Below are 55,798 nucleotides of genomic sequence, written 5' to 3' on the forward strand. Positions count from 1 at the left end.
CCTGCGGCCCATTGTCGTGCCATTCATCCACCTGCCATCACCTCATGTTTCAGCATGATAATGCACAGCCCCATGTCGCAAGGATCTCTACACAATTCCTGGAAGCTGAAAATGTCCCAGTTCTTCCATGGTCTGCATACTCACCAGACATGTCACCCGTTGAGCATGTTTGGGATGCTCTGAATTGACCTGTACGACAGCGTGTTCCAGTTCCCGCCAATATCCAGCAACATCGCACAGCCATTGAAGAGGAGTGGGACAACATTCCACAGGCCACAATCAACAGCCTGATCAACTCTATGCGAAGGAGATGTGTCACGCTGCATGAGACAAATGGTGGTCACACCAGATACTGACTGGTTTTCTGATCCACGCCCCTGCCTTTTTATTAAGGTATCTGTGACTAACAGATGCATATCTGTATTCCCAGTCATGTGAGATCCATAGATTAGGGCCTAATGAATTTATTTCAGTTGACTGATTTCCTTATATGAACTGTAACTCAGTAAAATCTTAGAAATTGTTTCAGTGTATTTTCCTAAATATTCATAGAGCCTTAGCATAGAATGTTTTGCCATAAGAGAGAAGACATTTTACATTTGACAACATGACATAAACACTTTATTATTTCTTACAAATTCATGTTTTACATTTTTCTTCTTCCCAAATCAGAAAGCGTCAGCCTTCATTAGACCGTGAGTATTTTCAATTGACAAACTACAATGATCACAAGCAAAGTTTATCATGCTTTCATACATAAAAATACAGACAATATAAAACATACTGCATATACTCTAATACGTAGATGTAACTGTTTAAATCATTATATTAAATGAAAGTGGTAATCTATAGAAACCTGAGAAGAAATGTCAGTCTAGAGGGCTTCAAAGGGTGAGTAGCATATTCAACATGACACATTGAACATGACACATTGAACATGAAACTCAGTCATCAATAAAAGGCACATCAGTTCATTTTTGTACGGAGTTGCTATTATTCCTTAGCATGGAGAGTGGTGGTGTCCCACAGCCCTATACTATATTTAGGCCCACCTGACCTGACCAGGAACCACTCAGGGCCCTAGCTATAGGCTAAACCACAGGGAGGTGTGTCTCTCAGTCTCTGTATCCCTGAGTGGAGTGCAGACTGCAGTCATGCTGTGGGGTGGTAGTGGTGGTGATGGTGGTGGTGATGGTGCTCGTGGTGGTGGTGGTGCTCATGCCTCTGAACCAGGGGGATCAAGCCCCCAGAGGAGGCAGGCAGGCTGGGCAGTGTCACCCTCTCTCCCCCTGGCTGAGCTTGAGAACCAGACTGCTGTAGGTGGTGGAGGGTTCTTGAGGGGGACCCAGCCTCTTTGGCCCTGGAGCGAAGCCTCTTGCTCTGGCTGTGCTGTAAGGGATGTTGGGGCTGGGAGTGTGGCTGGGAGGGGTGGCACCACATGGAGGAGTGGTGGCAATGGAGCTTGCTTGATTTATCCCCACCTCCTCCTCCCCCTCCTCTGTCTCCCCCCACTGCTTTGGCTTGGCCCCTGAGAGACCGGAGGAAGGAAAGGCCCCTGCCTTTGGACTCTGTAGGGCCGCAGTTCTCCCCCACCACCACTGAGCGGCGCTGCTGATCTGAGCGGGTGTCCGGTCTGGGCACCTGAGAGGGGACGTCTGCAGAGGATGGAAAACATCATGGAATGCTGTAATTTCTCTTTGATGAATGTCATTCATCTTTGGTGTATTTTCAGTAAAAACATGTTGACTTTAATGATCTGTGCCTCAAAAGTGCTGAAAATAAATGGTCATTGTGTACCTACCTGCATCGTCAAACTTGGAGGAATAGTTCTCTATCCCAGCTAGTTCTACGTAGTGGTTCCTGCGTTCTGTGTTTTCATCCACACAGTGAAAAGTCCTCTCTGGGCTCCCTGCCTCCTCCTGCTGGACTTCCTCCATTCTGTCCCCTGTTCTGGAGCCCCGGCCGGAGCTGCTGGAGGGGGCCACCACCAGTTTGACCTTCAGAGCTGTGCTGTTACAGGACGGCTGCTTGGCCGACGCTTCAACCACCTCATAGATGGACTGCATGAGACTGGACATATCCTGTAACACACAGACACACACACTCAAACACACCATTAGCAAGGCTGCAGGGTTGACTTCATCTTAAGAGAAAACTCATAATGTGCAAAAGTTGCAGGTGTGTGAAGCTACCGTACCTCCTTGGTGACTTTACCACTGTTGTCAAAGTGATATAGTGTGAAGACCCACTCCTGTCGAGTGTCATCTTCCAACACCACGTTACACTCTGTGTCCTGTAACCATGAATAATTGTCACCATTACGCAGACACTTTTATGCATTCTTACATTTTACGTACAAGTGGTCCCAGGAATTGAACCCACTAGCCTGGCATTGCCACTCCATGCTCTACCAACTGAGCTACAGAGGACCAAACACAACAGGTGAACCAACACAACAGGGACCATATTATGGTCATCAAACAAACCCCTGCTATACTCTATATAGAGATTCTATAGATCAACTCCTTTTGTAGTTGTAGTGTACAGGACAGTAAAAGGCCAAAAGCCACTCACATCAACATGGCTGTTCCTCTTCCTGGGCTGTCTGAATGGAACGTGGATGTAGCTCTCTCTCTCCTTCTCCCCTCCCTTCTCTGGTGGCAGTACTACTGTAAAACAAACAAAGTATACTCTCATTAGCCTTTGTGTTTGCTGTTTACAGACGATAACACACACAGTATCCCAGGTTTCACCGACAAGCAAGGGGAATTGTTAGTTAAGATATTAACCATACCGAATCAAACAGGTCAATCATTGAGTAAGTCTATGATGTTAAGTTAATGATGCATGCTAGATTTGGAATGCTAGATTTGGATCAGTGCAACAGTAATGTGATCAGCCTGATCCACTGAGCCGTCTTTCTCTACTCACCCTGTAGGGGGCACTTATGGTTCAGGGACTGCTCATCCTTCACTTCCCTTCTGCACAACTCCTGGAAAAAGAAGGAGAGGAGGGATGGACCAAGTGAGAATTAGGAGAGAAGAAGTCACAGATGGGGGGGATATACAGAGGGAGAAGGAGAAAGACAAGGAAGCAATAAATTATGTGAGAGCAGGAAATCTATGATAGTCTGGGGGCCTATTGTTTGTCATCATCTGGGTAAATAATACTGTGAGAACCAGCTCCCAGCTGATGTTTTCAAGTTCACCTCAACTTCCGATAAATTCATTAAAGCCTTATGTGTTCTATAACTAATCAGATGTAATGCAGACACAGCTCTAAATACTAAATACACACATGCACGCACACACACACACCATAGAAGAACGCTAATTTGATATACAAGTAGCTAGCACAGGACCAGTAGTAATTCATTTCCCCTTTGGGATGAAAGCTGAGCCTCTAATCTGACCCCTGATCTCCTCCGCTCACTGGGACAGAGTGTGTTCTACAGTTGATGTACAGAGGGTCAGCGGAGAACCCCGGAACCTTGTCACATGGGACCGAGTGGGGAACAGAAGGTCAAGACGCTTCCAGCAGCATACCATCCTGCATCACACTGCCACTGAAGCTAAGAAGGGTCAGTCCCTGGATGGGAGACAAGATGCTGCTGGAAGTGGTATTGGAAGGCCAGTAAGTAGGAGGCACTCTTTCCTCTGGTCTAAAAAAAGATCCCAATAGAGTACCCCAGTATGAGTCATAAAACCTAGTGGTGAAACAAGGAAATGGTCCCAATCATTTTTCCACCATTCATTTTCCTCATAGGGGATTTTAGAAACACTTCAAATAAGGGCTGTGTTTTGTGTAGGCTTACCCTGGTGTGACATTTTGATAACCGTGTAAATCTCTCTAGGACAAGGTGACTTTTATCAATATTTTCACCTGTATTTACCCCCTAAAAATGAAATGCTAATTAGCTGCTAATGTGGCTATGATAAAGAACTACAAATGCCATGATGATCTGGACGAGACTGACTAATCGAGGCAAAGGTAAGAATCTCTGGATTAACCATCTAATGTTAGCTAAATTTTGTCATTCATAAATGTGCACAATTTCTTTAAAATAGCCAATTCTGTGAACTGTCTTGTGCAGGTTTTAAATTGACACAATACCTGTTAGCAAAGGTGTCAGCTAGAGATGACGTGCAGTAACTTGCAGGGATTTGTAGTTTTGCATGATGTCTACTTTGAGGCTAATTAGCATTTTTGAATCTGAGCGTAAATAGAGCCGAATATATTTATAAAAGTCACCTTGTCCGAGAGAGATTTACATGGTTATCAAAATGTCACACCAGTAAGCCTACACGAAACACAGCTCTTATTTGAAGTGTTTCTAAAATCCCTTAAGAGGAAACTGAAAACGAATGGGACCATTTCCTTGTTTCACCACTAGGTTTTATGGGTATTAATACACCTCCACTGTGGGCAGTGATAGGGGACATTGCATTGTGTAGTGTGCTGTCTTTGGGACGGAACGTTAAACAGGTGTCCTGAATCTCTGTGGTCACTAAAAGATCCCATGGCACTTATCGTAAGAGTAGGGGTGTGAACCCTGGTGTCCTGGCTAAATTCCCAATCTGGCCCTCATACCATCATGGCCACCTAATCATCCCCAGCTTCCAATTGGCTCATTCCTCTCCCCTGTAACTATTCCCCAGGTCATTGCTGTAAATGAGAATGTGTTCTCAGTCAACCTACCTGGTAAAAATTCTGTTCTATTTTATTCTGTTCTCAGAGAGGGAATAAAGCATTGGAGAAAAATAGAACCTATAAGGGTGAATTTACTGTAAGAGCAGGCAGGCAGGCAGTCATGCTCATGCCCTGACCATGCCAGCTTTGACATCACTATATCCAGTAAAAGTAAATCCATTAAGTCACTCTTGGTATTAAAGTATTATCACCTACAGAGTTCCCATATATGAGTGGAACTGAGCGTCACATATGGAAACAATAACACATCGTAAATGTACAGACTATGTTCATGAACCTGCTGAGACTACAACCTATTCATAATGCCAATGGGCTCAAAAGGGCTCAAGGGGGATATTAACTTCAACTAAATTTTACATTTACATCATTTAGCAGACGCTCTTATCCAGAGCGACTTACAGTTAGTGAATACATGTTTTTTTATTTTTCATACTGGCCCCCCATGGGAATCGAACCCACAACCCTGGCGTTGCAAACGCCATGCTCTATCAACTGAGCTACATCCCTGCCGGCCATTCCCTCCCCTAGGCCAATTGTGCGCCGCCCATGAGTCTCCCGGTCACGGCCGGCTGCGACAGAGCCTGGATTCAAACCAGGATCTCTAGTGGCACAGCTAGCACTGCGATGCAGTGCCTTAGACCACTGTGCCACTCAGGAGACTAAATCCACTGGGTAGTTGTTGCTTGGTGAGTACCCACACTTTGAAACTAGGTGTTCCCTTGAATGGTGTTGAGCATATTGCATGTGCTATCAAGACCTATCAAGATCTGAGCATATGATATCCAGCCCTCTGTTGCAACAAGTCAGAAACCATACCTTCAAAAAAGGACAGTGAAAGCACCAAAACATTGGATCTGTGCGTCTGACTGTCTCCACCACAGACATTCCCAGCAGCCAGCCGCCCACAGCTCTGACAGATGCAGATGAGTAACAAAGAGCCTGTGGAGTCTGAGAGGACCATGCTGACAGATAACCCTGACTGCTGATGGCTTCAACCAGCATACCAGCCAAACCCCTGCCATCGACCGCCACGCTCTGCCTGCTACGGGCCCTTTCATCTGGGGTAGGGTTACCGACCGAGAGGGGAGGGGAGCGGGGGCCTTTCCTGCACTCAACTGGGTGTCACCAAGCTTTGCATCCTGTCCTGTAGGCCCCCTCTCTCCCACCTGCCTTTAGTTAGAGTCAAACGCAGAGCCCTGGGAAGAGAACAGTACAGGGCTTTGTTTTAACAATCTCTCTTCCTGTCAATCAATACCTGGAAAGGTGGTTGATCATCTCTGTTCCTGTCAACCAATACCTGGATAGGTGGTTGATCGTATGGGGGTGGGGCTGTATGGGGAAGGATGGTTGCTTCATCGCAGGAGTTTATGTGAATCGGCTTCTGTTATATACATAATAGGAAGATAAGTCTCTGGAAGTTGGTATACAAGTTCATATTCAAATAATGTAAAGGGGGTTGGGGTTGTTTTCAGGCTCAGGCAATAGTTAACGTTAAGTCAGAGAATAACCATTAAGAAGTTCTCATTTTTAGAGGTCTGACCTTGCTCACAGAAACCAGATGTGAGTGATTTCTGGAGGAGGGGAACTGAGGGAGGGATTTGGATGTTGAGCTGTGGTTGGGTGAGGAAACGCTGGAGCCAGAGTCTGTACGAGTATCTAGCTATAGAACTGGGCCTCTCTCCAACTGGCAAATCAGATATGCTGGCCTTGAGGGCAGAAAGCAGTGGGAAAATGTCAGATCATTGTGGGTAGAGATGTCCAAGGGTTCTCACCACCTACTGACATGACCATGTTTTCTTTCTCAGCCTCTGTCTCTATCTGTCTCTCTGTCTCTGTATGTCTGTCTGTCTCTCTCTCTTTCTCGCTCATCCTCTGTCTGAGCTAACAGCCCAACAAACAAGGTGGGTAACCAAACATGAAAGGGAGACCCAGCCACCTGAACAATCCAATCTGTGTTTGGGAAAACCGGCTTCCCTGGCATAGAGCTGGAATGTTCTGGGAGGCGATTTCAGGCCAAATATGATCACAGACCAGAGTCTGAACAGTAGAATAACAAACAGAAACCTCTGGGTCAACAAACAGGACAGAAACACCTTGGTGGAAACATAAGAAGAGAATTAGAAGGAAGATTCCTTCTCCAAACACAACAGAATGACTGGCCCAGTTTAACCAACACTGCAGTTCCAAATAGAAATCCATACAGAGACATTGATGCAAACTGCAATCCGATTCTGATATGGTAGGTTGCATTTTATCAGACAACTTTTTTTCTACTTTGTGTTTGTACATTATACAGACTCTCTGGCTCACTTGACTGAGCTGTACATGATCCAGACCTGCCTTGGACAAACAGGTTTAATAATGAAAAGTGCCTTTGTTATTGCATCAGGTGATATTGTCAACACTCCACCCTGAGTCCTTGTAATTAAACAGAAACAGTATGTCAATATTGAGGTTAATTGTTCTGCAAGTCTGAAATTGTTTAACATCCTGTTGGAAATAAGGTTGTAGCTCAGCTGGTAGAGCACGGCGCTTGTAACGCCAAGGTAGTGGGTTCGATCCCCGGGACCACCCATACACAAAAAAAAATGTATGCACGCATGACTGTAAGTCGCTTTGGATAAAAGCGTCTGCTAAATGGCATATTATTACAGATATCGAAACAGGATTTTTTTAAACACGCACACATAGAACTGAGTAGAATCCCCACAGAATGATCTTTACAGAAATGAAAGCACACATTAATTCAGGATTTTGCTCCACTTTTTGAAGTTGAGCAGCCAGAAGAGGAGAAGGAGATGGAAGAAAATAGGAATTCTTCCATGACTAACAGTGGGCTCTTTGAACAGGGTGCGTGACGGAGAGCTTTGGCGTCTCACTGGGTCTATGACCTGAGGCTGTAGGATGTTGACACAAGTGATACAGTACGTGTGACTGCTAGACCCTGGACACCACGATGGAGGCATCACAGTTGACACTATAATCAAGCTTCCTTACTGAAAAGAGGACAAACATTTAACATAATCTTAAGACAGCCAGACACACGCATGAAGTGCCCAGGCAAAGAACATTCAGTATACCAGTACACTACAAACTGTAGCTAGCTAGACCCCCTGCTGGCAGTTACATAAGCAGTGGTGCCATGGAGCAGCTAATGGAGGAGCTGGAATACAGAATCACAGGAACAACTGAACTGTCATTAAAAAAACGTGGAAGACCTTGGTCTCATTACAGAAACCTGGCAGGCTCAGCCTCTCTTTCCTAATTACAGGCTCCAGAGAGACAGCAACATAGACCAACACTTCATTAACACCTCCTCACCGCCACAATGAGTACAAAATGGCACTACAGCAGGCATTCAAAATGGCTCCAATGGGTCTTTCCAAGTGTTGAAAGATGATTGCGAGAGAGAAAAGAAGACATTTAAAATATGTGAGTGAGGCAGTGAGTGGTCGCACAGTTAAGAGTCAAAGAAGAGTTATGAGCATCAAGATGTTGTACTCTCACTATGCTACAGCTTCCCAAATGTGACCGTCTCATTAACACTACTAAGCCTACATGTGAAGGGGTTCCACCCACCGCCAGACACTCCGCCTACCATACCTTGTCCCCCCGCCGCCAGCACCAGATGTGGGGTTTCAGTGTGGCGGCAATGAAAGACCCTGCTGTTCTGGACAGCGGCCATATGCATTTCACACAGACATGACAGCCTCCTCTCACAGAGAGCAAACGAAGGAGCAGGGGGAAAAAAGCCGCTCTCCAAACACCTTTCATGTCCCTGGCTTGGCTGTGTGCTTATACTGTTCTATCATCCTTGTGGTTGCTTTGCCTTGGCTGGGACTGGAAGGGAGGGAGGGAGGGAGGGGCAGACCTGGCTGAGACATCATGCACATGTGATTCCGAGTCAGTGAACCCTAGTGCGAAGTGGTGACTGACAGTGTCAATCCTCTATGGATGGATGAATCAGGATGTCAACAAGACTGAGAAGGCAGCAATTCAAAATGTTATTTGTTGTTTACCCAGATGGTACATACTTTGGCTGTGATTTATGTATAAAGATTGATGAATACAACGTAATGTATTCAATATTGAGAATTGTCAATTTGCCTCCCTTTGTCTTAGATAAGAACCAATGTATCATACACTGCCTTCATCTTTTCATTAGGGTTCTAAGCTCTTCCACTCTGGGAGGCTGTGTTCCATTCAGCTCACCCGTCACAGGACTCCACCATTCTGGTTCTTGTTAGCGTCATTATCCAAGTTCAATCCTCTCAACTCTAATGACACACATGTGTCTGTGTTGCTTTCCATTTACAGGCCTTTCTGGGCCAGAAAGAGCCAGAAGCAGATGCATCATGAACATGGTCCAGAGAAGGATGCTAACCCCCCAGGATGCAAAATACAAACTAGTGTTTGGTAAACAACTAACTGTTAGCATTGACAAACCAAAGAACCATCCTAGGGAAGAAGGCCTATGGGGATTTAGGTGTGAGAAGGATTTGGCAGTAGGGTATATGGCTACTGACTTTCTGATGACTTTTTCCCTCTTTCTCACTGAAAATCTGCCAACAAAAGAAATGTTAATCATATCTCAATATCTCTGGAAAATGCATTGTACAGTACCTGCTTGAATCTGATTTTGTGGGTGTAGAGACCCGTATGTTCCAGCTCTCTATGACAGGTGAGCACATTGGCAGCAAAACTACCACCTGGAAGAAACAAACAAACAAAAAAGAAATGGTCTATATCCTGCATAACACTATGTTTGAGAGACATACATTTGAGACTTTCCTAAATGTGATTCTTTACCTTCAGGATTTTCTCTGCGTTTACAGGCTATCCAAATTATGCATGGAATGGAAACATAAAGAGAGAAAGAAAAGATTGTTACATTTAGGTTATTAAGAGATATACAGTAGCTTCTGAAACGAAACTAAATACCAAGTATTACCATGTTTTGATTGGAGTTTGCCCATATTTTGTGATATTTCCTCTCGTGCCTAGAACCTTCATCTATTTGCGCATTGATCAAGACGTCTTCATCATCTCCCATTGATAACAACAAAGACAGTTGTATCCTGTATGCACTGATATGTCGATTTTTCCATCAAGTTATTAGAGGGTTGAGATAGCCTACAGTTTGTTGAGGTAGACAAGAGGACCGAAGCTTCGTGAAAGTGCGCACAAGTATGTTGGACAGAGAGAACTTGCAGTGTTTAGTATGGAAAATAAAAGAATAATCAATCTACAGAGGGTACAGCACATCCTGCTGGCCATTAGGGGAAAGTATTTTTTCCAAACCAACTGTGGATTTTTATTTACAAATTAGCCTACAGAGCCATAATTTAACGCATGCATGATGTGTCTTTCATGTAAACATAAAATAAGAGCCCTCATTATACAAACGTTTTATTTGTTTGTATCTAGATCGCTGTTTCCCTAAATAGGCTACTGTAAATTCCCTGAGATAAATATTGCCACCAAGTGGTGGTTACACATGGTGACACGTATCTGCGTAATTTGCGTATAGAACGGACCAGGGACTGAATGACTTTAGAACGCCACTTCAGTTCCGATCACCTTATGATGACTATCTTCTGGACCGAGCCCTTTCTGGTCAAAGATTCCTCAAAATTCTTCATAATATTTCTAACAAGGTTGGTGAGACAAATGCGGAAAATGCGTATAGCCTTTATTGAATTTACCTGGAAATTAGTTAAAGAAGGGAGAAGGCGCAAAAAAATGGATTAAAGCAAACGCTTGACAATCATCCAGGTAGGCCTATTCCAAACTCCAACCGCTACGATGGGCCTACTGGCTTTTCACCCTCCTCTACCATCATGTCCTCCTTGTGCTCTCTTTGTCGCTTATTCAAGTGTATTAACTGCTGTTAAAAACATTTCCATATAGTTTAACAACTTTTACAAAATACTAACATGTTTTTGGGGCATCCAATGAACACTTTTCTGGAGAGCGCAGGGAGGAGGTGGTCAGTGCTGGAGTGAGATGAGGAGCCTGAGATTATCAACATCAGAGACATCACCCAGCAAAATATATAGGTTTACTGTAGGGCTTTTCACTGGAATGATTTATTCTAGAGCTAGGATTTACCCCTCCCACTTCCCAACTCTTCACTCCCCAACCCCCCCACTCCCCAACCTTTCACTCCCCAACTCTTCACTCCCCAACCCCTCCCACTCCTCAATCTTTCAAACCTCAACCCTTCACTCCTCAACCCTTCACTCTGCAACCCCTCCCACTCCCCAACCCTTCACTCCCCAACTCTTCACTCCTCAACCCTTCAATCCTCAACTCTTCACTCCTCAACCCTTCACTCTCCAACCCCCCCCCACTCCCCCAACCTTTCACTCCCCAACTCTTCACTCTCCAACCCCTCCCACTCCCCAACCCTTCACTCCCAACCCTCCCCATCCCCTCCCCTCCCACTCCCCAAACCTTCCCTCCCCAACTCTTCACTCCCCAAATGTTCACTCCCCAACCCCTCCCACTTCCCAACCCTTCACTCCCCAACCCTTCACTCCCCAACCCCTCCCACTCCCCAACCCTTCACTCCCCAACCCCTCCCACTCCTCAACCCTTCAATCCTCAACTTTTCACTCCTCAACCCTTCACTCTCCAACCCCTCCCACTCCCCAACCCTTCACTCCCAACCCTCCCCATCCCCTCCCCTCCCACTCCCCAAACCTTCCCTCCCCAACTCTTCACTCCCCAAATGTTCACTCCCCAACCCCTCCCACTTCCCAACCCTTCACTCCCCAACCCCTCCCACTCCCCAACCCTTCACTCCCCAACCCTTCAATCCTCAACCTTTCACTCCTCAACCCTTCACTCTCCAACCCCTCCCACTCCCCAACCCTCCCCATTCCCTCCCCTCCCACTCCCCAAATCTTCACTCCCCAACTCTTCACTCCCCAGTCCCTCCCACTCCCCAACCCCTCCCACTCCCCAACCCTTCACTCCCCAAGCCTTCACTCCCCAACTCCTCCCACTCCCCAACCCTTCACTCCCCAGGCCTTCACTCCCCAACCCCTCCCACTCCCCAACCCCTCCCACTCCCCAAGCCTTCACTCCCCAACCCCTCCCACTCCCCAAGTCTTCACTCCCCAAGCCTTCACTCCCCAACCCCTCCCACTCCCCAACCCTTCACTCCCCAACCTTTCACTCCCCAACCCCTCCCACTCCCCAAGCCTTCACTCCCCAACCCCTCCCACTCCCCAACCCTTCACTCCCCAAGCCTTCACTCCCAACCCCTCCCACTCCCCAACCCTTCACTCCCCAACCCTTCACTCCCCAACCCTCCCACTCCCCAAGCCTTCACTCCCCAACCCCTCCCACTCCCCAAACCTTCACTCCCCAAGCCTTCACTCTCCAACCCCTCCCACTCCCCAACCCTTCACTCCCCAACCCTTTACTCCCATCATTCTTATCCCAAAGAGGGCATAAAATAAGATCCTCACCACACTTGTTTTCTCCATTCCTTAGTGATCAAACAAAAAATCTGCTCAGTGGTCCCCTGTGTTTGTGATAGTGGGACATCTGCTCAGTGCTTCCTTGTGTCTGTGATAGTGGGACATCTGCTCAGTGCTCCCCTGTGTTTGTGATAGTGGGACATCTGCTCAGTGCTCCCCTGTGTCTGTGATAGTGGGACATCTGCTCAGTGCTTCCTTGTGTCTGTGATAGTGGGACATCTGCTCAGTGGTCCCCTGTGTTTGTGATAGTGGGACATCTGCTCAGTGCTCCCCTGTGTCTGTGATAGTGGGACATCTGCTCAGTGGTCCCCTGTGTCTGTGATAGTGGGACATCTGCTCAGTGGTCCCCTGTGTCTGTGATAGTGGAACATCTGCTCAGTGCTCCCTTGTGTCTGTGATAGTGGAACATCTGCTCAGTGCTCCCTTGTGTCTGTGATAGTGGGACATCTGCTCAGTGCTCCCCTGTGTTTGTGATAGTGAGTAATCTGCTCAGTTGTCACCTGTGTTTGTGATAGTGGGACATCTGCTCAGTGGTCACCTGTGTTTGTGATAGTGGGACATCTGCTCAGTGGTCACCTGTGTTTGTGATAGTGGGACATCTGCTCAGTTGTCACCTGTGTTTGTGATAGTGGGACATCTACTCAATATTGTGTAGTAGGCTATGTAGTACGCCGATGGTTTTAGTAATGCTGCTTTGTTACTCCATGTTGTAATGTGTTATTTCTTGTGTTTTTTTAAAAGAAGGTTGACGACATCCGATCCTCATTTATTAAGTCAAATGACACCGCTGGTCCTGCTCACACTGCCCTACCCTATGCTTTGACTTCTTTCTCCCCTCTCTCTCCAGATGAAATCTTGCGACTTGTGACGGCCGGCCGCCCAACAACCTGCCCGCTTGACCCTATCCCCTCCTCTCTTCTCCAGACCATTTCCGGAGAACTTCTCCCTTACCTCACCTCGCTCATCAACTCATCCTTGACCGCTGGCCATGTCCCTTCCGTCTTCAAGAGAGCGAGAGTTGCACCCCTCCTCAAAAAACCTACACTCGATCCCTCCAATGTCAACAACTACAGACCAGTATCCCTTCTTTATTTTCTCTCCAAAACTCTTGAGCGTGCCATCTCTAGCCAACTCTCCTGCTATCTCTCTCAGAATGACCTTCTTGATCCAAACCAGTCAGGTTTCAAGACTGGTCATTCAACTGAGACTGCTCTTCTCTGTGTCACGGAGGCTCTCCGCACTGCTAAAGCTAACTCTCTCTCCTCTGCTCTTATCCTTCTAGACCTATCCGCTGCCTTTGATACTGTGAACCATCAGATCCTCCTCTCCACCCTCTCCGAGTTGGGTATCTCCGGCGCTGCTCACTCTTGGATTGCGTCCTACCTGACAGGTCGCTCCTACCAGGTGGCATGGCGAGAATCTGTCTCCGCACCACCTGCTCTCACCACTGGTGTCCCCCAGGGCTCAGTTCTAGGCCCTCTCCTATTCTCTCTATACACCAAGTCACTTGGCTCTGTCATATCCTCACATGGTCTCTCCTATCATTGCTACGCAGACGACACACAATTAATTTTCTCTTTTCCCCCTTCTGATAACCAGGTGGCGAATCGCATCTCTGCATGTCTGGCAGACATATCAGTGTGGATGTCGGATCACCACCTCAAGCTGAACCTCGGCAAGACGGAGCTGCTCTTCCTCCCGGGGAAGGACTGCCCGCTCCATGATCTCGCCATCACGGTTGACAACTCCATTGTGTCCTCCTCCCAGAGTGCAAAGAACCTTGGCGTGACCCTGGACAACACCCTGTCTTTCTCCGCTAACATCAAAGCGGTGAGCCGATCCTGCAGGTTCATGCTCTACAACATTCGCAGAGTACGACCCTACCTTACACAGAAAGCGGCACAGGTCCTAATCCAGGCACTTGTCATCTCCCGTCTGGATTACTGCAACTCGCTGTTGGCTGGGCTCCCTGCCTGTGCCATTAAACCCCTACAACTTATCCAGAACGCCGCAGCCCGTCTGGTGTTCGACCTTCCCAAGTTCTCTCATGTCCATCCGCTCCTCCGCACACTCCACTGGCTTCCAGTTGAGGCTCGTATCTACTACAAGACCATGGTGCTTGCCTACGGAGCTGTGAGGGGAACAACACCTCCTTACCTTCAGGCTCTGATCAGACCCTACACCCAAACGAGGGCACTACGTTCATCCACCTCTGGCCTGCTAGCTCCCCTACCTCTACGAAAGCACAGTTCCCACTCAGCCCAGTCAAAGCTATTTGCTGCTCTGGCACCCCAATGGTGGAACAAGCTCCCCCACGACACCAGGACAGCGGAGTCACTGACCACCTTCCGGAGACACTTGAAACCCTACCTCTTTAAGGAATACCTGGAATAGTATAAAGTAATCCTTCTACCCCCACCCTCCCCCACCCCCCCATAAAAAAAAGTGGCTGTCCCACTGGCTATCATAAGTTGAATGCACCAATTTGTAAGTCGCTCTGGATAAATGATGTAAATGTAAATGTGTTTGTGTTGGTGGGACTACTCAGTGGTCCCCTGTGTTAGTGTCTGACATCTCTGTTGATGACCTGTCTGTGTCTGTCAGGTGTTTGCGGTGTTCGGCTTGACCCTGTTCAGTGCTGCTGTCCCATCAGCCTTTGGCGACCTGTCCTTGGCCCTCAACACCCTCGTCTTCTGCATCCCTAGGACGGATGGATGGCCATCTACAGGGAGTTTGAGGAGTAAGTGACACAAGGCCCTACATTTCCCCTTATCCAGTTCATACAGTATGTCCTTGGATAAAGATTACATTTCCCCTTATCCAGTTCATACAGTATGTCCTTGGATAAAGATTACATTTCCCCTTATCCAGTTCATACAGTATGTCCTTGGATAAAGATTACATTTCCCCTTATCCAGTTCATACAGTATGTCCTTGGATAAAGATTACATTTCCCCTTATCCAGTTCATACACTATGTGTTCTTGGATAAAGACTACATTTCCCCTATCCAGTTCATACAGTATTGGTCCTTGGATAAAGATTTTGAAAAGCAAGAGGAGATTATGTTATTGATCAAATGGGGCTTACAATTTTGCAATAGAGTGAAAAAGCTTATGTGAAAATGCCTACATATTGTAGACATATTTCTATGTATTTTGTCCCAATGTGGTAAGAGTTGTCCTTTCTCTCTGCACAGTAGTGATGAGGTGTTGATGTACGGAGCATCTCTCTACTTCTTCATCTTCCTTACTGACGGAGCCTTCATCTTCACCAACCCCCTCATCGCCGTGGTAACTACCAACCTGGAGGTATCCATGGCCGACTACGACGACAAGAACTCTAACGAGTGTTCGCTGGCTAGCGGTAAGTGTGTCACTCTTTCCGTTTCCCCTATAGTTTCCATGTCACGTTAGTGTTATTCATACCAAGGCTCTGTAACTTCTTCTTGAAAATGTTGTTGATGACACAGGGGGGTGGGGTTGTGTTATGAATTGCATGTCTTCCACATTGTTGTATATTGATTATTACTACAAGCTGCCTTTCAAAATCATCAATACGTCCACTGCTCTTTCGTTGTTTTCAATCACATATTACCACCCTGTGTATTAAGTCCTCTCTCCCTACACACCACACCAAACTCTCTCCTCAACCCCTCCATTTTAAATAAAAAGATTGGGGATTTGGGGGGGTAAATGATCATGAAGGTTTCACAGTGTCTCAAATATACCCAAAGGGATTTAACTTGGAAGCTATTAACAGCGTCTTTCTAAATACATGTTATTTCTTTAAACATTTTAGTTGGTCTCGGTCTAATCTTCAAAACACTTCACATGTATGGCACAGATGTCTAAAGAAAATTAAGTTGGTCGTTTTAAAAACATTCTAGTAGCCAAAGCTTTTGAAAACGTATTTTCCACGTTTATTACCGAATACAAAAGTCAATCCCATGTCTGACTGTGTCATCTCAGGATGATCATTTCATGGGTCGTTATTGTACTGTTCAAGATGTGACATTTAGATGGGTTTGTAAACGTCCAATTACAAACACAGTTTCCATATTCAAAGAATAATAATGTGTCTTATACAGTCTACAACTTGTCTCCATTATATTACACAAATGTACATGCGTCCGTTAGCAAACTAACAGACAAAGTTAATATCTTCATGGTAAATGGCCCAGCAGTTAATTGCTGTTGCCAAAAGATTATTTGATAGCGATGGCTGACGTGGGTCCAATATGGGTCCAGATGTAGCCTTTCTCTGGACGGATAGGAATGGTGGGGAAAGGACAGCTCCTGGACTTGAAGTACTCCGAGGGGGCGTGGCACACAAACTCCAGGTACTCCATCTTCCTGGGAAGATCCTCCTCTGGACCTATAGAAGCAATCAGAATATTCAGATAATCAGTAACAGAAACATTATCGGCTAGTTTTGGTCTTTGAGTCTACTGTGACATTCCTCCCATATACACAATGTTCAAAAAGAGACAAATAACTTATTTCTGTGTGCTCAAATGTAACTTTAAAAAATGTGACCTAAATACTCAAATTCAATCATCACTCACCAACAATGTAAGTGGCAGGATCAAACAGGTCCTTAGGACTGGCCTGGGTTGGAATCAACCAAGTCAAGGCTGCACTCTTCTCACAGTACTGGTCCTGGATAAAACCTCTGATCTGTGCATAGTACGGCCTCCCATCATCCTCGTCTGTCACTTTGATGACATCTCCTATCTGATAATACACACCCTGCACATTGACAAAAGAAGACAACTATTGCTGACAGTTATACACATTGTATATACATTATACAACAGATATGTTTGTTATGTTTGCTAACATACTGTACTGAAGGATTTTTAAAAAGTAAACATACTGTACCTTATAAAAGACTGATTCTGATGTGATGATTGTGGAAACAGATTCTGGTGCTTTGATTGGCTGTGGAAGAAATCCCATTTTGAGGAGCTTCGATTAGAACAACTGTTTGACTTCTGACAATCCAACATAAAGATATCAGAGTTCCTGTGTATTGAACCAATGGTACTTACATTTTTTAGTTTGAAGATGTGTCTTCTTCCTTTTCCTTTGGTAGAGACCTTTTTTTCAGCAGCAGGGGTTTTGTACTTGGTGCTCCTCAACCGTGCTGATCTCCTGTGGATTTCTTGTTTAGACTGTGGGCAAGATGTGTCAAATACCAATATTACATCTTCATCAGGATGACAATGTGGATCATACATGCCTATATGATTGATCTCTGCTTTGCCTTGGAAGTAGAACAGTATGGAGGTACAGCCACTAAGGGGAGCACAGTACAGTACAGTACACTACACTACACTACAGTGCAGGCCTATGTATATTTTATATGTGCTCAAAACGACAACAAACCTGCTTTCCCCCGCCATTATTCTGCTGTGTGTTGGAGGACGCAGAGGGTCCAGATGCTCCACTGCTGGTGCTCCTCCCCGTGCAGTTATTGCACAGGATCTCTCCTTGGTTTCCCTTTTTCCACATAGACGATGAGTTTGTTTTGCAGACAGCGCAACATGGTTTCAAACCCAGCGGCATCTTGAAAGAAAAAATGTGGGCCAGCGAAATGATGAACGCAGAAGCTAGCTACCTAGCTAACTGTTTTCTGGCTAACAACATCAGCAACACGCAACGTAAAGCATGCAACAACAAAGCCGCTCGTGACGGACGGACTTCGAAAAAACAGCTACAGCATGCAAATCAAATACAACCATCAATAACCGATAGCTACATCGATTTAGCCCAGACAGCTAGCTAACCAGTCTGTAAAAATGTCTTCTTCCTTCAGCTAGCTCGTGTGGGCCGCACTAAGCAAAGTATACTGCGCCACCTACTGGGATGGAGTGTATTGACAGCCTTATATCGAGGTATTATATTTAACTAACAGGCAAGCTTATTTTTAGTCATTTAGCAGACGCTCTTATCCAGAGCGACTTACAATTAGTGAGTGCATACATTGTTCATACTGTATTGGTGGGGAAAAACAGGCCTACGTAGTCTACTGTAGGCTACACTACTTTTTTTTCACGTCAACATTCGTTCAGAACAATTATATTGATAGCAACAGAAAATGTCGCTCTCAAAAAGTATCAAAAGAAAGATGGATAATGAAAATCGAAGTTTCAGGGAAGAATGTACAGAGAGATATGCGTTCACCTTACCATATTTTAAGTCAGTAGTGTCTTATTTGCAATGAAAATGTCGCTGTTTACAAATAATTCAATCTCAGACGTCATTATAAATCTAACCATTGAACTTTCAAAGTGGCCTTCCCGCCCCAGACAGAGGCCCGACGCAGAAACATTGAAGCGTTAACCGCAAACTACACACACACAGCTTTTTTGGCTGACATATTCTGTCACTTAAACGGGTTAAATCTCCAGTTACAAGGAAGAGGGAAAACAGTCGTGAACATGGTGGAAAAACTTGAGGCCTTTACTAGGAATCTTGAGTTGTTCGATTTGGACTTGTCATCTGGAAGGCAGAGGGACCAGGCCGCAGCATTGACAGAGGTGATGGAAGATTTCATCAAGCAGCTGAGGGACAACTTCTCCACCAGATTTGAAGACTACAGCATGCCCAAGGATATCATTGCGTTTGTTCGTGATCCTCTCACAGTCCGCCCAGGTGGAGAATTATCCTCCCTTGCTAAGAAAACGATACCCTCGCTGGATGAGGCCGCAATTCAAACTGAGCTGATTGTAGGATGCTACATTATTGTGAGTGCTTATCCAGGGATATTTAGGTCTCAAGCTGACAGTATGTTCTGTCGTTAAAGGAGCAGGCTATCCCGATGCAGACATTCAGACACAGAATGTCACGACTTCGGCTGAAGCTGCCTCCCCTCCTTGTTCGGGCAGACTTCGGCGTTTTTTCTGTGATTTACCCTCCTGCGCCTGACTCCTTCAACACCACCACATCACAGAATCACCCACCCGAAATATGGAGTCAGCGGGAGAAGAGCGCATGCCTGGAGTCGTGGCACGGGTCCAGGAGCATTCCACGATGCTGGCCAGCTTGGGGGAAGCGATGGATCGGGTTCTTCAGGTCGTCCAATGCCTGGAGAGGAGAGAACCCGATCTGTCGAGACCAGCTGGCCAAAGGGATCCAGATATCCCAACCACGGGCGTTTGATGGGACGACGGCGCTGTGCCAGGGATTCCTCCTCCAATTGGAGCTTTACTTCGCCAGCATCAGGCCGGAACCATCGGAGCGGGAGAAGGTGTCCGTCCTCATTTCCTGCCGCTGTGGGAAAGCCTTGGAGTGGGCCAACGCAGTGTGTAACGAGGGAGGAGCCGCGTTGGAGGACTACAGGGAGTTCGCTTGCCTCTTTCGGGCGGTCTTCGATCACCCGCCCGAGGGTAGAGAGGTGGGTGAGCGACTGGTCCATCTGAGGCAGGGGACGAGGACCGCGCAGGACTTCGCGTTGGAGTTTCGGTCGCTGGCTGCGGGGTCCGGGTGGAACGAGCGGGCCCTGATCGACCATTTCCGGTGCCGTCTGCGGGAGGTGTCCGACGGGAGCTAGCCTGCCGAGACACCATGTTGTCCTTCAACAAACTGGTGGACATGGCCATTCGTTTGGACAACCTGCTGGCAGCCAGAGGACGTCCTGGTAGGGGTCTGCACGTTTCCACCCCGGACGACTCGGATCCCGAGCCGATGGAGCTGGTTGGAGCCGCCGGCCGAGAGAGCGGAGGAGGACAGCGACAGTGCCACTCTGGTGGCACGAAGGGACAATACACCACACGTCGTAGTCAACATTCTTTTGGGCCAGGAGGTGGCAGGCAGGGCACTCACGCATCACCCCAGGTATCGAACACCCACACTTGTTCAGAGCCCTCTGCTGCGCACTGTACCCTACCTATCCACTTTCCCGATCTCATGGTAGTTCCCCAGTGTAAGGCGCTAGTCGATTCAGGCGCAGCTGGGAACTTTATGGACAGGGCATTCGCACGCCGTCAAGGCATAACATTGGTTACCCTATCTATTCCACTCCCCATCAGAGCACTCGATAGTCGACCAATAGGGTCCGGGTTTGTTACGGAAGTCACGATACCAGTCACCATGATCATCCAGGAGACTCATTTTGAGCAGGTTATTTTTTCGATTATTGAATATCCTGCTTTCCCTGTGGTATTAGGTATCCCTTGGCTAGCACTCCACAACCCCACCTTCTCATGGCCGCAGAGGGCTCTCACGGGGTGGTCGCGAGAGTGTCAGGGTAGGTGTCTAGATGTTTCCGTTGGCGCAACCACGGTGGAAAGTCCAGACAGTACCTCCACCATGCGTATTCCCCTGAATACCTCGATCTGGTGCAAGCGTTCTCTAAAATGCAGGTGACTAAATTACCACCTCATCGGGCGGGGGATTGCGCAATAAACCTCTGGGTATATGCTGTACCTCCCAGGAGTCATATATACCCCCTGTCACAGGCTGAAACGGTGGCTATGGAAACCTATGTCACTGAGTCCCTGCGCCAGGGGTATATACGTCCCTCCACTTCACCCGCCTACTCGAGTTTCTTCTTTGTGAAGAAGAAGGACGGAGGTCTGCGCCCGTGCATTGATTATCGACCACTGAACAGGGAGACGATAACATTTAGTTATCCTCTTCCCCTCATTCCTTCGGTGATTGAATCAATGCATGGGGCACGCTTCTTCACCAAATTAGATCTCAGGAGTACGTACAACCTGGTGCGTATCCGAGAGGGAGATGAGTGGAAGACAGCATTCAGCACAACCACGGGGCATTATGAATACCTGGTTATGCCCTATGTTTTGATGAATGCTCCCTCAGTTTTCCAGTCCTTTGTGAACGAGGTGTTTCGGGACATGCTTGGTCGCGGTGTAGTGGTCTACATCGATGACATCCTGGTGTATTCCGCTGCGCGCGCCGAGCATGTGTCCCTGGTTCGCAAGGTGCTGGCCCGACTGTTGGAAAATGACCTTTATGCTAAGGCAGAGAAGTGTATGTTTTTCCAGCAGTCCGTCTCCTTCCTTGGATACCGCATTTCCACCTCAGGTGTGGAGATGGAGGGAGATCGCATTTCAGCCATGCGTAATTTGCCGACTCCAACCACGGTTAAGGAGGTGCAGCGCTTCCTTGGCTTTACCAACTACTATCGGAGGTTTATCCGGGGCTTTGGCAAGGTCACAGCTCCCATTACCTCCCTGTTGAAGGGTGGGCCGTCCCGGCTCCGCTGGTCTGCTGAGGCTGACCTGGCCTTCAGCAAACTGCGGGGTCTGTTCACCTCAGCCCCAGTACTGGCCCACCCCGAAATATCACTACTGTTCGTAGTGGAGGTGGATGCGTCCGAGGTTGGGATAGGAGCTGTCCTGTCTCAACGCTCGGGTACGCCACCCAAGCTCCGCCCCTGTGCCTTCTTCTCTAAGAAGCTCAGCCCGGCGGAGCAGAACTACGACATTGGTGATCGGGAGCTGTTGGCTGTTGTCCGAGCCTTGACCGCGTGGAGGCATTGGCTCGAAGGGGTGAAACACCCTTTCCTCGTCTGGACGGACCACCGTAACCTGGAGTACATCCGGGCAGCGAGGAGGCTGAATCCTCGCCAGGCCAGGTGGGCCCTATTCTTCACCCGGTTTGATTTTACACTATCATACATTCCGGGTACGAAGAACGTGAAGGCAGACTCACTGTCCCGGCTGTATGACACAGAGGAGAGGCCCAAAGACAACACCCCCATACTCCCGGCCTCCAGCATTGTGGCGCCGGTAGTATGGGCGATGGACGTGGATATAGAGCAGGCATTACGCACAGATCCATCTCCACCGCAGTGTCCAGCTGGGCTGCGGTATGTGCCTGCTCTTATCCGTGATCGTCTGATCTTCTGGGCACACACGTCACCCTCCTCTGGTCACCCAGGTATCGACCGTACAGTGCGCTGCTTGAGCGGAAAGTACTGGTGGCCTACCTTGGCTAAGGACGTGAGGGTGTACGTCTCCTCCTGCTCAGTGTGCGCCCAGAGTAAGGCACCTAGGCACCTCCCAACGGGTAAGCTACAACCATTACCAGTTCCACAACGACCATGGTCTCATCTTAGTATTGATTTTCTGACTGATCTTCCCCTCTCCCAAGGTAACACCACCATCCTGGTCATTGTGGACCGCTTCTCCAAGTCCTGCCGCCTCCTTCCTCTGCCCGGTCTCCCCACGGCCCTGCAGACTGCGGAGGCCCTGTTTACTCACGTCTTCCGGCACTACGGGGTGCCAGAGGATATCGTGTCCGACCGAGGTCCCCAGTTCACGTCCAAGGTTTGGAAGGCGTTCATGGAACGTCTTGGGGGTCTCGGTCAGCCTGACCTCTGGGTTCCACCCCGAGTCAAATGGGCAGGTGGAACGAGTAAATCAGGATGTGGGTAGGTTCCTGCGGTCCTACTGCCAGGACCGGCCAGGGGAGTGGTTGGTGTTCTTGCCATAGGAAGAATATGCCCAGAACTCTTTCCGCCACTCCTCTACTAACCTAACACCATTCCAATGTGTTTTAGGTTACCAACCGGTACTGTCACGACTTCGGCCGAGGCTGCCTCCCCTCCTTGTTCGGGCAGGCTTCGGCGTTCGTCGTCACCGGAGTACTAACCACTGCCGCCCCAATCATCATCACAATTGTCTTGTCTCATTATCACACACGCCTGGTTCTAATCCCTTAATTAGTCTGTGTATAAGTGTTCCCTCTGCCCCCTTGTCCTTGTGGGTGATTGTTTATTGTGAAGGTTAGTGAAGCTCGGTGGAGCTCGTGTATTTTGTTAGACGGGAGTATTTTCCTGTGTGCCTTGTATTTTCCAGTGCACCTGTTTTGTGCCCTGGGGTGTGTTTGACGCAGTTCTCCGTAAACCTGTATTTTACAGATTAAAGCCTGTTTTTTCTGTGATTTACCCTCCTGCGCCTGACTCCTTCAACACCAACACATCACAGACATCGCCTTTTTTTCTTTAAATGATTGTTTTATGTAGGATGCTACATTTTTGGCCAGTTGCAATTGTAAGTAGGCATCATAAAAAAAATCCCACTTCTATAAGGCCATAGCGTTTTTTATTGTGAAAGATGCTGTTAAGCCTCATAGCCTACCTCAGCCAGTTAAGTTATTATATATAGGCCTAGGCTCGGAAGCAATATACTCCAATTAAGCCCTTTTGTTGTTTGTAAAGTCAAATTAAAATGAAGATTTTTGTTTAAATGAATAACTGGACTGGTGTAGGTTTTCTCCATCTGTTGCTCTGCAATACTTGCATAACAAGTTAGCTATATTTTCAGCACCAGGCGCTGTTCACCTCCTATTGATTACACTGCGGTTGCAGCTTTACGTTTCAGCACCACCGAATGGTCCGCTGCCTGCTATATTAGTTAGTCTCCTGCATTCTCTCTCCTCATGAATGAAGTTAAAATGTAACTTTTGCCTTATTTAGGTAGGGTAACTTCCTTCTTGGGACATTGCATTTGGAAGTTTTTGCATCTCGGGTCCTTTATTTTTATTTTTATATTGTATATTTGTTTTGAGAAAAAAATATAATTAATTTGGCGGCCTTTGGGGTGGCCAAATAATATTGATGCCGGGTCAGATTTGGCACGTAGGTCACCAGTTGGGGAACCCTGCTCTACTGGTAGAGATACTTGTTTAGGATTTGGGGGGAAATGGAGAGAGAAGAAAACGTATCACGCCTACGTCACTGCTCTAAAAGTAGCGGGGAACTTCCGCTCCTCACAACTTTTTATCAACTGTGTGCCCTTACTACTGAGAAACAGCCTAATCAAGATGTCTGGCAACAACGTGGAAGAGAAAGTGAATCATGCATCTAACAGCAAAGGCATCTCTCTTCCAATGACTCGTGTAAAACTGATCATGAAAAGTTCTCCCGACGTCTCAAGCATCAACCAAGAGGCTCTTCTCCTCACCACCAAAGCAACAGTAAGTTTAGTTCAGTCGGCTGTTTGTTTATTGGCTTAGCTATGCTAGCTAGCTAATGCTATATTAGCTAACGTTACGTATAAGCTAGGCCTACAAGGTAATTTTGCAGTAAGGTCTGAAATGAATTTATACATATACAGACAGTACTAGCTAGCTACGTTCATTAGCTCGAACTTCAATCTCGTGAAGTTTACTAGTTAAGGTAGTTAACTAACCCTGGATGGTTGTAACAGTTAGCTAGCTAACTAACGTTAGCCCCGAAGTGACATTACTGTTGTTGCACAGAAAGTGGAAATATCTTTGGCTGTAACTTCAACGAAAATAGGGTGTAAATTTAACCTGTAATTAATGCAATGCCTAAAATTAACACCCGCCAAATGCGGGTAGATTCTGTCATTGGCGGGTAAGAATGTCTAATTCAGCAGCCATGTTGGCGGGGGGGTCACACTCGGGGCTCAACAGTGCGAGTAATTAATAAAAAATAGTCAAGTATGGGCACGTTGGGGTTTATATCAAAATAAATGCAGAAGTTGCTGTTTTCAAAGTATTTCTGCCGTTTTTGTTTCTTATCTGGTTATGCACAAAGATCTGAATCCTAACGTTAAATCTATCCCATCTCGCGCAGCAAAACTGCCTGTATCTACCTGCCACAGTGGCTGGTAGACAAAAACGTTTAAATCTTTGCTACCATGTGGAAGGCAGAGACCGTGGAGGACTGAAAAACAGCTTCTATCTCCAGGCCATCTGACTGTTAAATAGTCACCACTAGCTGGCCTCAGCCCAGTACCACTGCCCTGAACCTTAGTCACTGTTACTACTGGCTACCACCTAGTACTCAACCCTGCATCTTAGAGACTGCTTCCCTATGTACATAGTCATTGAACACTGGTCACTTTAGTAATGTTTACATACTGTTTTACCCACTTCATATGTATATACTGTATTGTAGTCAAGGCTCACCTTATATAACTACTGCTGTCCCTACCGTTTCTATTCATATACTGTCCAGAATGTCTATAAACACATCATATACATATATATTTATATTCCAGACTCTGACATTGCTCTTTCTAATATTTCTTAATTACTTTATTTACATTTTTGGGATTTGCATGTATTGTTGGGTATACTACTGCACTGTTGGAGCTAGGAAGCATTTCGCTAGACCTGCAATAACATCTGTGAAATATGTGTAGGTGACCAATAGAATGTGATTTTATGTGGCTGTAGTGTATCCTCCTTCAGAGCCTTGTAAATAAAAGACTGCCCTCCATCCTAATGACGTCACTGTTAATAAATGGGAACTGTCCCGTGTAATAACTTGATTCATCTCTCTTCTAGGAACTGTTTGTTCAGCACCTAGCTCTCTCCTCGTTCAACAATGGATCAGGGAAAGACAAGACACTCTCGTACAGTGATCTGGCCAATACTGTTGAGGAGACAGAGACTTTTCAGTTTCTCACAGGTAAGAACTATTGTCACCACCACCAGTAACTGCCATTCTCTTCTCTCTGAACATGGATGATCATGACACTGAGATAAAGTAAATCTGTTCCGTATACCGTTTGCAGATATCCTACCAAAGAAGATCTTGGTTCGGGATTACCTGAAGCTTCTAGAGGAAAATCCAATTGAGGAAGCAGACAATTGAAGCAACAACCCCTACAGCAATATTGGTTGTATTGCTAGCATGTAGTCTGTTGAATCTTTTTCTCCAGCTCATTCCTAAAGGAGACCACATCCATACCACTTCCATGCAATGGCATTGTGTAGGCCTACATCTTGATCTCTGAGATTTACTAGAGCATATTATGTTTACCACAATTAAGTTGCCCAGTCATCCGGATCCTGAGCATCCAGTTTTGGGTCAGAAAGAATCTGTATGTGTAATAACTACAGATGAAGCGTTCAAATCATAATTATATGTTGACCATGTACTCGCCCTGGTTTTGATACCAGCTGATGCAAATAGTGCAGTCACAGAGATGAGGGCTTTCATTTGTTTTGGGCATTATGTTTTACAGGAAACCTTGAAGCAAAGGGTGAACAGATCAGGTGCATTTGTATTTAATATTTTTACAATGTCTTCCATACAAGCGATGCAGTTCTCAGGTCAAAGAAAATTTGGCTCATTGGTTGTATCCTTTTATAAAGAGGAACACCTATGCACAGTCTTTGCTAATGCCGACTCTACTTGATATTTGACTTTTTATTCCTTTTATTCATATACTCAATGAAATCTGCAGAAATATAGACATGCAAACCGATTTCTTATAGCAACATTTGAATAGGGTATGTGACTAAGGAATATAGAAAGAGACTTTAGGTTTTTACTGTGTTTAGTGTGATCTATTTTCTATACTATTCAGTCACAAACATAGGTAGTTTCAGTCCTGGGTGGCTGCAGGCAGCACTGATTTAATCTTCTCTTATTTAATTTTTTTGTAACAGCTCCTCTCAGATTGTGATGTAAGTTACGCTACAGTAGGCATTGCCACATTTTTTTGGTTTTCATGTGACGATTTCATGTGAAATCATCATACAGACTTAATACTACATTTATTGAATTAGTCTAAATATGCTACTGTGTGTTTGTGCAGTTGTACTACAAAGCAGGGTCCTGTAACTGCTAGCATGTGCTGTCTCTAGAATGGAAAGAATGCACTGAACTAAGTAGCCTAACTGTCCAATGAAAACCAAACTTTTAAAAATTCATATTCTGTTAACTCATACCCAAATAAATGTTGTTGACTCACCCTATACTCATATGTGGCCAAAGCATAAATTGAAGAAAAAACACTTCAAAAACCCCACCTCAAACTTGGGAGAATCTCAATTGCATACTCCTCGCATCCTCTTCTCACCTTCTCAAATTCCATTGGATGAGAAAGCCAGAGGTCCAGCCCTGTTGACCTTCTCTTCCAATGGGTTTTGAGAAGGGAGAGAGGACACGAGGAGTATGCAATTTAGATTATATCTCAAACTGATGTTTAAAAAAATACTTGTTATTTCCTCAGAGGATGATGTCATCCTCAGGAGGATGAGCTGGCCAATCTACTTGCACCATTCTGTTGTTGGGGTACTTGAAATAACATACATAACCATTTTTTGGAAGGAAAACAATCACTCATATTGTAGATATGTCATATTTAATAGAAATCAGGAAACACTGGACAGTTACATTAACAGCTGTGAATATATTTTCTACAAGAGTGAATAACAGCAATTTCGTTCCACCTTGTATATTTTTGTACCTTAGCTTTGTTAATGAAAATAAAATCCTGTTCATTCTATAGACTATTCATTATTCCCTATTTCTGTTGAATTACTGTAGATACAAGTTTTCACCTTGTTGCAACAAAGCATTTACATAAATGTTACAATGTTATACCATACACTATATGAGTGTCACACACAGCTGTACTTAATTCAATAAAAAATCATCTCTTTATGGTACAGATCTGCAGGCTGGGAGTATAAAAATAGATTTTATTGCCATCAAAATCTCCCTGATGCTGTAGGCTTTGCATGTAGTTTGGGTTTTAGATACATGTGATTAAAATACACCTAATAGGAATGTGACGCTATGGAGGAATAAAAGACAAAGAGTACAGTATATATACAGAGAAAGTGCACCTCTTGCTTTGTACAGGGTTTCCTACCCTGAGTCTGCATGCATTGCTAGTGGGATATATTGCATGATGGTACGGTTCATTCAATGTAAAAAGCCTAAAGAACATATAATTCACTGTGCCATTAGTTTTTCAAGTCGGAGTTGCATGATGTGTAAAGACTTCTCTAGGCTAGAGAACTGTTTCTCTAGGAGGGATGCCACGTGTTCTTTCCCATTGATGGAGTCCTTTGTGTTGGCAATGTGCTCCTTTATACTAGAAACACAACATAACATCAATCACAAAAGGTTCTTATAAACCTAAAAACTGGTTCCTAGTCCCATAATCCTTTTGCACAACGATGTACTCATGGAGCTCCTAAATATTTACATCCCAGCGGGATTGGTTCAAACTGTATCATACTAGAAAGATGGGGAGGACTGAAGATGTAGAAAATTTGAAATTATTCAGGCGGCGTCTGAACAACTGTTTCCACTCTGTTTTTGGACCCCTCTACTCAGTGTGACAGGTCCTGAACATAGACTGTTCTCTCTGCTTCCGCACGGCAAACGGTACCGGTTCATCAAGTTTGACACCAGCAGACTCCTGAACAGCTTCTATACCCAAGCCATAAGACTGCTAAATAGCTAACAAAATGGCTACACAGACTGAGTTGACCCTTGTATTTTATTTTTGCACTGTCTCTATGCACGCTCACAGGACTACACACTCACACTGACATTCCAACACACACACACACACACACTTCATTTGCTCACACACATTTATACTGACCCTACACACACACACTCGCATACAATCATATACGCTGCTGCTACTCTGTTTATCATATATCCTGATACCTAATCACCTTACCCCTATACATATTAATTAGTTTGCCTCTTCTTGGGCAAATTTAGTGGGAGCTCATGGTGGGTGTCTTTTAGGGCCCAGTTGTTGTTGCTAGTCAACTTTCAGTGGACACCCCCATGAGTGTCTTTCAGAACCCCTCCTAGAACCCCACCTGTTTCGTTTTGGTTGTTGTTAGTGACTCTTTGTTAGTTCCCCCTTCTGTTTGAGCGACAATTTTTGGTTTCTTGCTGGGGAACGTAACATCTATCACTCCAGTATCCCTACACATTGTAAATATGGTATTGGAACTGAGCCTGTATATAGCTTACTTCTCATGTTCTTCTTATTTTTATTTCTCGTGTGTTCTTGTTCTACCTTATATTATTTTTAGTACTATATTGATTACTGCATTGTTGGGTTTAGATCGTGCAAGAATGGCATTTCACTGTACTTGTGCATGTGACATTAGAACTTGTCTAGTGGCTGATCATGCATGACTTCATCCGCTAGGAATTCAACAATGCTGGTTTGGAGCAGAAAGCTCCATATGACCTTGGCCTTTTGTTGTCTCACTCCCCTACTCTGCTTGCACAAGCCCCTAGAGGAAGTTCCCTCAATCACCTTTGATCCATTAACTTCTACAATCATTTCATTTCTCAATAGTTTTACTATGCCTATAATAACAAAAAACAGCCACTGTGTAAAAGGCAGTGGTGGAAAAAGTACCCAATTCTCATACTTGAGTAAAAGCAAAGATACTTCATTTAATGGCGCCGGAGGAGATTATTATTATATATATTATTTCAACACAACCTTTATTAAACAGTAACATGTAAAACACAAAAAACTGAACAGCCAGAGGGATTACACAAAGAAATAAGGAAGAGAGAAAAAAAAAATATATATATATATATAAATAATACAAATCCACATTATATCAAGTACATTTTTTTGACATTTTGTTTTGTGTACGTTTTAATTATGCTAAATAGTTTTCCAAATCTGATAAATTAAAAAAGGGCCTTTTTCTTCATAAATTTTGATTTGTGTATGAAACATTTTCCTAACAAAATAAAGAGATTTATGACATACTGACGTTCAATTGTGGAATCAGTGTAGTAAAATAATATGTCAAACTTAGATATTTCAATGGTTGTATGCATTTTGTTGCCAAGATATAGTTGTACATCAGTCCAGAACACCTCACTATGTAAACAATTACAAAATAAGTGTTCAATAGATTCAGTTTCTAGTTCACAAAAACTGCATTCACTAGTAACATAAGGTATATATTTAGAAATCAGGCTATTACACGGGTAGAATCTATGGATAATCTTAAAGGAGATCTCCTTTACTTTATTGGTCACCATAAATTTGTGTGGAGTGAGCCAAGAAAGGTGCCAGTTTACATCAAATGATGAAGCCCAATAAAATATAGCAGAAGGAATAGAATTCCTGTAGAAAATATCCCTTAAAAAACAATTATTGAATTTCTTATCTAGTAAACCTATGCCATTCACTTGGATATCGCTTACAATAGGAGATGTTCCAAAATATGCATTATTCTGAAGTCAAGATTTTATCCCACTAGGAATAGCTTTTATAAGTGTCATATTCCTTGCTTGAAACCTCAAAGTTGTATCTTTCCATAAATTCTCTCAGTGTAAATAGATTCCCACTAATACTAACTAATCTGCTGGAGGACAACGTTTTTCGAGAACCAGTTACAGTAAAATAACCTCTTGTTTCTATGTAATATCGACCCATTATCCATATAAACATCTGAGGTGAAAAGTTGTGTTTATACAGCAAAGCCCAGCACATTAAAGCCTGCTTGTGAAAAGCCGCCAATTTCACAGGAAGTTTTCCCACAATATAGGGACATTGTAGTAAAAAATTAAGCCCTCCGAGCTTCTGAAAAACAAAATGAGGTATAATATTACAGAAACTACAAGGATTTTTTAAGTACCTTTTAACCCAGTTGACTTTTGATATCTGATTAAAGAGAGTGAAGTCTAAGACAGTTAGACCGCCATCACAAACCCTGTTGGTGATAACATCTATTTTTATCTTATGTGGCTTGTTTTTCCATATGAAGTTGGACAATAGCCTATCTAAGGTACAGCAAGTGGATTTGGGGATGTCAATAGATGAAAAAAGATAGGATGCACGAGATAGTCCCTCAGCTTTGGATAAAATCACCCTGCCTTGAAGACTTAAATCCCTCCCTAACCATGATTTTTGTTGTTGTTGATAGATTCAGTTACAGGATTCAAATTAAGATCATTCACAGCCTTAATATTTTTGGTGATCTTTACACCGAGGTAGGTTACAGTATCTTTTTCAGAGATGTTACAATCTGCAGGATTGACAGCTCCTTTCAGAACAAACATCTCAAATTTGGAAAGATTTAATACCAAACCTGAGATTTTGGAGAACTGCTTCACAATATCCAATGCTAATCTAGCTTGTGACACATTATTCAAAAAAAGTGAGGTGTCGTCCGCCAGTTGGACTATCTTGATCTCTCTGGCCTGGAATGTAATGCCTTCAAATTGACTTTGATAAACTAATGAGCATAAGGTTTGAGAAACTAACAAAAATAAAAAAGGTGAGATTGGACAACCTTGTCGTATTCCTTTGTAAATGTTAAACCTTGAGGATGTTCCATGACAGAGTTTGATACAGCTATTAGTACAATTATACAGAGTTCTAATAGCATCAACAACAAAAATTACCAAACTTCAAATGTTTGTAAGACATTCAAAGATCAAATTGTGACTTACGGTATCAAATGATTTCTGAAAATCCAAAAATTAGATAACAGGGAGGAGATGGCTGCCGTTTTACGGCCCCCTAACCAATTGTGCTATTATGTGTGTTTTGTCACGTTATTTGTAATTTTTTCTGTACATAATGTTTCTGCCACCGTCTCTTATGACCAAAAAGAGCTTCTGGATATCAGGACAGCGATTACTCACCTCGTACTGGACAAAGTTTTTTTCTTCAACGAGTCGGACGCGAAGGATATTCTACAGACACCCGACAAGGCCCAAATCCCCGTCATTCGCATGAGAAAGAGACGGCGATATCGTGGGACGTAGGTCGGGGTGCCTTGTAAGGATCCGACGGCGAGCTAGTAAACTGTCTCTTCCATCCATCCTATTAGCCAGTCGTGGTCAAAAGTTTTGAGAATGACACAAGTATTGGTCTTCACAAAGTTTGCTGCTTCAGTGTTTTTAGATATTTTTGTCAGATGTTACTATGGTATACTTAAGTATAATTACAAGCATTCCATAAATGTCAAAGGCTTTTATTGACAATTATATTAAGTTTATGCAAAGAGTCAATATTTGCAGTGTTGACCCTTCTTTTTCAAGACCTCTGCAATCCGCCCTGGCATGCTGTCAATTTACTTCTGGGCCACATCCTGACTGATGGCAGCCCATTCTTGCATAATCAATGCTTGGAGTTTGTCAGAATTTGTGGGTTTTTGTTTGTCCACCGCCTCTTGAGGATTGACCACAAGTTCTCAATGGGATTAATGTCTGGGGAGTTTCCTGGCCATGGACCCAAAATGTTGATGTTTTGTTCCACGAGCCACTTAGTTATCACTTTTGCCTTATGGCAAGGTGCTCCATAATGCTGGAAAAGGCATTGTTCGTCACCAAACTGTTCTTGGATGGTTGGGAGAAGTTGCTCTCGGAGGATGTGTTGGTACCATTCTTTATTCATGGCTGTGTTCTTAGGCAAAATTGTGAGTGAGCCCACTCCCTTGGCTGAGAAGCAACCCCACACATGAATGGTCTCAGGATGCTTTACTGTTGGCATGACACAGGACTGATGGTAGCGCTCACCTTGTCTTCTCCAGACAAGCTTTTTTCCGGATGCCCCAAACAATCGGAAAGGGGATTCATCAGAGAAAATGACTTTACCCCAGTCCTCAGCAGTCCAATCCCTGTACCTTTTGCAGAATATCAGTCTGTCCCTGATATTTTTTCTGGAGAGTAGTGGCTTCCTCGCTGTCCTTCTTGACACCAGGCCATCCTCCAAAAGTCTTCGCCTCACTGTGTGTGCAGATGCACTCACACCTGCCTGCTGCCATTCCTGAGCAAGCTCTGCACTGGTGGTACCCCGGAGACGGTCCTGGCGCTTGCTGGACTTTCTTGGGCGCCCTGAAGCCTTCTTCACAACAATTGAACCTCTCTCCTTGAAGTTCTTGATGATCCGATAAATGGTTGATTTAGGTGCAATCTTACTAGCAGCAATATCCTTGCCTGTGAAGCCCTTTTTGTGCAAAGCAATGATGACGGCACGTGTTTCCTTGCAGGTAACCATGGTTAACAGAGGAAGAACAATGATTTCAAGCACCACCCTCCTTTTGAAGCTTCCAGTCTGTTATTCTAACTCAATCAGCATGACAGAGTGATCTCCAGCCTTGTCCTCGTCAACACTCTCACCTGTGTTAACGAGAGAATCACTGACATGATGTCAGCTGGTCCTTTTGTGGCAGGGCTGAAATGCAGTGGAAATGTTTTTTTGGGGGATTCAGTTCATTTTCATGGCAAAGAGGGACTTTGCAATTAATTGCAATTCATCTGATCACTCTTCATAACATTCTGGAGTATATGCAAAGTCGTTCAGCCACCGAGTCGTGGCTGAACGACGACATGAATAACATACAGCTGGCGGGATATACGCTACAACGGCAGGATAGAACGGCTGACTCCAGTAAGACAAGGGGTGGCGGTCTGTGTATATTTGCAAACAACAGCTGGTGCACGAAATCTAATATTAAGGAAGTCTCAAGGTTTTGCTCGCCTGAGGTAGAGTATCTCATGATAAGCTGTAGACCACACTATTTACCAAGAGAGTTTTCATCTATATTTTTCGTAGCTGTCTATTTACCACCACAAACCGATGCTGGCACGAAGACTGCACACAATGAGCTGTATAAGCAGTGTTGCCAACTCATCAGTAAGGAAAGTAGCTATTGGCTGCAGTGTTGCCAACTCCTCAGTAAGGAAAGTAGGTATTGGCTGTCCTAAAAGTCGCTAAATGACGTCATCACCTAATTTGCATAATTGGCCATGTGCATGTAATTGTGATGGACGCTGTAGGAGAGAGGAATAACGTCGTGGGAGAGACAAAAAGTGAGTAAAAAACACCCTACATTTACATCCCGCCCTGGGCGGGGAAGTGGCTCAAAATATTGGAGGGAACGAAAATATTCGGACGATATTTTATCGAAAGCACTATGAATAAGTGTAGAAAGGGAGAGTAGGAAGGTAAATGGAGTTCCTTGAGAAAGCAAGGTGTGCAGTAGTGCAGTATTATCATAAGGAAACGTATACCTGGATGACGGAGGAGGAATGGAGGGAAAAAGAGAGGCAGAGGAGGTCTAAGAGAGAGGGAGGAAGACTGTGAGCTTGAGTCTTAAAAATGGCGGAAAAAAGGGAGAAGGTTTGTTAAAGAAGAATGGTAGGAAATGTAAGAAAAGTGAGCTGAAGACAGGAGGAGAAATGGAAGTCAATGAGGGTGAAGTATCGGAGGTGGAAGGTGTGGTGAAGTTCTCGGAGCCCGAGGATTGCACAGAGGGTCAGGATGAAAATGAGTCTGTGACAGTAGGAGTGAAGTTTTTGGAAAAAGTGGAGCCTTGCCTTTTGGCTGATCCATTTGTGGTTTCAAGATGGGTGAAAAGAGCGTTGGGTAAAGTGGAATCGGTGAGGGTAACCAGAAGTAGTCTAGTGATAATTGTTTGTGTTTCTGTTGGTCAGAGGGAGAAGGCGCTCAGATTTAGACAAATGGGGGTAAGAATGGTGAATTGTTTCGCTCTCAAAAAAAGGGTGCCATTGAAAGGAGTGATTACTGGGGTAGCAGTAAATGTAAAAGTTGACCAACTGAAGGGGAAGATTCCCGGTGTGTGTGATGCTTGTCGTTTGGTGCGACGAAAACAGGGTGGCGAGAGTGGGGAAACAGAAGAGTCATTGTCTGTTCTTTTGAGTTTTGAAGTTGAGTCTGCCTGACAAAGTGAAGTTAGGGTATATAAGTTATCCTGTACGAGCTTATGTGCCAAATACATTACGATGATACAGGTGTCAAACTTATGGGCATGTGGCAGCAGTGTGTAGGAGGGAGGTTCCAAGCTGTGAGAAGTGTGCAGAAGGGCATGAGACAAAGGAATGTGTAGCATTGGGGAAAGTAGTTGTATGTGTTAATTGTAGGGGTGCCCATGGGGCTGGGGATCAGAAATGTCCCGTGCGAGAGAGGCAGGTTGAGGTTTCCAGGGTAAGAGTAGTGAAGAAGTTGTCATATGCTGAGGCAGTGAAGAAAGTAGAGGAAGATGGGTCAAGGGGGAGGAGTGGTGAGAGTAGTAGATATGTACCAGTACAGAGGGATAGGCCAACAAGTAATACGTGTTTTAGTAAGATTGGATTTTTAGCATTTATAGCAATGGTTATTAATTGTACTGCAGGGATGGACCGTAAGTCTAAGAAAATTGAGGTTGTGGTGGCAGCTGCAGAGAGGTATTTGACTTGACATCAGAAGAGTTACAGGGAGTGTTAAGTGGTGATGTTCCATCATTTCAGGTTGAGGGCATGAGGTAGGAATGAATATATTTAAATAGTGGAGTGGGGTGGTGTTAATTATTAATAATAATTTTGAATTTGTGAGTGTAGTGTTAGATGGTAGGGTATTTCTTTATTTTATTTTTCAAGCAAAATATAAGGGAGTTGTCCACCAGTCTAGTAGGTGGCGGTAATGCAACAAATTGGATGCCAACCGCCGTTAAATCTCATCGAAGAAGAAGTAAGCCAGGGCGGGATCAGCCAGCGGCGGCTTCCCGCATGCGCGATTCATTTGCAGTCTGGACGCGGAGGGGTGAACATCTCCTGCTCTGACTGCAGCTGGGAGGGACTGCTGCGCGAGGACTGGGCCGCCTGTGAGTGCTTTGGGAAGGGGGTAACAAAGCAGTCGCTGCTTGTTGAGAAGAGTAAGAACGATACGTGCTTTCACGTCAGAGTCTCCAAAAGTCTCCAATAACTCCAGAAATATTCGCTAAATTTGTCGCTAGTTGCTTTTTTGAAAATGGGTCGCTAGAGGGGTCTGAAAACTCGCTAAATATAGCAACAAAGTCGCTAAGTTGGCAACTCTGTGTATAAGGCCATAAGCAAACAGGAAAACACTCATCCAGAGGCAGCGCTTCTAGTGGCCGGGGACTTTATTAATGCAGGGAAACTTAAATCCAAACTAAAGCAGGAAGCACCAGTGACTCGGTTAATGAGGAAGTGGTCAGATGACGCAGATGCTAAGCTACAGGACTGTTTTGCTAGCACAGACTGGAATATGTTCCGGGATTCTTCCAATGGCATTGAGGAGTACACCACATCAGTCACTTGCTTCATCAATAAGTGCATCGATGACATCATCCCCACAGTGACCGTACGTACATACCCCAACCAGAAGCCATACAGGCAACATCCGCACTAAGCTAAAGGGTAGAGCTGCCGCTTTCAAGGAGCGGGACTCTAACCCGGATGCTTATAAGAAATCCCGCTATGCCCTCAGACGAACCATCAAACAGGCAAAGCATCAATACAGGACTAAGATTGAATCGTACTACACCGGCTCCGACGCTCGTCGGATGTGGCAGGGCTTGCAAACTATTACAGACTACAAAGGGAAGCACAGCCGCGAGCTGTCCAGAGACACAAGCCTACCAGACGAGCTAAATCACTTCTATGCTCGCTTCGAGGCAAGCAACACTGAAGCATGCATGAGAGCATCAGCTGTTCCGGATGACTATGTGATCACGCTCTCCGTAGCCGATAAGTAAGACTTTTAAGCAGGTCAACATTTACAAGGCTGCAGGGCCATACGGATTACCAGGACGTGTACTCCGAGCATGCGCTGACCAACTGGCAAGTGTCTTCACTGACATTTTCAACATGTCCCTGACTGAGTCTGTAATACCAACATGTTTCAAGCAGACCACCATAGTCCCTGTGCCCAAGAACACTAAGATAACCTGCCTAAATGACTACCGACCCGTAGCACTCACATCTGTAGCCATGAAGTGCTTTGAAAGGCTGGTCATGGCTCACATCAACACCATTATCCCAGAAACCCTAGACCCACTCCAATTTGCATACCGCCACAACAGATCCACAGATGATGCAATCTCTATTGCACTCCACACTGCCCTTTCCCACCTGGACAAGAGGAACACCTACGTGAGAATGCTATTCATTGACTACAGCTCAGCGTTCAACACCATAGTGCCCTCAAAGCTCATCACTAAGGACCCTGGGACTAAACACCTCCCTCTGCAACTGGATCCTGGACTTCCTGACGGCCCTCCCCCAGGTGGTAAGGGTAGGTAATAACACATCTGCCACGCTGATCCTCAACACGGGTGCCCCTCAGGGGTGCGTGCTCAGTCCCCTTCTGTACTCCCTGTTCACCCATGACTGCATAGCCAGGCACGACTCCAACACCATCATGAAGTTTGCAGACGACACAACAGTGGTAGGCCTGATCACAGACAACGATGAGACAGCCTATAGGGAGGAGGTCAGAGACCTGGCCGTGTGGTGCCAGGATAACAACCTCTCCCTCAACGTGATCAAGACAAAGGAGATGATTGTGGACTACAGGTCCCCTGTAGCTCAGTTGGTAGAGCATGGCGCTTGCAACGCCAGGGTTGTGGGTTCGTTTCCCACAGGGGGCCAGTATGAAAATGTATGCACTCACTAACTGTAAGTCGCTCTGGATAAGAGCGTCTGCTAAACGACTAAAATGTAAATGTACAGAAAAAAAAGAGGACTGAGCATGCCCCCATTCTCATCAACGAGGCTGTAGTGGAACAGGTTGAGAGTTTCAAGTTCCTTGGTGTCCACATCACCAACAAACTATCATGGTCCAAACATACCAAGACAGCCTATTCCCCCTCAGGAGAAAATATTTGGCATGGGTCCTCAGATCCTCAAAAAGTTCTACACCTGCACCATCGAGATCATCCTGACTGGTTGCATCACTAGTGAGTTGGTCAGATCAGTGGCAGTAGTGATGACAGCGTGTTCTCTTGATAAGTGCATGAATAGGACCATTTCCTGTCCTGCTCAGCATTCGAAATGTAATGAGTACTTTTGGGTGTCAGGGGAAATGTATGGGAGTAAAAAGTACATATTTTCTTTAGGAATGTAGTGGAGTAAAAATAAAAGTTGTGAAAAATATAAACAGTACTGTATTTCTCACATCCAATACAGTATGTTCTGCAGTCAGAGTTTAGTAACTTTAATCCGTTCTTGAACAACACTTTCCTGTGTATTCTTTCTGTGTGCCAGTAGGGTGGTCTAATTAAGCAATAAGGCCTGAGGAGGTGTGGTATATTGGCCATATACCACAAACACCCGAGGTGCCTTATTGCTATTATAAACTGGTTACCAATGTAATTATACCAGTAAATAGTAATTTTTTTGTCAAACCCATGATATACGGTCTGATATACCACGGCTTTCAGCCAATCAGCATTCAGGGCTCTAACCATCCGGTTTATAATAGTAATGTTTGTCATGGTCCCACTGGGCAAAAACTGGTTGAATCAACTTTGTTTCCACGTCATTTCAACACAAAAAATCAATGTGATGATGTTGAATCAACTGTGGTAAACTAATTGGATTTGCAAAAAGTTATCAATCAATGTAAGGGCATTTCGTATTTTTTTCACATCACTTTTAACTTAAATCCAATGACATGGTGACATTTTTTGTTGAATTCACAATAGTTGACAACTCAACCAAATATAAACCAAAACTAGACATTGAACTGACGTCTGTACCCAGTGGGGTGGCACTAGGGCAGACTGTAACCAGGGGCAATAAGCCAATTTTCCATGTTATGTCCGTGCTGCAGGCAACACGATGTGTTCCTAAAGTCTTACGTTTAAAAGTATTTTCCTGTTTCTTACAGTACTAATGTATGCCTATAATGTTGTGGGATCATAAGCACGGGTTAAATAAATATTAATGGGACCACCTGGACATGAAACAATTCTCAAATAATAAATAGAAAAAATAAAATAAAAAACACTGTGGGCTAGCCTACTTCTTATGTTATGAACAAATATTAATTTAGCAGTTTGGTCCAAATGAATTTGGATCAATCGAATCATTAAGGCCAGGTCGTGGATAATCGTTCAGCAATTGAATCGGTTTATTCTGCAAACGGTCATAATCTTTCTTATCTTCATGTTCATATACAATATAGCTTCTCTATACAGTCAAGTAATGCAAAAAAAATTACTACAACTGTCATCAAACGGCATATTGCAAACTATTTTCATGCAAAGATTACCTTTAGAAGAAAATTCCAGAGATTAACCCAGTTTAGTCTGTCGCTGGTGAGAGTGGAGCATAGAGAATGATAGAGGCCTCTAGTGGCTAAAAGGCTATTTTAGCATGGGCAGCGCCATTGAAGGCTTCCACCATTTTAAAGTAGTCAACTGGGTGGGACATCCAACTTCATTGGCTGATCCCTCCTGGTGATCCCGTTGGAATCATGTCATCAGCCAATCGTGAAGAAAATTGACTTAATCAAAATGGAGATTGCCACAATGGCGCTGCCTATTCTGTCACAGACACTATAATAGCACAGATAAAGATGAGTGCTCTATCTATCTCTATGGAGTGGAGTCAAGTCACACGTGGTGTTCTATTGGAAAGTATGACTCTCTCTTTCCTCGTTCTGTCTCTCTCTCTCAAAGAACATGCAAAGCACCATTTACTTGCTGAACACCAACAGAGACTGCAACCTGGCAAAACAATGCATGCTTGCAAAGTGTAATTCGGTTTCTTAAATTGGCTATTATGACCAGTAGACTAGCCTACCTCTGAAAACCTTTGGTGTGGCTACTTATGTTTTATTGATTATGTGATACTGACAGCTGTAATTTGAGAAGCCAACAAATAAAAATAAATACAATTAATAATGTGTCTTTGTATAAATATATCTTATGAAAGTTGATTTTATGTAGTTACGCAAGTTCAATCAGTAAGGCTGGCCTGAATGGATCGTCATTGCAGTAATCTAGTCAACTCTATAATTCATATCACTTCCCATCTCACTCATCAGCATAGCAGCTTTTTCAAATGAAATCAAACAAATTGTGTCACATGCACCAAATACCTTACAGTGAAATGCTTACTTACAAGCCCTTAACCAACAATGCAGTTTTAAGAAAAATAAGTGTTAAGTAAAAAATAGATAAGTAAAAATCGAAATAAATAATAATTAAAGAGCAGCAGTAAAATAACAGTAGCAAGGCTATATACAGGGGGTACCGGTACAGAGTCAATGTGCGGGGGCACAGGTTCGTCGAGATAATTGAGGTAATATGTACATGTAGGTAGAGTTAAAGTGACTATACATAGATAATAAACAGAGAGTAGCAGCAGCGTAAAAGAGGGGGTGGGTGGGAGGGGGGACAATGAAAATAGTCTGGGTAGCCATTTGATTAGCTGTTCAGGAGTCTTATGGCTTGGGGATAGAAGCTGTTAAGAAGCCTTTTGGACCTAGACTTGGCGCTACGGTACCGCTTGCCGTGCGGTAGCAGAGAGAACAGTCTGACTAGGGTGGCTGGAGTCTTTGACAATTTTTAGGGCCTTCTTCTGACACCACCTGGTATAGAGATCCTGGATGGCAGGAAGCTTGGCCCCAGTGATGTACTGAGCCGTACGTACTACCCTCTGTAGTGCCTTGCGGTCGGAGGCCGAGCAGTTGCCACACCAGGCAGTGATGCAACCAGTTAGGATGCTCTCGATGGTGCAGGTGTAGAACTTTTTGAGGATCTGAGGACCCATGCCAAATCTTTTCAGTCTCCTGAGGGGGAATAGGCTTTGTGGGGCCCTCTTCACGACTTGGTGTGTTTGGACCATGATAGTTTATTGGTGATGTGGAGACCAAGGAACTTGAAGCTCTCAACCTGCTCCACTACAGCCCCGTCAATGAGAATGGGGGCGTGCTCGGTCCTAATTTTCCTGTAGTCCACAATCATCTCCTTTGTCTTGATCACGTTGAGGGAGAAGATGTTATCCTGGCACCACACGGCCAGATCTCTGACCTCCTCCCTATAGGCTGTCTCATCATTGTCGGTGATCAGGCCTACCGCTGTTGTGTCTTTGCCAAACTTAATGATGGTGTTGGAGTCGTGCCTGGCCATGCAGTCATGGGTGAACATGGAGTACAGTTGGGAACTGAGCACGCACCCCTGAGGGGCCCCCGTGTTGAGGATCAGCGTGCCAGATGTGTTGTTACCTTCCCTTACCACCTGGGGGCGGCCCGTCAGGAAGTCCAGGATCCAGTTGCAGAGGGAGGTGTTTAGTCCCAGGGTCCTTAGCTTAGTGATGAGCTTTGAGGGCACTATGGTGTTGAACGCTGAGTTGTAGTCAATGAATAGCATTCTCACATTTATATGGTAGTGGTTTTAATGATACCTCATCAGCATAGCAGGTACAGTTGAAGTCGGAAATTTACATACACCTTAGTCAAATACATTTAAACTCAGTTTTTCACAATTCCTGACATTTAATCCTAGTAAAAATTCCCTGTCTTAGGTCAGTTAGGATCACCACTTTATTTTAAGAATGTGAAATGTCAGAATAATTGTAGAGAGAATGACTTATTTCAGCTTTTATTTCTATCATCACATTCCCAGTGGGTCAGAAGTTTACATACACTCAATTAGTATTCGGTAGCATTGCCTTTAAATTGTTTAACTTGGGTCAAACGTTTCGGGTAGCCTTCCACAAGCTTCCCACAATAAGTTGGGTGAATTTTGGCCCATTCCTCCTGACAGAGCTGGTTTAACTGAGTCAGGTATGTAGGCCTCCTTGCTCGCACACGCTTTTTCAGTTCTGCCCACAAATTTACTATAGGATTGAGGTCAGGGCTTTATGATGGCCACTCCAGTACCTTGACTTTGTTGTCTTTAAGCCATTTTGCCACAACTTTGGAAGTATGCTTGGGGTCATTGTCCATTTGGAAGACCCATTTACGACCAAACTTTAACTTCCTGACTGATGTCTTGAGATGTTGCTTCAATATATCCACATAATTTTCCTTCCTCATGATGCCATCTATTTTGTGAAGTGCACCAGTCCCTCCTGCAGCAAAGCACCCCCACAGAATGATGCTGCCACCCCCGCGCTTCACGGTTGGGATGGTGTTCTTCAGCTTGCAAGCCGCCTCCTTTTTCCTCCAATCATTATGGCCAAACAGCTCTATTTTTGTTTCATCAGACTAGAAGACATTTCTCCAAAAAGTACGATCTTTGTCCCCATGTGCAGTTGCAAACCGTAGTCTGGCTTTTATATGGCGGTTTTGGAGCAGTGGCTTCTTCCTTGCTGAGTGGCCTTTCAGGTTATGTCGATATAGGACTTGTTTTACTGTGGATATAGATACTTTTCTACCTGTTTCCTCCAGCATCTTCACAAGGTCCTTTGCTGTTGTTCTGGGATTGATTTGCACTTTCGCACCAAAGTACGTTCATCTCTAGGAGACAGAACGCGTCTCCTTCCTGAGCGGTATGACGGCTGCGTGGTCCCATGGTGTTTATACTTGCGTACTATTGTTTGCACAGATGAACGTGGTACCTTCAGGCATTTGGAAATTGCTCCCAAGGATGAACCAGACTTGTGGAGGTCTAAGGTCTTGACTGATTTCTTTTGATTTTCCCATGATGTCAAGCAAAGAGGCACTGAGTCTGAAGGTAGGCCTTGAAATACATCCACAGGTACACCTCCAATTGACTCAAATGATGTCAATTAGCCTATCAGAAGCTTCTAAAGCCATGACATCATTTTCTGGAATTTTCCAAGCTGTTTAAAGGCACAGTCAATTTAGTGTATGTAATCTTCTGACCCACTGGAATTGTGATACAGTGAATTATAAGTGAAATAATCTGTCTGTAAACAATTGTTGGAAAAATTACTTGTGTCATGCGCAAAGTAGATGTCCTAACCGACTTGCCAAAACTATAGTTTGTTAAAAAGAAATTTGTGGAGTGGTTGAAAAACAAGTTTTAATGACTCCAACCTAAGTGTATGTAAACTTCCGACTTCAACTGTATTTATAAGGTAGCATCTATAATGTTACCTCATCAGTATAGCTGGTATTTATATGGTATTATAAACTGGGTGGTTCGAGCCCTGAATGCTGATTGGCTGAACGCCGTGGTATATCACACCATATACCACAGGTATGAAAACAACATTTATTTTTACTGCTCTAATTACATTGGTAGCCGGTTTATAATAGCAATAAGGCACCTCGGATGGTTGTGGTATATTGCCAATATACCACACCCCCTCTGGCCTTATTGCTTAAGTGTCCATGTTACCGAATCAGCAAAGCAGGTATTTACACTACCAGTCAAAGGTTTGGACACACCTACCCATTCAAAGGTTTTTCTTTAATTTTTTACATTGTAGAATAATAGTGAAGACATCAAAACTATGAAATAACACATATGGAATCATGTAGTAACACAAAAAGGGTTAAACACATTAGATTAGCCACCCTTTGCCTTGATGACAGCTTTGCACACTCTTGGCATTGTCTCAACCAGCTTCATGAGGTAGTCACCTGGAATGCATTTCAATTAACAGGTGTGCCTTCTTAAAATTAATTTGTGGAATTTCTTTCCTTCTTAATGTGTTTGAGCCAATCAGTTGTGTTGTGACAAGGTGGTGGGGGGGGCAGTCTGTGGTGCAACGTGGCGTTGGTGGATGGAGCGAGACATGATGTCCCAGATGTGCTCAATTGGATTCAGGTCTGGGGAACGGGCGGGCCAGTCCATAGCATCAATGCCTTCCTCTTGCAGGAACTGCTGACACACTCCAGCCACATGAGGTCTAGCATTGTCTTGCATTAGGAGGAACCCAGGGCCAACCGCACCAGCATATGGTCTCACAAGGGGTCTGAGGATCTCATCTCGGTACCTAATGGCAGTCAGGCTACCTCTGGCGAGCACATGGAGGGCTGTGCGGCCCCCAAAGAAATGCCACCCCACACCATGACTGACCCACCGCCAAACCGGTCATGCTGGAGGATGTTGCAGGCAGCAGAACGTTCTCCACAGCGTCTCCAGACTCTGTCACGTCTGTCACATGTGCTCAGTGTGAACCTGCTTTCATCTGTGAAGAGCACAGGGCGCCAGTGGCAAATTTGCCAATCTTGGTGTTCTCTGGCAAATGCCAAACGTCCTGCACGGTGTTGGGCTGTAAGCACAACCCCCACCTGTGGATGTCGGGCCCTCATACCACCCTCATGGAGTCTGTTTCTGACCGTTTGAGAAGACACATGCACATTTGTGGCCTGCTGGAGGTCATTTTGCAGGGCTCTGGCAGTGCTCCTCCTGCTCCTCCTTGCACAAAGGCGGAGGTAGCGGTCCTGCTGCTGGGTTGTTGCCCTCCTACGGCCTCCTCCACGTCTCCTGATGTATTGGCCTGTCTCCTGGTAGCGCCTCCATGCTCTGGACACTACGCTGACAGACACAGCAAACCTTCTTGCCACAGCTCGCATTGATGTGCCATCCTGGATGAGCTGCACTACCTGAGCCACTTGTGTGGGTTGTACCGCCAGCATTCAAAAGTGACCAAAACATCAGCCAGGAAGCATAGGAACTGAGAAGTGGTCTGTGGTCACCACCTGCAGAACCACTTCTTTATTGGGGGTGTCTTGCGAATTGCCTATAATTTCCACCTGTTGTCTATTCCATTTGCACAACAGCATGTGAAATTTATTGTCAGTGTTGCTTCCTAAGTGGACAGTTTGATTTCACAGAAGTATGATTGACTTGGAGTTACATTGTGTTGTTTAAGTATTCCCTTTATTTTTTTGAGCAGTGTATATACAGTGCCTTCAGTAATTATTGTGACAGTGAAGCGCTTGTTCTTCTTTTGGCTCTATATGCCAAAAGTTTGGATTTGAAGTCTAACAATGACTATGAGGTTAAAGTGCTTTACGGGTATTTTCATCCATACCGGGTGAACAGTTTAGAAATAACATTACTTTTTGTACATAAGTTCCCCCCCCTTTTAGGGGACCAAAAGTACTGGGACAAATTCACTTATATGTGTATTAAAGTAGTAAAACGTTAAGTATTTGGTCCCATGTTCATAGCACGCAATGACTACATCAAGCTTGTGGATGCATTTGCTGTTTGTTTTGGTTGTGTTTCAGATTATCTTGTGCCCAATATAAATTAATGGTAAATAATGTGTCATTTTGGAGTCACTTTGATTGTAAATAAGTATAATACGTTTCTAAACACTCCTACATTAATGTGGATGCTACCATGATTACGGATAATCCTGAATGAATCGTGAATAATGATGAGAGAGAAAGTTAGACGCACAAATATCATACCCCCAAGACATGCTAACCTTTCACCATTACAATAAGAGGGGAGGTTAGCATTTTTGGGGGGGGGGGGGTTCTGCCATTTGTGTGTCTAACTTTCTCACTCATTATTCACGGTTCATTCAGGACTATCCGTAATCATGGTAGCATCCACATTAATGTAGAAGGGTTTAGAAAAATATTATTGCACAGACGAATTGAGGCTGTTCTGAGGGCAAATGGGGGTGTAACTGAATATAATGTTTTGTACACTCAGTGTGTGTGTGTATGTGTATATACACACAGTGCATTCGGAAAGTATTCAGACCCCTTGACTTTTTCCAGATTTTGTTACGTTACAGCATTATTCTAAAATTAATTAAATTGTTTTTTTCCCCATCAATCTACACACAATACCCCATAGTGACAAAGCAAAAACAGGTTTAGAAATCTTTGCAAATGTATTAAAAATAAAACACTGAAACATCACATTTACATAAGTATTCAGACCCTTTACTTAGTACTTTGTTGAAGCAAAGTACTGAGTCTTCTTGGGTATGACGCTATCAGCTTGACACACCTGTATTTGGGGAGTTTCTCCCATTATTCTCTGCAGATCCTCTCAAGCTCTGTCAGGTTGGATGGGGAGCGTCGCTGCACAGCTATTTTCAGGTCTCTCCAGAGATGTTAGATTAGGTTCAAGTCCGGGCTTTGGCTGGGCCACTCAAGGACATTCAGAGACTTGTCCCGAAGCCACTACTGCGTTGTCTTGGCTGTGGGCTTAGGGTCGTTGTCCTGTTCGAAGGTGAACCGTCGCTCCAGTCTGAGGTCGTGAGCGCTCTGGAGCAGGTTTTCATCAAGAATCTCTGTACTTTGCTCCGTTCATCTTTCCCTCGATCCTGACTAGTCTCCCAGTCCCTGCCGCTGAAAAACATCCCCATAGCATAATGCAGCCACCACCATGCTTCACCGTAGGGATGGTGCCAGGTTTCTTCCAGATGTGACGCTTGGCATTCAGGCCAAAGAGTTCCATCTTGTTTTTCATGGTCAGACTCTTTTAGGTGCCTTTTGGCAAACTCCAAGCGGGCTGTCATGTGCCTTTTACCGAGGAGTGGCTTCCGTCTGGTTTTGGTACCCTTCCCCAGATCTGTGCCTCGACACAATCCTGTCTCGGAGCTCTACAGACAATTCCTTCGACCTCATGGCTTGGTTTTTGCTCTGACATGCACTGTCATCTGTGGAAACGTATATAGACAGGTGTGTGCCTTTCCAAATCATGTCCAATCAATTTTAATTTACCACAGGTGGACTCCAATCAAGTCATAGAAACATCAAGGATGATCAATTGAAACAGGATGCACCTGAGTTCAATTTCGATTCTCATAGCAAAGGGTCTGAATACTTATGTAAATAAGGTATTTACGTTTATTTTTAATAAACATTTTTAATGCAAACATTTCTAAAAACCTGTTTTTGCTTTGTCATTATCGGGTATTGTGTATAGATTGGGAGGATACACATTTTTTCTAATCCATTTTTGGATTAGGCTGTAACGTAACAAAATGTGGAAAATGTCAAGGGGTCTGAATACTTTCCGAAGGCACTGTACATCAAGGAGTGGCGCAGTGGTCTAAGGCACTGCATTGCAGTGCTAGCTGTGCCACTAGAGATCACTATCCTCCTGAGTGGCGCAGTGGTCTAAGGCACTGCATTGCAGTGCTAGCTGTGCCACTAGAGATCCTGGTTCGAATCCAGGCTCTGTCGCAGCCGGCCGTGACCGGGAGACTCATGGGCAGCGCACAATTGGCCTAGCGTCGTCCAGGGTAGGGGAGGGAATGGCCGGCAGGGATGTAGCTCAGTTGATAGAGCATGGCGTTTGCAACGCCAGGGTTGTGGGTTCGATTCCCACGGGGGACCAGTATAAAAATAAAAATAAAATGTATTCACTAACTGTAAGTCGCTCTGGATAAGAGCGTCTGCTAAATGACTAAAATGTAAATGTAAAATGTAAGGACTAGATTAAACCATTCACATTTAAAGCAAATTGTTATATGCATAGTAAAAGTAAAAGTGACAGGTTTGAAGAAACATTTTTATTAATTAATGCAATTTACAGCAGCCAAAGAGTGAACTACATCAAGTAATACGTATTCACATTATTTCCTAACAGGGTTTACAGCATATCTTGTGTTTGTAATCATAATTGTTAACAAAAAAGTAAAATAGAAATCAAAGCTCACTTACACTTTACGACAACGAGAACAAGAACGAGGAGCTTAGCAGTGGATCCGAACAAATAAACCAGCAACAAAAAGACAGCAAATTCAGTTTTGGCATGTGGTAAAAGAGAAATCTCAAAGAGACAGAAAATCTAAATGACAGGCGAGGAGGTTTGAGATCACAGGACTGTGCTGCCTTTGCGGAGATAAACTTTGGTCACTTTGCTCCTCCATGGCTTACATTGACATTTAAAGAAGAAAAAAAAGATCCTCGATGACGGGTTAAAAACGGTGTCCTGGAAATTGGGTTTACCATGAAAATAAGTGAAAGACAGGATATTTCGGGCTTTAAAAAATAAATGTAAAATTGATTCGAATTTGAGGATTAATGTATTTTTTAAAAACATAATAACAGAACAAATACATTCATCAATTGACTGCATCGCTAGGACACTTACATTCATAGGAGGTAGATATATGGCAATGGCGCATGACATGGTTTCTCAAGGTGTCTATGGGAATCAAGCTTTTTCGCAAGTTGTGGATTCTAGTGCATAATTTCGTACTTTTAAGGCCAAATATACTAGAAGAATGTACCCCATTTGAAGTTCTAAAGCTATCTTAAGACAAAGGTGTGGGAGAGTAGGATAGAGAGGACAAACCGTTGCAGATACAGCCCTTTCATTGCAATACCGGAGTGAACAGTCATTTTGAACAGCATGGAGTTCCCATAGTTTTGTTGATGGAAAATGACGTGAATTGCTCATTGACTGAACCCATTGTTTTAGCTTCTATGGACACTCACAGCATCCTAACGAAAGCAAAACATGGAAAGTATGTGTGGATACAACTTAGAACTATTCTGACGATCAAATGTTTTGTTAGCAATTGCATACAAGACACACAATCACAAACAACCATTTATTTTGGCCTCAGGTTCAGAAAATACCCTTTCACTTCTGACAGTGAACATGCAGAACAACATCCTACAAGACCTGTTGAGTCAGAAAACAGGTTTTGCATGGCATATGCACAGCCTTGTGTGACAATCAAACCTCCCAGAGGGGATATTTACATTTTATTGGACAATATGAAGTAGACAAAATAAAAAGAATAAATGATTAAAGTCAATGCAGCATTTATCAGGCTTTATGAGGTACTTCATGAATATATATAGCTATATCTTTACTTTTTTTTTATAGAAAAGATCTTCAGTCATATTATTCTTTATAATTCCTATTGATGGCATAAAATACCTTGTTTTTTATTTTTCTGTCTGCCCAGCCTCAAGCTGCCTTGAAAGTGCAAAACATAAATACTGATCGTTCTATGCAGCATCTTCACTCAAGGTTGCATGATAATTCATGTAGAAAGTATTTTGTGGCTCTGTGAATCAAATGTGTAAGCAACCAAAATAGGAGGTGGAAAAGAACTCAAAGGGCACACATAATACGATAAAAACACAGGTTGGTTTTAGCTCAGATGACCATAATGACAGAAGAATTTGAATAACATTTCCATACTAACTTTTTTTGTATCTTTCCATAGAGCTATCAGTCTTTCTTGAGTGACTGAAATATCCCAGTAGGCTACATCATGTCACCATGTACAATAAATTGACGTAAGTATAGTTCAAATTTTTATTCCCTTTGTAAAATGTAGCATGCAAAAATACATATATTATCCTTATCAAAAACATTACCACATTTTGATAATTTGTAGCTTGATAGTTTTCATTTTTCTGGGTGCAAGAACATATTTAAATTGGTAAAGGGCAAAAAAATATTTTCTGGTGTTATTGCGAAACTGGATATAAATCACTTAGAGATGCAGATCGTGTCAGACCCTCAGCTTTAACTGTGGACCATTTATGTTTGGTAGTGTAGGTTTGCTAAGTTACAAGTATATTCCATTTATCAGACATCCTCTTGCCATCTCATAAAGGCTGAATGAAAGATGCCACAGTGAGGCCGGCTGTAGTCGACTCTAGACCACAAGCCAAGGTTCATGTAGCTCACTAGGTGAGACTCGCCATACACCTTGACTAGGCCCCCTAAAACACCTAGTCAAGCAAATCACAACCCTAGTTTGGACTTCAGTAGTTATTGCTCTGCATACAACATCCCATTGACAAGCCTCTTTCTCTCCATCTGCAGCCCACAATTTCTATGTAATACTACCAAAAACATATTGCAGGAATATCGATAGTGATTTATCATCCATCTAAAAAGCCATTCCACTGGCACGCCAATATATAATTCAGTCTTGACTACAGATTATATTGCCACACAAACGAGTCCCAACTCAGTTTCTGTTAGCTAAGTGTTCATTGGTTGTTTTTGTTATCACTACATTTTAAAAAGGGATAACTCGCATGCATATATAAGAACATTGAGACTAACTCCAATTACAAAATTTGGTCCCTTGAACTTTACATACTAAAACAAAGTTAATCTGTAATTTTTGTATTTCTTTAATGTAAAATAATAAAGTCTATATAATACACAGTATTGACTTGTTGTTTGGTCAGTATAAATTATCTTTGTTTATCGTCATAAATTAGGGATATACAACGCTAGCACCCGAGACCGTTCTGAGGTAGTTAACTAAAGCCCTGTTTCCACTGGCATTTAAAATTAGTGCCAAATTCGAGCTGGCTCAAATGGAATTCAGTTTCACAACTGGTGCCAGCTCGATTAGAATGCTGGATGCTGACACCACTTTTAGCTAGCTTGTATGGGCTTGTTGCTGTTAGCTAGCACATGGACAAGCAGTACTGCAGAAGTCAGCTGGATTCTTAATTTATTTTTGCACTGCAAAATACTTTTATGAGAACAGTCAGCCCTCGAATGCTGGCTACCTAACATTAGCTTGCAAATCAGAGTTGAAACAAGCTAGCTAGCTAACTGTGAGCTAACAGGAATTTTTTCTGGCCAGGTCGTATTGAACGCTAGCTAGCTACATCATATGAATCCTGTCATCTGGTTTGCTTGGTTAGCTAATAGCCTTTGCCATGGCAAGCAAGGTAGGAATTAAGATAGCTAGCCTGTTATGCTAGTGATGACGCTAACTGTTTAGCTAGCTTACTAACGTTAGCAAGCTAAATATATGGCTCTGAGTCTGGCTGGCACTGGCAGGAGTATGGGGTAATATTAGTTACAGCATGATGAGGGTGAATTGAATTCTTCAACATCTTGCTAGCTAGCAATATTAGCGAAGCCAGCTACACAGTCACATATCGGCTACCTAGCAACATTACATAAATTCTCATTTCTGGAGGCAGAGGAAACTCAATTCGAGCTAGCCCACCAATGTCAACCCAATCCGGGTTGACTTCAAAGTGCCAATGGAAACAGGGCTTTAGTTGGTATATATAAAAGCCAAGTCATTCTGAAGCCCTCTAAGCTTTCAGAATGATACAAATATACCTATGTCAGTCTTGCATGTTATATGCACGAAATTCCGCTATATGGCATTAGTTTGGTGAAGCTCTATGAAGGTTCTCCATTCTCTTTTTAAATAGGATCGCTCAAGACAGCGTCACTGTGGGTTATAGGGGGTCAAGTTTAGCATGACAACAATCGTAGCCTAGGGCTTGGAATCAGCTCAACCAAAGAACACTCTATAAAACAATAGTGCCGCCTACTCAAGGGGGAGAGAGGACTGAGATATGGGACTTTTATAGCTGGGCACGCTGAAGCCATCGCACAGAGTTTGTGGAAAGAAAATACATCTAATCCTAAAAACAAAGCTATATTGCCAGCGAAAAAGGAAAACTAAAGAAAAGCCAACTAGTCAACTTTTGCATCTATGACTTCAATAGAACATTGTGTAGACAGCAAACAGTTGCTCATGAAGCGTCATGGTGCGATTGTGCATGTTAGAGGTCATCATAAGAACTTTGACAAACTCCAAGAAATGTGTGAAAAATAAAATAAAATGTTGGATTAGTTGGCTCAGGCAGCACTAGTCTCTAGTGCCTTCAAACTCAACTCTGGACCTTGAAGCCAGTTCCACTGCTTTTTGTCATTGTTCCCCTCCCTGATTTAGATTTGGGACACCAGGTGTGTGCAATTAATTATCAGGTAGAAGAGAAAACCAACAGGCTCCGGACCTCGTAGGGTAAGAGTTGAATACCCCTAATCTAGTGTGTACTGTAGTGGAATTACAAAACTAAGACGAGCAGAAGCCAAAATCCCTAATATTACAGCACCTCACAGGAAACAAAGAAAAAACAGGACTGCACCCGTGTGATACTTTATGTAGCCAAAACGTTTTCATTTTATAGAAGTCTAAATGTTCCCATGATATATCCCAAAGTTAACTAAGTTCAAAGATATCCTAATTATTAAATGAGAAAGAAAACTTTTGCATTTTGATGACCAGTGATAAGATGTACAGTATGATAGACAATATACCTTTTTTTACTCAGATGACTATTCAATGTGATGACTGAAGTGGAATGAATGATTTGACAATATGTGCCGTTAGCCTATGCTAAGGCTAAGTAACTTAGGAAAACACCAGAAACCAAAGACTGACTTTTGACTACATCCCACTTTCAGGAGACAATCGGTTTAAGGTTTGTGGCTTGAAGTTAATGAGTATGCATAAAAAATATATTTTATACAAACATATTACAGGTGGATACATTCCTTAATTACAAATACGCTGGTTTTAACTACATACATTGTAACCTTGGAGTTAAGAAAATAAGTTATGCTCTACTAAACAGGGATGTTATTTCAACTGTAGACCTTCAAGAGAAGATGTGAAAAGGCTACGGGGAGGGCCTTTCTGTACATACGTCTGATTTTATACACTACCGGTCAAAAGTTTAAGAACACCTACTCATTCAAGGGTTTTTCTTGATTTTTTACTATTTTCTACATTGTAGAATAATAGTGAAGACATAAAAAATATGAAATAACTCATATGGAATCATGTAGTAACCAAAAAAGTGTTAAACAAATCAAAATAGATTTTATATTTGAGATTCTTCAAATAGCCTCCCTACAGAAGATAGCCCTATTTGGTAAAAGACCAAGTCCATATTATGGCAAGAACAGCTCAAATAAGCAAAGAGAAACGACAGTCCATCATTACTTTAAGACATGAAGGTCAGTCAATACTGACAATTTCAAGAACTTTGAGTTTCTTCAAGTGCAGTCGCAAAAACCATCAAGCGCCATGATGAAACTGGCTATCATGAGGACCACCAAAGGAATGGAAGACCCAGAGTTACCTCTGCTGCAGAGGATAAGTTCATTAGCGTTACCAGCCTCAGAAATTGCAGCCCAAATAAATGCTTCATAGAGTTCAAGTAACAGACATCTCAACATCAACTGTTCAGAGGGGACTGTGTGAATCAGGCCTTCATGGTCGAATTGCTGCAAAGAAACTACTACTAAAGGACACCAATAAGAAGAAGAGACCTGCTTGGGCAAAGAAACACGAGCAATGGACATTAGACCGGTGGACATTTGTCCTTTGGTCTGGAGTCCAAATTTGAGATTTTTGGTTCCAACCGCCGTGTCTATATGAGACACGGTGTGGGTGAACGGATGATCTCTGCATGTGTAGTTCCCACCGTAAAGCATGGAGGTGGTGGTGTTATGGTGTGGGGGTGCTTTGCTGGTGACACGGTCTGTGATTTATTTAGAATTCAAGGCACACCTTACCAGCATGGCTACCACATCATTCTGCAGCGATACGCCATCCCATCTGGTTTGCGCTTAGTGGGACTATCATTTGTTTATCAACAGGAAAATGACCCAACACACCTCTAGGCTGTGTAAGAGCTATTTGACCAAGAAGGAGAGTGATGGAGTGCTACATCAGATGACCTGGCCTCCACAATCCCCCGACCTCAAACAAATTGAGATCGTTTGGGATGAGTCGGACCGCAGAGTGAAGGAAAAGCAGCCAACAAGTGCTCCGCATATGTGGGAACTCCTTCAAGACTGTTGGAAAAGCATTCCAGGTGAAGTTGGTTGAGAGATTGCCAAGAGTGTGCAAAGCTGTCATCAAGGCAAAGGGTGGCTATTTGATGAATCTCAAATATAAAATATATTTTGATTTGTTTAACACTTTTTTTGGTTACTACATTATTCAATATGTGCTGTTTCATAGTTTTGATATCTTCACTATTATTCTACAATGTAGAAAATTGTAAAAAATAAAGAAAAACCCTTGAATGAGTAGGTGTTCTAAAACTTTTGACCGGTAGTGTATAGACAATCACTTAAGCGAAAACTACTATGGGTAAAGCTAAGCAATGAAGCTAAACCATTTTAAATACCTTTGAAAATGTCATGCAAACACACTCCCACAACTCAAATAAGCATGATAAAAGAGAAATATTGGATCAATTCTCATTTTATGTATAAGGCTTAGACAAAATACCAAACAATCAATTATTATCCACAACCTTTAGTTATCAATATCTGTGTTACACAAATACTCAGACTTTGACAGTACAAATCAGGTGGCAAATGCTCAACTGCTTGACATTGATTTTATCAAAAATATTGATATCAACATTGATTATAATAATACAAAGACAGTCCAATAGGACTTGTTGTCCCAGCCTTATATGGAGAACACCTTTTTCTACAAAGGCTTGGGACTAGAATGTATAGTTACTGGTCAGTTCCAATGATCTATTGACATGATATGCCTTTTAATTCTAAAGAAAACACACCCATCAACATACTTGTTTGTCAGTGACCACGTTTACATGTACATCAATATGCCATTATTATTCGGGATACTCAAGTATTCAGTTTGAGTTGACAAACATCATATCCCATTTACAATAACCCGAAAAAGCTTGTATTCCGGTTATGAGAAACCCCGGATAAGATACCTGGGATATGCTGATCTTAGATGGGATACAGTGGAATGTAAACATCTTCTCCCATTTACTATTGTTTTTCTTGGTCTGCGAAGGCTCAGTTTCAAATATCATGGTGTTGTGTGATGTTTTCATGTGATTGTCAAACAAATCACTTCAAAAAGTAGGCTACCTGTGCAGTTCCATCCACCATAATAATTTATTTTGCTGTTACTCCTTACTGGACCGTATAGCCTACTGGTTACTTTCACCCCTAATTTAGACAACTTTTAGCTTATAATTTCCGACATTTGGTAGGCCATATTATAATTTCCGACATTTGTAGGCCATTTGTATGTTAACTATAGTTAGATATGATAAGAGAAGCTGCACGTAAGTTGCCACAGAATACTAAATAAAGTAGTACTCCCCAGAATAAAGTGTTACATTGATAGAATTAATACAGTAATCTAGTTAACACCGGTAAAGTTGTACGTTTCGTTTAGGGACCTGGTAGAAAATGCAATAACTCCAAAACGGTGGAAAGATTGACATTTTGCACAGGACCAATGTCATCAGTTTGACCGGTTTTAAGGAAATGAAAAGCTGAGAGAACAATTAAAACACGCTTCTGATAAGACTTCAGTTCATATTGGGTGCATACTTTGTAGTTCAAATACTGTCTGCTTGCAGTACAGTGTCAAAGACAACACATTACATGTACATTCATATTTTTCTTGAGAGATGCTGAAATAAAGATTTCTCTACTCCTGTTCCCGAGACAAAATTACAATTTGTTCTATAATTTTTACTGCAATAAATGCATAATTCTGCAGGAGTTACTATATTACGCTACATGCCAGAGGTTATAGGCCTGCAGTCCATGTCCATATTTCAGTTACTATTCCATTTAACCCATATAAACGTAAAGATTCTGTTTATTCATGGACACAGTGATACTCGTGAGCGGGATATCAAAAGGTGCATGTAAAACAGCTTATCCCAAATAAGACCTTAAGCGTGACATTAACTTATCCGGAATACTGTGCTCATGTAAACGTGGTCACTGTCTTTTCCCCAGAAAACCGCTAGGCGGAGATCAATATGCATCTTGGGCTCAGGCCATTGTAATCCTGGATTTCAGGCAATAATGAATAACTGGAGATGGTGGGTGAACGATTGAAATGTTATTTTGCATCATTATTTACTTGGGCTTGCCATTGTTCAGTTCACTCCTCAATCGAACCACTATGGTTCTCTTCTTGGTACAACCCTACACACACACACATTAACATACCCATGTACTGTTGAGTTCCCTATGGCAATTGTATCTCATTTGTGTACATTTCTGATTTGGTTTTTTAAAAATGCTGTAAATAGCTATATAAAACTACAGGTAATGGCCCAAATAAAGGAAACACCAATGTAGTGTCTTAATAGGGCGTTGGGCCACCACGAGACAGAACAGCTTCAATGTACCTTGGCATAGATTCTACAAGTGTCTGGACCTCTATTGGAGGGATGTGACGGCATTCTTCAAATGAGAAATTCCACCATTTGGTGTTTTGTTGATGGAAAACGCTGTCTCAGACACCGCTCCAGAATCTCCCATAAGTGTTCAATTGGGTTGAGATCTGGTGACAGACTGCCATGGCATATGGTTTACATAATTTTCATCAAACCCTTTAGTGACAACTCGTGCCCTGTGGATAGGGGCATTGTCATCCTTT

The 55,798-nt window shown here is 43.7% G+C and overlaps 3 protein-coding genes across 4 annotated transcripts; 1 reads left to right on the plus strand and 2 right to left on the minus strand.

Moving 5' to 3' along the window:
- Positions 1-620: 620 nt before the first annotated feature.
- On the minus strand, positions 621-9,917 carry LOC121572963 (protein naked cuticle homolog 2-like). Of its 2 annotated transcripts, none has more exons than XM_041885001.2 (8): positions 9,662-9,917; positions 9,520-9,546; positions 9,334-9,419; positions 2,932-2,992; positions 2,575-2,666; positions 2,198-2,293; positions 1,802-2,081; positions 621-1,655 (listed from the first exon to the last, which is right to left on the minus strand). In XM_041885001.2, exons 1-8 carry the CDS (start codon positions 9,684-9,686, stop codon positions 1,153-1,155), a joined length of 1,170 nt encoding a protein of 389 aa, XP_041740935.1. In that variant the 5' UTR covers positions 9,687-9,917; the 3' UTR covers positions 621-1,152. The 2 variants fall into 2 exon arrangements, with proteins under 2 accessions (XP_041740935.1, XP_041740934.1); XM_041885000.2 differs by having other exon boundaries at positions 2,575-2,669.
- Positions 9,918-16,098: 6,181 nt separating this feature from the next.
- Positions 16,099-18,039, minus strand: LOC121572964 (GATA zinc finger domain-containing protein 1-like). Its single transcript, XM_041885002.1, has 5 exons — positions 17,590-18,039; positions 17,253-17,375; positions 17,083-17,142; positions 16,767-16,950; positions 16,099-16,576 (listed from the first exon to the last, which is right to left on the minus strand). The coding sequence occupies exons 1-5, from the start codon at positions 17,767-17,769 to the stop codon at positions 16,407-16,409; spliced, it is 717 nt and encodes a 238-aa protein (XP_041740936.1). The 5' UTR covers positions 17,770-18,039; the 3' UTR covers positions 16,099-16,406.
- Positions 18,040-23,912: 5,873 nt separating this feature from the next.
- LOC121572081 (chromatin accessibility complex protein 1) lies at positions 23,913-27,443 on the plus strand. Its single transcript, XM_041883967.2, has 3 exons — positions 23,913-24,150; positions 25,492-25,615; positions 25,722-27,443. The coding sequence occupies exons 1-3, from the start codon at positions 23,998-24,000 to the stop codon at positions 25,799-25,801; spliced, it is 357 nt and encodes a 118-aa protein (XP_041739901.1). The 5' UTR covers positions 23,913-23,997; the 3' UTR covers positions 25,802-27,443.
- The last annotated feature ends 28,355 nt before the right edge of the window (positions 27,444-55,798 follow it).

This window comes from Coregonus clupeaformis, chromosome 8, assembly GCF_020615455.1.
Source record: "Coregonus clupeaformis isolate EN_2021a chromosome 8, ASM2061545v1, whole genome shotgun sequence".
Classification (NCBI taxonomy): Eukaryota; Metazoa; Chordata; class Actinopteri; order Salmoniformes; family Salmonidae; genus Coregonus; species Coregonus clupeaformis.

Coding starts and splice junctions, on each gene's coding strand:
- LOC121572963 (XM_041885000.2), bottom strand. CDS start 9,686: ATGGGCAAACTCCAATCAAAACATG. Junction 9,547..9,661: donor CAAACTCCAATCAAAACATG/GTAATACTTGGT, acceptor TAATTTGGATAG/CCTGTAAACGCAGAGAAAAT. Junction 2,993..9,333: donor ACAAAATCAGATTCAAGCAG/GTACTGTACAAT, acceptor TTCTTTTTCCAG/GAGTTGTGCAGAAGGGAAGT.
- LOC121572964 (XM_041885002.1), bottom strand. CDS start 17,769: ATGCCGCTGGGTTTGAAACCATGTTGCGCTGTCTGCAAAACAAACTCA. Junction 17,143..17,252: donor ACATCTTCAAACTAAAAAAT/GTAAGTACCATT, acceptor TTTCTTCCACAG/CCAATCAAAGCACCAGAATC. Junction 16,577..16,766: donor TCCTGCCACTTACATTGTTG/GTGAGTGATGAT, acceptor TTGCTTCTATAG/GTCCAGAGGAGGATCTTCCC.
- LOC121572081 (XM_041883967.2), top strand. CDS start 23,998: ATGTCTGGCAACAACGTGGAAGAGAAAGTGAATCATGCATCTAACAGC. Junction 24,151..25,491: donor TCCTCACCACCAAAGCAACA/GTAAGTTTAGTT, acceptor TCTCTCTTCTAG/GAACTGTTTGTTCAGCACCT. Junction 25,616..25,721: donor GACTTTTCAGTTTCTCACAG/GTAAGAACTATT, acceptor TACCGTTTGCAG/ATATCCTACCAAAGAAGATC.